The sequence below is a fragment of the Amblyomma maculatum genome, chromosome 2 (genome assembly GCF_055883805.1).
Source record: "Amblyomma maculatum isolate TAMU_Amacu chromosome 2, ASM5588380v1, whole genome shotgun sequence".
Lineage (NCBI taxonomy): Eukaryota > Metazoa > Arthropoda > Arachnida > Ixodida > Ixodidae > Amblyomma > Amblyomma maculatum.
Window position 1 is genome coordinate 135,522,094 of NC_139345.1, and position 71,577 is coordinate 135,593,670.

General features: G+C 46.4%; 3 protein-coding genes and 1 long non-coding RNA gene across 4 annotated transcripts; 1 reads left to right on the forward strand and 3 right to left on the reverse strand.

The window, feature by feature from the left end:
- Positions 1–5,892: 5,892 nt before the first annotated feature.
- On the reverse strand, positions 5,893–55,838 carry LOC146199943 (uncharacterized). Its single transcript, XR_014704782.1, has 4 exons — positions 55,721–55,838; positions 49,435–49,536; positions 23,695–23,767; positions 5,893–6,057 (listed from the first exon to the last, which is right to left on the reverse strand). It is a non-coding gene; the product is annotated as an uncharacterized LOC146199943 (long non-coding RNA).
- Positions 10,819–13,883, forward strand: LOC146199944 (uncharacterized). Its single transcript, XM_084595305.1, has 2 exons — positions 10,819–10,950; positions 12,107–13,883. The coding sequence occupies exons 1-2, from the start codon at positions 10,930–10,932 to the stop codon at positions 13,538–13,540; spliced, it is 1,455 nt and encodes a 484-aa protein (XP_084451431.1). The 5' UTR covers positions 10,819–10,929; the 3' UTR covers positions 13,541–13,883.
- On the reverse strand, positions 18,281–20,852 carry LOC146199945 (uncharacterized). Its single transcript, XM_084595306.1, has one exon. It carries the CDS (start codon positions 20,702–20,704, stop codon positions 19,916–19,918), a length of 789 nt encoding a protein of 262 aa, XP_084451432.1. The 5' UTR covers positions 20,705–20,852; the 3' UTR covers positions 18,281–19,915.
- LOC146199946 (THAP domain-containing protein 11-like) lies at positions 20,767–22,553 on the reverse strand. The gene is made up of 5 exons (XM_084595886.1): positions 22,045–22,553; positions 21,878–21,985; positions 21,722–21,793; positions 20,849–21,030; positions 20,767–20,781 (listed from the first exon to the last, which is right to left on the reverse strand). Exons 1-5 carry the CDS (start codon positions 22,346–22,348, stop codon positions 20,767–20,769), a joined length of 681 nt encoding a protein of 226 aa, XP_084452012.1. The 5' UTR covers positions 22,349–22,553.
- Positions 55,839–71,577: the final 15,739 nt, after the last annotated feature.

A 71,577-nucleotide genomic window follows, 5' to 3' on the forward strand; every position in this document is an offset into this window, starting at 1 on the left:
ACAACAGGAAGCTCGTGAACTACATACCCGGTCTGGTGATATCAGCGATGGCAGTCAAGCATCTGATCAGCACACCAGAAGTAGTCCAAGAGTCCAAGGCGCCCTTCTCGCTGGATGAGGGGCAAGAAGAGGGGGCGAGGCCTAGAATGAACTTTCCGAGAGGGCATCCAAGGCTGCCTCAACGGAGGCGCAGGAGGATGGTTCCAGCTCGATGGGGGATATTTTACTAGAAGCAGCGGAAGGCTTGGCTGGCATTATTGCATCGGTTTGGATGGTAGGCCTTGGCTGCCATCTTGAAGGCTGAGTTTGCAAAAAAGATGTCAACTTATCAGTACAGGCAACCCACTGTTATGAGCCGCCTTTTCTAAGGAGTTGACTTCATCATTTCTTAGAATAGGTGAGTGTCCTGGTATCCAGAGCATCGACAGCTGGAAGCCTGCATCCTTCACTGAGTGAAAGCGAGCTCGAAGGAGCAGTACCGACAGCTGAGAGGAATGAGGGTCAACCTAAAGCTGAAAAGCAGGCCTATAGTCACACAGAACCACAAATGGTCCATGTGCAGCGATGGTCTCCAAAGACGTCATTCACCAGATGGAGACTGGTGAGTGCCTCGGTGGTAAAGCTGCCAGGGAACTTCAGCCTAGAGGAACGAAAACCATTCAACCCCGGGGCAACAAGGACAGCAGTCGCGTGACCAGAGGAGAACAGCACCAAGCCATCCACGATAAGAGGGCAGTCCTCATAATCCCTTCCAGGAAAGAAGCAGGAGCCTGGTTGATGACAGCGACAGGGGAGAGCCGCTTAGAAACTCCGTTGATGTTGGGAAGGACCTGATTTGCGGTACCAGTGCGTAGAGGTAGCAAAACAGAGCACCTGAAAGTGAGGAGGATGGTTTCCGCATTGGCCGTCAACACGTTCCCCGTCCGTGAGTGCGGGATAAAGCTAATGATTGCCAACATGGCAGTACAACTAATCTGCAAGTGCTATATAAAAGATAAGAATGAATATTATTTACGTATTATTTACGTATTTTAAAGCGTTATTCGGCCCGATGGAGTCAAGCACAACTACGGAGTGAAGTACATCTCCACCCTGAATACAGTAGTCAGTTTTAATCCCTTATGCGGGATTTACGCCTAAAGGTTTCGTCAAGTTACCATATGCAGCAACTACATTCCAGCAGGCAGAGTCTTCGAATGCAAAAGTTTTTGGTTGCTTCATTCGTAAAGAAAAATAATTGCAGGAGTGCACTTAAACCTGGTTAAGAGCGGAAACGGCGAATGCCGCTTCTCAGTATTTATTTTCTTTAACTGCATTGTCGAGATCATGGTATCTGTTGCCATCATCACTATCGCTGCTATTTTTATGTTAAACCACATTCGGCATCCTTTTAGTCGCTGTTATCATCATTGTCGTGGCTACTACGAATCTTGCGTAAGAGGAGACTTACAATCTGTTTCTAAAAAGCGAAGCGTGGCCTGATGGTGTGCACGCTCGATAGAGATCGGAGGGATAGTGGTTCGATTCCTGGATCAGACAGATATTTTTCTGAACTGCCATTTCTTACGAACATCTCCGCTGCCCATGAGCCTAGAAAACTTTCTGGTTTCATTTTGCTGCTGGAGCGGTTGATATAATGATTAGAAATATCTGAAATATAAATAACAGTTGGGAACACAATAGTACTAGCCAAGCATCAACGGTAGCAAGTTGCTTTTCCTGAAGGATTACAATCAAGCAGAATTCCTCATGAAATCCTCCTTCAAGATTAAAGTATGGCAAGAGCAAGCAAACAAGACATCTTGGAATCGCTCTTCAAACTTTCCGTGAGTTCATTCGTACTTTCAGTGCACAAAGCCACAGAGCGTATATACTAATTCTGTGACTATGTATCATCCACAATTCAATTTTTTTTTATTGAACCGACGCCGATACTTGATTGTTCTAGACAGCTGCTGCTGCATTGAGTGTGCAGACAGCTTTATACTGGGTGGGCAGAGGAGCAGAACACAGTCAGAGACAATCCTGCCTCTGATATATGTGGCTCTAATCGTTCTGCAAACAACTTTGTACTCGAAAAAGTTATAACAGGTGCGCGATTTTTTATGTTAGTCTATTTTTATCCCCTGGTGTAAACAAGGGTTTGTCGTAAAAATTAAATTGAAGTGTTATATCTTTATCGACAAAATGAACAAGCGAGCGACAATCCAAACTACTGCTTTCAGCAATAAATGAAACATTAATTTTTGATGAAAGAGAACGTCTACTGCTGTATTATCGCCCTCAGGACTGTAATTCCAGTAATTACACCAAGTGCTTTACAAAGTATTTAATACGTTACGTTAAACTACATACCTCGAGGACATTACATTTGGCTCCATCATGACCTTTACAGTTCTCTCCGATGTGTTTAGGAAAAAACAATTATAAAATGTTTTGCACTAAATTAACACTAAAAAGTATGCTAATTTGATAATTATTGCTTACGTTTGCTCAAAACAGCTCTTCGGGGTCTTCAGAATGCCACACTTGTCTTTTATTTACTTTCTATTGCCCCCGCCACCGGCAGATCGTGAGCCAGTTTGAAAAGATCGGTTTATTCGGTCAACCGTTGCGTTCTTTGAAGGGTTCAAGCTGTATCACAGAAGCCTATCGAATATTTTTCGATTGTGCTCGACAAATTTAAAAGGTTCAATAGCACTTGAAGCATGTTTTACGAAAAAGCGACAGGCATGAGCATCAGCATGCCGACCATAATAATCAGTGCCTGAGTTGACTTTTTGGGAATGAACAATGGCGCAAATCTCTCACTGCGCGAAACAGTGGAGCGCAAGAGCGCTCCCCGTTTGTATGAAATCTTTATTTTTGTTTAGAAGGAAGCGGCATAACGCTAAACGCAACACTAGACCAACGCGTTCGAACTTTACAGCGCACGAGTGCAGTGGAGAGCGGTTATTTTCTAACGTATAGAAACAGCGGTCGCCGACACTCCGCCCCATGCCTAAATCAGCAGAGATAACAGCAGAAACAATGAAGAGACCACACCAATGACGTTTCGTGGCATAATTGCAACGACTAAGTTTTATCGGCCTATAGTGTGCTGAAAGACCATGTACATTTCAATATTGGTACAACGCCACCAGGTGCACTCACACCCCTAAACAAGGGCAAATGGTCTAGCAGGTTCGTTTTGCTTATAGGCAAAACGAATTGCCTGTTTCTTCAATACTCATCAATCTTTTTTGCTGAAGAATGAAGAGGCATGACATTTAATTTAAGAAGAACGTAGTTGTTATTGAGCGCGTTATATTTTCTACCTTCTCTCCAGCATCTTGGTGTTGTATTTGTATGGAAAGCAATAAAATTTGCGCAAACCGTAGCCCTACTCAACTTTCTGTAATATATGAGGCGTAATCATTACCCTTTCCAGCCCTGTGCGCAGCCAGATGATTTTGAGCACTTGTGTGTCGTCTCGCAAGCACACTGCGAACATGGAATATGAAAACGTGGACGCATGCCGTTCTTTACGTATATCTACGAGGAAACAGTTGAATCTGTATTATGGTTTTCTCTCAAGCCACGCCATATAGGTAGTGATCTCCTTCATGTGGGGTCGGAGAACATGCTTGATCGGCTCGAAACGTTCAAAATTAATTTGCCCCAGGTCCGAAAGGCGACAGCTAGTGCGAGAAATGGTTGAACCAGCTTGGCGGTAGGTGACGACGAGCGCGATTTTCACGCCGTCAAAAGGAATGATGTATAGTATTTGAGAATGGTTTGCGAAGAAACGGTGAGCTCCTTTGAAGCTAGAGTCAGCAATGTGTTTGCAAATGTTGCTTGGAACCACATTCCTCCCGACACTGAGCTAAGAAATCTCATCGCTTTCAATACCACATCGGTAGGCTACTTACATTGTGAAGTTAGACAGGCACAAATTAGAGAGAGAGAGAGAGATATTTTAATGGGAACAGGAGATGTCTGCCTGGTGATAAGCCCAGCATGCTACTCCTGATGAGGGTTGAGGGATGAGGGTGACAGAGTGTGAGAGGGGAAGGGGAAATAAATGAGAAAAAAAAGAGAATCGATGTCGCACACTTTCACACGCACATAATCACACATAAATGAGTTTTAAAGGGTATTGATCAACCCTGTGTCCTTAAGAAAAGTTAACTTTCACATGCACATAATCACACACAGATAAGTTTTAAAGGGTATTAATCAACCCTGTGTCCTTCAGAAAAGTTAGTAAGGCCTTGGTAGCTCGCGCAGCAGACAATCCGTCGCACCAAGGAAACAGGACATGTTCAAGGCGCAAGGTTGTGTCTTTAGGTAAGCTTAAATTATTGCGCAGTGTCCTGCGATGTGCAGTAAACCATTGACAGGAGGTTACCAAATGTTCAAAAGTTTCACATACATCACATGTAGAGCACAGAGGCCTGCTCGCTATGCCTATTTTATGTAGGAAGTAGTTTGTGTATGACACATTCAAGCGGATTCAGTGTAGACAGTTTCGATGCCACCTGTTCAAATTGTGAGGAATTCGAAAGATGCAAATGGGATCTATTCCGTGTAGTGGTCGATATTGATGGTTCGGGTCAAACCACAGAGAGCGTTGTAATCGCCATGATTCAGTTGCTACAAGTCTTGCTGCATCTCTTCGTGAGAATGGTACTGAAATTGTCCTTGTGGAATATTTTAGTTCTTTTGCAGCGGCGTCGGCGAAGTCGTTGCCCGCGATGCCGCAGTGAGCAGGTAACCACTGTAGCACAATGCTGTGACTCAGGTCATAGGCCTCTGTATGTAGCTTATTTATGTCAATGACGAGCCCTTCCTGAATTCTTGATGATTTAGGCAATTGTAGTGCAGCGCGACAATCGCTGAAGATAACCCATGCTGCAGGGTGTTGTTGTAGAATATATATAATTGTTCTCTCAGAGCTATTAACTCAGTAGCCACAGCTGAAGTGCGATGACTGAGTGTTGCCGAGATTGTGGTGTGCATTGATGGTATCCACACGCCGATGGATGATCCTGGCACAAATTAGAGGATAGCAATTAGGCGACTGATAAAGTTTATATAGGCAAACGAGGATTGAATGAAGAGCCACTAATGGCTCCCACTAACTTTTTTCTGCCATACCCTTAAAACCAAGGCTTAAGTGTCCCTCTCCCACAATTTTTGGTATTTTACTGCTGCATCGACCAGTCTGTTCTAGGTCATATCGTCTGCGATCTCCATCCCATAGGAACAGAACCATAGCATTAGGTGTTTTCAGGTGACATCATGATGCCCTGCAACTCGTACACCAGTCACTGCCCGGATTGGCATCTATCAGCTGTCCGCCGTTTAACTCGACTGCGTCACGTAGACTTGTGACATATCCCACCGCACTCGTTAACGCTTTTCTGTTTTAAGTTATGCTGATTCCAAAATGGATATCTTTATTATGCTGGGTTTTGAATATCAGCTGAAGCTTACAGAACAGAAGGAAAGTTCTTCTGTACGACACCATATTCCTACGCTTGCGAAAAAGCAACTGGTTCCTCCTAAATGTTATCAAGTATTTCTGCCAAAAGCCTCCTTTGATTTGGTGCGGTGAAAACAATAGTACTTTATTGTGTTTAGGCTCCTTGAAAAAAATCGATAAAACTAAGACAACTTTACAATTAAAATTCTTTTTAAGATGTTCTTATCAGTTCTGCTTTCTGGCGATTCTATAAAGCACATAATAGTCTTACATCACTGTTCCAAAAGGCAATATAGTGCTGGTAGTACAATATGTGCGAACTCTATCTTGTTAATGTTCTTCTCGTAAACACCAAAACCAATACAACCTATTGTAAATTGTTGATCGTTAGACTGTAAATAGGTAGACAAAAGCGTACGTGAAGAAGGAGAGTATTTAAAGCGTTTAATTCAGACGCTGTAGGTGTTCGGCCTTTAAAGATGATACTATCCCTTGGGCCCAACGGGGAGCGCGCAGTGGCCATAGCACGAATAAAAGTTCCATCCCCTACAGGTGCATGGTGACGGGCAGAGGCGATCCATAGGGCAAACCTGCAAATAATTAAGTGGATATTAGTGTCTTCACTGGGGCTGCCTGGTATTTGTTTGAATATTAGGTCTTCAAATCGAAATGTTGGCAAGTGGACTAATGCTTCTTAAACTTTCAGTGCTGCAGAACTACTATCCGCATAATCGCAGAACGCGATGTCTGAATCCGATGTTACTTTTAACCTTTTCGACTGCGGTAAGGTGAAAGGAGGAGAAAAACACAGCTTCTTCACGGAGGGCCTACACGTGTTTACGGTCCTGGTAAGCAAAAATTACGGCGTGATGTAGGGAGGAGAGAAAAATCTGTGATGCGTACTAAGAGAGAACAAAAACGGCGGGGAACACTCCATATGCCCCAAAGAGGTTCACAGGGAAGCGAAACGGCTTCTGCTTCATTGCTGCGAGGCTAAAGGCAGAGGGGAGCTCGCCTCGCCATGCATTCAATGCTAGGCGCGTTTGACTATGCTTTCTGTCGTGGCTCTGCTACTTCGGTAATTATGGATGGTTGTCCGGGCAGTGCTGGTTGTCTGACGAGGAGTACGATTATGTGAGGTGACGTTAACAACAGCTGGCAAGACGATAGAGGCAGTAGGAATCAACAGAGGTTGATGTCATTGTTTAGAGACAGAACAATGCGGATGCGCAGAGGCAGAATGTACAGAAAAAAGTGAAGCAAGAAACCCTTAAGAAGGGCAATAGAATAGTTGTAGAGAGCTTGTAATTCAAAATGTTCTTGTGGAAGTTGTTAAGATAGAGTAAAACTGCTTCACTAACAAAATCGTGTTTGCTTACTATGCTGCAAAGTATAACTCGTATGCAGCGCCATTGCCAATAAAAGCATTACATTAAGACGACCGTCTTTGCGAGGGACGCGCAATGTGTGGTCTCGAAGCATGGACCCCTGATTAGCAGAGCAAAATAACATTTATTAATTGAGACAAGAAACACAATATTGTCAAAACGTCCAGCTGCGGCACATTCTTCTGTGATTAACTGAGTTAAATCGTCTGTAATTTTTATTTTTCCCTTGTAAGAATTCCGCCTTTCGACTCCTCTCGAATCAAAAGACTGCTTTCATATAATGAACATATATATTGCAAATTGTGGCGACTGCGTGAGACTGTTGCCAATGCTTGTTCATTGAGAAGTAAACATCGAAGGGGAGTTTGAGGCAAAAACCAGAAGACGAATTACACATATGGCCATGCAAGGAAATCTTGCCACAGAATTAAACATCCTATTAACCATAGGCACCATATCTTAGGAACATTTTTTACTTCAGGAAGTGCAATTTGATTGCAATAATGCACACTTTTTCTGAGTGCGAGTACACCAAAGATATGCAAAAAAGAATGCATTAGCACTGTAGCTCTCTCTCTATGACTCCGCTTCAAAAACAAAGGCCTTAATGAGGCCTCGTTCTGCTGATGTCTCGTGTCAATGAAGAACTCCTTGGCAATCGAATACTCTCTAAAACGCAGAGTGACGTAATTACAGCCCAGTGCCAGCAAAAATTGAGAATTTAGCAATTTTCGTGAATTCACCTTTTTTGCAGCGCTCTAAAACCAGTACTCGTGCCTCGGTGGTTGAGTGGTTACAGTGCAGGGCTCGTGAAGCCGAGGACGGCGGATGAAATCCTGAGAGTGGAGCTAGTTTTTTAAAGGAGGGAAAAAGTAAAGCGCCCAAAGACTGTGTAAAGCTCATGCCCGTTAAAAAAACTTCATGTGGTCTGACTTTCCGGAATCGTCCATAACAGCGTTAGACAGCTGGAGTCGCTTTGGGGTGCTAATGGGGGATGCGGGTCTAAAACCCCAAAATAATGTGCTTTTAAGGTGTGTAATTTTTATCGTCCATCAATAAAAGCATCTTCTCAATAATTGTAATCTGTGCATTAAAAATTAGAATTATTCTTTTTTTTATAGATCGGGTGCTCTTATGAAAGAAAGTGCCTATGAATGCCCGTATTAAAGACGCATCCGCTTAGCAGACAATAAACTGAACGTGCAGTGTATCCCCAAGGTCAAATGCTTGGGTTTCGCAGTCTCTAAGCAAATAACACCTGCTAACTATAACACCGCTCGTAGCTAAAACTAAAAAGCAGAAAGAAAATACAGATTTCGGACTGTAGCAACAGTGAATTCGCTGGTAAAGTGAAGTAAAAGCTTTTATTGACTTAAACGCATCACACAGCCTTCGAACGTTGTTTCAACCTACTCGGAGCCTGTCTAACAAAAGTGCTCAACAAGCTGGAGATAGAACGTGGAGCCTAGAAGAAGAGGCAGGCACCCTCCCCCCTCCTCCCAGCAAGCAACGAAAGAAAACATTTCACGGGCAGAGTCAAGGGCGTTCGAGAAATGCAAAGCTGAAAAATGAAAGGCAATAAACTCGGAGCAATCGATGCAGTCTAGTGTTTCTTGAAAAGAACGACCCACCATATGCACCAGCAAACTTGATTTATTAATATAGGCTATATAACAGACGAAGGCGGGCTAGTTGGTGGTTGACTACGGAATGTATATTGCAACCGCGCGAAGCGACAGGGACAAAAAGAAACCACAAGACAAAAATGCGGAACTTCAACTAATCTTTATTACAAAGAAAACCTGACTTATACACGTTTCCCAATCCCACCTGATAAACAGCAGACGTCATATCATATATACGCGGTAATGAGCGTGGCACGAGTTAGCATCTACATAGTTGAACTCCTTCATGGAGAGCGCAACTGAAGTAGTGCTTATACAGCGGTCATTCTATTTTTTTTTATGCTATAGGCTTCAAACGTTTCCTACTGAGATGGTTCGCAAATTATTTCAGAACAATTCTGTCATGGAAGCCAGGCCTGCAGTTAAGGAAATGGCGGAAATGTTTTGCAGTTTATCATCCCCCGGCAATGCTTCAACGGCTGCTCGGTGCTCTCTTCCTTCCAGTCTTTTCCTTCGCCACATAATGCAAACTGGACATTACTTGAATGTTCAACTTCAGGAGCGCCACGCAGCCCGTGAATCATTGGCGGGGGTGGTAAACTGGCAAAACATTGTTGCCATTGCCATAACTGCACGCCCAGGTTCCGTGACACAATTGTCCTGAAAAAATTACCGAACCAGCTCAACAGGGAAATTTTTGTAGCCAATAGCATACAAAAATGAGAATTACTATTGTATAAGCACTACAGTTTCGTTTTCTATGAAAAAGTTCAACTATCTAGATGGTAACTTGTGCCACGCTTATTACTGCTCATGTATATGATGTCTGCTGTTAATCAGGTGTGATTATGAAACGTGTAAAAATGTGGTTTTCCTTCTAGTAAACCTTAGTTGAAGTTCCGCGTTTTTGTCTTGTGCTTTCTTCTCTTCGTCCCTGTCGGTTCGCGCGGTTGCACTATGCATTCCATAATATAGACCCTAAATTTGAATACCACGTTCTGAAATACTTGGACTCATTTTTCTCAGTTTGCATTTGTTGCAAGAGCAGGACAATTACGAATACTATCTTTCCAAACTCTTTCGCCTAAGGCTACCTTCAAAATTGTTTCTGGGGTAGTTTTGTTTCGAACAAGATAAGGTTCTTTTTGGGTGAAATTATTCTCTAAGAAATATAAAATGTGTGACATATACTGTAACAGAAAAAAAAATAGATTTGTTTTCAAGTGTTTAGAATATTACGAAATGGCATAAAGAATAATCAATCGGCTTTTTCTTGCCCAGTGAACAATTTAGAAGTTATCTAAATTGAAATAGTTAGTGCATCCTAATAATTTTTGAATGATAGTTTTTCTAAGCTGGCACACGTATTTACTTGTACTGACAGCTAGGATTTGTTTTCTATGTGTGCTAAGGTGAATAAAGTTACACTATATTCTAATAAGAATTAGATAAGCCATCTCAGAATTTCATATAAATTCTTGCTATACTTAAAAAGGTGATCTTTATCCGGGCATCCGCCTTAAGCTTTATAAACCAAACAATACCCCCATGAAATCATAGTCGCTTGTCGAATGCAGCTTCCTATGTTTTTTTTTTTCATACGATATTTAGCTACAGCTAACGAGGAAAAAATGAAGAATTCATGCTCTAACTCTTTCTCGGATACTCCGTAATTGTGGTCATCATAGCCTAACCTGAGCTGTCTAAACCATAAACTAGCCTTTCCCTTCACCACATTAAAGGCAGTTTTGTCTCGTACGTGGCACGTTTGAAGAATAGATAGACAGAGAGCGCACTTCGGTTAGTAAACTAAAAGAGAGGGCAAAATAATCATAACGGTTTCGAAGCGTAAACGCTGGGCTTTCGCGCAGGAACTTTAAAATCTGACGACCACCCTACAATGATTTTCATTGTCACCTATTCAGACTGCTGCTAAGCGTCGCACACCAAGGTTTAACCGAGGCCACGCTTTCCAAGGGTTAGAAATGAAACAAAACAGGCATAGATAGTATTGTCACATTTTTATCGACCCTTCTGTGCATTCTCCTTATCATCACCTATCAAATAATAAGGAAATCTTGTTTGATGTGTAAATATCAGCATAAATCTGGTTTATAACAGAGTTGAAAATCCAAATAGTTTCGACGTAAATACTGGGACAAGCTCCAAATAGATACGGGGACCAGCTGGAAATTATAAAACATAATAATCTATAGCCTGCGTAAACATTACCGTCACGGCGATGCGCTTCGTTAGCGCAGTTCAAGATATACTGTCCGTAACTTTTCTATTTTGTTGTCCGCATTTGCAGTCGCTGACTATCCTAAGGACATGTATTCAATGGACCATTTCGGAAAGTTGCGCGCGCCCCCTACGCGACCGCCGCAAAGCAGGCTGGGAATTGTGAGCGTGGCTTGCCGGGCAGGATCCGGCGCAGGAGTGGTTCGACATGGACGTCGCGCAAAAGCAGGTAAACAAAACTTTTTTTTGGGATGCTAGCAATGCTTTTGTAGCATGCTTGCGCCGCGCAAGTGATCTTTGCATTGCCGTACAACTTTTTTTGTGGTTTTGCAGCCGACGCTACGAGCGCGAAGCGAGTATTTTCGCACGTGAGCGCTCGTGAAGCGCGCACATGTGCCAGTGTATAGTTTTAGCTATGCTTCAGAAGGCACGAGCGCGATCCTACGGCTAGCAGGCGTGTTTTGCTGGTAAGCGCGCGCTAACAGTGCATTTATTTACTGGTCGCCCGTCGCGAACCTTCAAAGTTTCTGCGGCTGTCCCGGCGGCAGGCGTAGTACGTAGCGTACGCATTCATGTTTGTTGCAACAGTGCGACATAGTCTTGTGAGAATGTACGCGCTATATTTTAGCAAAATACGTCGTTATCGCGCACTGCCCATTCAATCTTTTGGTTATAGCGTGCTATTTAGTCTACGGACGAGTCTGAAACAAGTATATCGTCGAAAGAAACGGACAGCGCATTCGTTCAATGAGTACATCTTGGAAGAAAGTAGTAGTTGAGTTGGTGCTTAGCTTGTGCGAGCGCATTTTCTTGCCTATAGTGTTGTTCGAATAGCACGCAGCAAGTGCGATGCAGAACCAACAAGCACTGTTACATTGTGTGTAGCTGAGCATATTTTTGCGATACAAATAGTAGTTGCTGTCTGTGCCATATTCAACGAGTTTGACGGCTCGTACTATCTCGGTCGCGGTGTCCATTTGTTACTACCGTGGAGTGCAGATAGGCGCAGCCAAAATATGAACGTGCCTCGGTGGCTACAAGTAACGCGAACGCGGTCGAAAAAAACTGCGGCGGATATTTTGCTAACGTGAAAAACATGGACGCGCCAGTACCTTGTACTTGGGCGGCCTCGGAGTTTTAGTTAGCTGGTGGTTTACCGAGGCCGTCCTTGTGCAACATTCTTCACGACCGCGCGTAGTAAATGAAATGGGTTCAGCGTTGCTTTTCAAGCATGCTTGCCACAAGTAACCAAGACACAATGAATGAATACTTTATTTCAAGATCGCATTGGTGATGCCATGATCAGCTGTGTATGCTTCCATGCTCTGTTTATATGTGGAGTGCCAAAGAAAACATTTTGACACTTGCTTATACCCATGTTGCAGGTACCACTGCAAGCCATTCATAATGCACTTCCTCTCCAAGCAAGGCTACCGAAAGGGCCATGGACAAAACAGTTAAAAGACGTTCCAGATGGGTTCTCAGAGCAAGGAATCTTGGCACATCAGAATTCACGTGGTGCTCAGAAGCATACTGTAAGCGGATACAGGATGTTCAAAGCAGAGAAGGTGCACAATGTTCTTATTTGCAAGGCTGACAGATCCACTTTTCTTAAAGCAACAGTGGAGGCATCATTCTCTTTGGCAAAATTATATAACACTGCTGCTGTGCTCTCGTCAAATGGAACTGTGGACGAAGGAACCTGCAACTGCCGGGCTGGAGCTGCAGGTGTTTGTAAACATGTAGTAGCAATTCTATGGTTTGTATTAGACCTGAAGCGCTCTGGGGCAGCCTACGTGCAAGACACACAGTCGTGTACAGACAAACCCAGAGCATGGGGTACTGGGGCAAAGAAGGCCAACGTGCACACACGCGAGTTCTCAAAACTGCGTTTTGTGAAACATATGCCAATGAAAGCTGGCAGGTATGCAACTCAAGAAACCACAGTTTCTCTGACAGTAACAGAAGACCATATTAAGAGAATGTATCAGACACAGAAAAATATTCCAAACGCCATGCTATGCAAGACGCTGGAGGACAACCACTTTCAGCCCGTACAAGTGAAAAGAACACGTCAGGAGGAGGCTCTCAGCCAGATGCCAATCAGGTTGCCGGTGCAAGCCCTGTGGGTTGAGCATGTGCCAGCTGGGTACACGTTCGGCTCCTGTGAGCTTACTTTAGAAGACTCATGGGCCCTTGAGCAAGCGACTAGGATGCAGAGCGGCTCTACAACATGGAGCTTCGAGAGATCCAAGCGCCTGACTGCTTCACACTTTGGAGATGTGGTGTCACGGAAGAAGCCAGCTGATGAGAAGTTTTTTAAGAGGTTGTTCGGGTCTAGCCAGATGCAGACCAAATACATGGCTGATGGTTTAAGGAATGAAGATGCAGCCGTGCAGCGTTACATAGACAAGAAAAAGGTCCCAGTTAGGATTTACTGTTGTGGGTTGTGCGTCAACCCTGGTGTCCCTGTTCTTGGTGCAACGCCTGACCGTGTTGTAGAGCAGGGAGGAGATTTTGGTCTCCTTGAAGTTAAGACCCTCTCAGCTGCCAAGGAACGGGGTGAGGAATTAGAAAATGCTGTGAATACGGCACCCTACCTGAAGAATGGAGTTCTTAAACCAACGCACAAGTACTTTTACCAGGTCCAGGGGCAAATGGCTTTGACTGGACTCTCCTGGTGTGATTTTGTGGTTGATAATGGCACAGACTGCACTCTTCAGAGGATCACTTTTGACAGCTCGCTTTGGATTTCCAAAATGCTGCCACGTCTCCTGGAATGTCACAAGAACTACCAAGAGCACTGTGCTTGTGTGTGAATTTCAATGACTTATTTTATGTTACATTGGTCTGCAGGACAAAGATGCTCGGACTCGTAACATGCTTTGGCATGTGTTCATACTTATGTATATTTGTTTCTTAAATATCTTGTATTGCATTTTTTTCCATGAAGAAAGTGTTTTTCTGCGTAATATCGTTATGGCGATGTGCACGTTGTGCCACAACCCATTTAAATGTGTGTGCCACTAATCTGTGTGTAAAAAGTAAATGTCAAGCACCACACGTCTTGCTGCCTTGTCCTCCAAGTTCCTGTCTCTACATTTGTCGGCTACCTTCCTTGTGATTTTTCCCTTGTCCTTTGCCTGAATTTTTTTTTTTGAACCAACTTTTTTTCTCGTGTTGCTTGTCGATAAGAAAGTCGTGCTCTCTTGGCAGACAGAGGAAAGGTATTTTTTGGATTCCTTGTCCACTGTCGTTTCCTGCCACTTGATTTTCCCACCTCCATTTGCTAACCTAACCTAACTATGAAGGAGCATTTTCACATTTCAAATGTGTTTTGAATACCAGAGCATCACTCCTCATCGATAATTTTGTAATAAAAAGAAAGCGCTTAGGTTTAGCCAATAGGAGCAGTGCGACCTTTAAAGTTGAAAGTCAGGTTTGATGAAGGAGAAACACTGTGCAGCCTGATGAGGTTAAGGTTTGTGTTCATCTGTTTTGTCTTGGTATCAATGCTCATTAAGTCTGTTGGTCTGTCGGGTAAACTCCTAAGAAAAGAATGTAGCCACTGCGTAGCAACATCACGCACCTTCCTTACAGTCGTTGTAGCTTCTCCATCTGTTTTGCCAAGGTTTCATGCGACATCTGGAATTTAATTCATTTTCACTGCACGCAATTTTCTCTTGTAGCTTGACAGTTTGGTAATTGTTTTATCAACCTCACTTGTAAGGGTAAGGAGAAGCTGAACTCAGCATTGTCTGAAATGCCTTCAAGTAGTAGTGAGTTAAATTCTAAATGCTCTATTTTTTACTTCATCCAGTCATCACATTGTGAAAGCTGATTTGGTTCGACACACATCATTGCTATGTTTTGAGTCGAGCCTACGTTTTTCTGGTTTAACATCCTGTAGGCAACGAGGGACATGGGGATGGAGGGCTCCCAAACAGCTTTGACCATCGTGGATTTTTAATGTGCACATTATATTTTGCCTCCATCAAAATGGGACTTTCATGTCTGTGATTTCATCCCATGACATTGGGTCAAGCAGCCAAATTCCATAGTCGCAGAGCCATCGTGGTGGATGCTTAACTCTTTGCGGACGGAGATGACATTCCTTGGTGGTCTCGTGTCATGCCTAATAAAGACAAAACGGCAACTTCTAATGAACAGATCGGCCACTCTGATTCGGAAGATGTGGGGTCCTTCTGCTGAAGACAGATCAATTGATTTGGTACACAGGCGCTTTGATACATCTTGATCAAGGCAAGGTGCAGAAATGCTTGTATGTAAAAAGTTTTGTGCGTGATAATAGGCTTCACATGGTTTCATCTGGTCTGGAGCCCTTGACAACTGTGTGCCCATAGCGGAAGTATGGAATGTAAAAATCGTTTCTCACTTTGTGTGCTGCTGTGTCTAAAGAAAGGAGGACTGAGATTTGAACTGCTGAACCATGTTTACACTGACCCTGTGCTTCCTTTACCTTTTTTTTTTTGTTACTTTCTATTGGCGGCATCCTTCTCCCCTTGTACTGAAAACCTAAATAGAAAGAAGGGAAAGCTGTCGAGGCTTTGGATTTAACGTCTAGAAATGCGAGTGTCAAAACCACTGCCAAACAATGTGCCCCTCTACTGTGGAGGTAGACGCATCTTGTCTGTCTGCGTTTTGGTGCGAGTCGTCCTATGCTTCATTTGTTTTGGTGTCCCCGACGCTTTTTTTCTTGTCATTTGTACGAGCTAGAATTCATGAGTGTGACTCTGTATAGGTTCTGCTACCTGATCCTATGAAGTTCATGTGCCTGCATGTTAAATCCTTCCTGCTACACTTTCTGGATGTCAGGACACACGCACTGATTGATGTGTTGCTGTCTAGCAGGTTCGCGTGTGGTTAATTTGGGCAAACTACCGACTTGATGATAGTCATTTATATTTGAAATATGATGTTTAATTCTGTTCACACCATGTTTTCTGATGGTTACTTTCATCTTCTATATAAAATCAAAGAAGAATTTGCAAATGCGGCGGTTAGTTGCTAGTTGGCATACACAGGTTCAGTATGTCTACTTGCTGTGTAGCTGTGATTGAGAGTTGTGTGCAAGTTCTTGCTTGTGTACTGCAATCATTGCTGTGCAAGCGAAATCTGTGAACATTTTGATTTTGTGTCTGGCGTAGTATTTGTACTTTTTAGGATGACTTGTTGCCGTAAGAAAGGTAATTCTTGTGCAAGGTTTTACTATGTACTTGCAAGCTGATGTATATGCTTCGATGCAAAATGAGTGTATTGAGATCATTAATTTAACAGTTTGTTTTTGCTTCATCATTATTGCTCATTTGGAACCAGCACTTCAGAAACATATGAAAGTCCTTCTTTCTTCCTTGCAGAAATACGTTCTTTGGGAGGTGCACAGTTTATATGCTCATATTGGTTGCTTGGCTTTCTTCATTTCTGCACTTAAGGCGTCAAGACAGTTTTGCGTACTTCTTTTTTGTTATTGTATTTTGTAAGACTGCCACATTACATACTATATATTCTTGATTCAAAGCAACATTTTGTTTTTTAAACGTAATAGGTAGGAGAAAAACTCCCATGTGCGCATAAAAGTAGCCAAATTACAAGCGAGTGCTCGGTAGGTGCTGCATCTAAAATTTTACATTCAAAATGGAAGCAGTATCCTGGAAGATGCATGCACTCTTGTTCTCCAAACTGTCATTTAGCTGTGCATCCTCTTCTGTGATTAATGGACTCCACTACACTTTTGAACCAATTTCATTGACCCACCATCTAATTGTAGGGAATTCAAAGCACCAAAAAGAATGATCATGGCATAACCCAATAACCTCTCAAACCAAACCAGAGCTCAGCACCGTAGTGAGGCTAGTAGGAAAGCCTAACTACTAATTGTTAAGAACACAAATACCTCTTGCATAATGTCACGCATTGCAATGTTTTGTTCATTTTTTCACACCAACGGAGTTGCTTGAGATTTTGATAATTGAAGTTATTTATTTCGTTACACTTATGTTTGAACAAGACTGTATTAAAAAAATTTTTCTGCAACGTGCTTATACATAGAGATGCATTGCTTAGCATGCTTTTGTGTTATGCTCTTAAAATATATTGGCACAAGATGTTTAAGTGAGCTGTGCAATACAAGAGCCTTTCTTTGTAAGAAAGCCTTTTATTTATTTATTTATTTATTCATATACCCTCAGGGCCCGAAGGCATTAAAGAGGGGAGTGGGAAAGATACATTGGTACAGGGTACAGTGCAGCATAAAGCATCATAGGAGAAACAATAACACGGCGAAAAGTGATCAAAAAAAAAAAAGTATTGGCGGAAAAAAAAAGAGAAAAGCAGGTGAGACAAAAAAAAATCATTTCCGACAGTCAACAATGTCACCGAAAACGAACAAAAACATTTGACTACCATTTATAAATATAGATTACATACGGCAGTCTTAAAAGAATTTGGGTCCGTAATATCAGCAATGTGCCTAGGAAGGTGGTTCCAACTGACAGAAGTGTTTGGAACGAAAGAACAAGAGGTGTGTTTAGTACGACATGACGGAACACCTACTTTGTGAAGATGATCAATGCGACCTGAAACATATGTGGGGGTAGTTAGTAGCCGGCTCTTAAGGGCAGGATTGTGGTAATAGATTTTGTGAAATAGACATAAGCGGGAAATATTTCTGCGTAGTGAAAGCGGTGGCAATGATAATGTTGTTTTCATAACGGTAACACTGGAGTTACGGTTATAGTTGGAAAGTATAAAACGTGACGCGCGGTTTTGAACAGATTCGATTTCAGATTCTAGAGATGCAAGGCCAGGGGACGAACAAGGGTTTTATAAAGAAGCAGTTTTATTGAACTAAAAGAAAGGTTAAAGTTTCGGCGCAGGTACCCCAACATGCGGTTAGCATTGTTAGTAATAGATTCCACATGCAGATTCCAAGAAAGATTAGAAGTTATGTGCACACCAAGGTATCTATACGAAGACACAGTTTCAAGAGGAGTATTATTGAGGTTGTAATTAGCTACTTCATTGTTACGACGAGAACTACGCATATGTTTGCACTTGTTAATGTTAAGCTTCATGTGCCATAATTTACACCACTCTGAAACTTGGTTAATATCAGACTGAAGAACAGAAATGTCAGAGTCACTGTTAATTTCACGGTAAATTACACAATCGTCAGCAAAGAGACACACAGAAGAAGCAATGGTGTTAGGCAAATCATTAATATAAATTAGAAAAAGTAGGGGCCCTGGTACGGAGCCCTGGGGAATGCCTGCGCCCACTGGAGAGGAACGAGAGTTCCATTTATTTGCTGTCACGTATTGAGAACGGTTAGTGAGGAAAGACTCAAGCCACGAAACGATGCTAGGGTCGAGTTTGAGGTTACTTAATTTGAAAAGTAGTAATTGGTGAGAAACTTTATCGAAAGCTTTGGAGAAATCGAGGAATATACAGCCTGCTATGGAACCCCGGTCAAGAATGAAATGAAGGTCTTGTGACAAGCATAGAAGCTGAGTCTCGCATGAGAATGCTTTACGAAACCCGTGGTGGGAATGACTGAAGAACGAATTTGATTCAAGAAAATTGGCGAGATGAGAGCAGATGACATGTTCCATGATCTTACATGGGATGCTAGTAAGTGAAATGGGTCGGTAGTTATTAGGAGAATGTTTGTCCCCAGACTTGTGCAGGGGAACCACCTTGCCCACCTTCCAGTCACTAGGAACACAGCTACAGTCACAAGCACATGGGCAGCTACATACTTCACATTGGTCTCTGTAAGGAAACCGCAATGAAAGTTGCAAGCAAAATCTTTGCAAAGTGACAAGTGTGTTGTCCGTATTGTAGATACTCTTGCACTCGGTACGACTTGTAACATATGTGAAGTGAACCAATGAAGGCTTATGCTTTACAGTAAATCAATGTGCCGTCATAGACAGTGCCCAAGGTGCAGATTCAGCATACTTAATCTCTGCTTTGAGGGGTTAATGCACAAGTTTCGAGTAGCACTGAGCTCGCACTTCTTTGACGACAAGCTCAAATCTGTCGCATCTCGGGTATTGTAGCTGATATAAGTTCTTTCTGAAGGATTCCATGCAAGACATTACATGAGAGTTGGTAATAAAGCTTTCAAATTTCAGTGCCATGAAATACTCGCATACATGTACAAATTTTTTACATATACAGTACACATATATACAATACATATCACTTTTTTTTAAAATGAGTACATCACTAACACATGTAAAAATGACAAAGTGAAATTCACTTTACAGATTTCATTCCAAAAAGTTAGGAAAGACAATCTGTCGTAGAAAAGACAATGGCTGCAAACACCAACTTTCCATCTTGTCTGTGTAGATCAGCAATGAGACTGGTGATTTCGTTTCCAGTCATGACTTGGATATAGTACTGCCACAATCTATGCTCAAATCATTTGCACAACACCGACAGAGAAATAAGGCGTTGCAGCTCTATATAGCCTGTACATTGACTTCAGATTTACTTCAGCAGAGAAAGAAAGGCTCCTCTAGTCTGCTGTACATGAAATAGTGTAATTCAGTGCAAGTTCGATGCCTTGCACTGCAGCAGGGATTCTCAAACTGCATTTTGGGGAACTCTAGGGGTTCTTGGAACAGTTCCTAGAATCCCCAAGCACCTATGTTCATGCATGTCTTCATCCACTTTAGCCAGTTATTTTGGGACTAATGCTGTAGCTGCTTACAGCTATCTCACTATACAGTCAGTCATAACAGAATTTAAGTACTTGTTCATGTGCTGCGCAGCTTGCATACCCCTTTTACATATGTCGGCCAGCACCTTTTCAAGCCTCAGCCACAGCGGTCGAATTTCGATGGAGGCAAAATTTTAGAGGCCAGTGTACAGTGCGATGTCAGTGCACGTTAAAGAACCTCAGGTGATCGAAATTTCCTGAGCCCTTCACTACGGCGTCTCTCATAGCCTGAGTCGCTTTCGGACGTTAATCCCCCATAAAACAAATATTTTCAAGACAGGCTCCGTGACCAAAGCTGGCCAGAACACAAATGAAACATGTTAGAAGCCGACTGCATTTTAGCGAAATGATTTGGTCTTCAAATGAGAAGGCTAAAGAGTTTGAGCACCCCTGCATTACAGTAGATCATGCATAACATACAAAACATTAAGAACACTACCATCGCTCATCGGTTTAGAATGGGCTCATGCATGAAATTATTGAGATAACAACAAATTTTCCATATCTTGTTCAGCTTCTCTGCCATAACATTAGGAAAGACAGCACGGAGTATTCTGAAGTTTTTAACTTCCCTGATGACACGCTCAACATGAATTCGCAAACTCGCTATCTGCCGTGTTGCTATCTCATCTGCCAGTGACAACTGCGAGCGGCCATTCAACATAGGTGGCATGTTTAATTCGACTCCAAGCTGACGGAGGTCATCTTCAATGAGGAATCCTCTATCCGCCATTACGCTGTCCCCTTCCTCGAGCAACTCATAGAGGCCACTGTGTCTCGTGATTTCTCGATCGGAAAGTCTCCCAGGTGCAAGATTTGACACGAAAGAAACGAAGCCGTTTGGAGTGATGCCAATGAGTCCTTTTGCAGTGTTGTGTCCTTTGTACGAGCTGAAAGTGTCGCTTTGCGTACTGTAATCAGACGGGTTCTCGATAAAAATTTCTGTGCAGTCCAGTACAATGCGTGTCGATGGGTACAATTCTTTAAAATTGTCTGGCATGAACATGTCCACTGTGTTACGGGATGGCCACATTGGTATCTGGATTAACATTTCAAACAAAAAATTTACCCAAAATGTGAACATTGCACTCACGGTTGACACAGACACTTTCAGGCGATATGCCAAATCCTGCTCCAGTAACCCAACCCGGAGCCTGCAAAGCACTGCAATGACCTGTTCTTTCATTTTCAGTGCTGGTGGCCTGCCAGCACCTGTTTTCAGTGTCTGGTACATGCCTTCAACATGTTCCAGAAACGCATCAAATTTTTCAAAGGAGTTAAACCCTGTATAAAACACTAGTCGCTTTTGATCTGAAACAAAACCGTGAACTTTTGAGACAAGGTTTTTTGTTTTTAGCTTCTCTTTAAGCGCCTCAACTTTCACATGGTGCAACTGAGCCTCCAGATCCTCAACCGTTTTCGGGAGCACAGATTTCTCTTTTCGAAGCAAGTTATTTTCATGCTCCAGTTTTCCACATACTTCGAGAAGGTGGTTGACTTTCCTTAGTGCGGCAGCAGATGCTGTGTCTGGAGGCCCCATGGAGTATGAATGCTCGGCACCTAGAAAATAAAAACTGTTTATTGATTTGCGAACAGTTAGGCCGTGCTTTAATACAGATTTCAGGGCTTGAAATAGTCACTTCAGCCCACAATGTGTGTTCTGAACCCTTGCTCTCAGCTTACACTGATATACAGACAACAAAGAACTAGGATGACAAAGCCATAGAGCCCAACTCTCTTTCACTCCACTGATCCACCTGTGCAAGCAGCTTACCAACCAGCATGGAACCATAGGTTTCATGCACCCAGCACATCAGCCAAATCTACACTGTATATGCATTTGGATAGCCTGACTTTTGTGTCATTTTTACAAGCTGTGGTGAAGGGAATAATGTCGCGGTGAAAGAAATGAAATGGGTAAGTTTCACAATGCGTGCACTGGTGGAAGAGGTACCGCGTTTATCAGAAAACTCGCTGAAGTAATAACACATGCACGGTACAAATCACTGATGACATGTCACAGAATACATGAGGTTATGCAACTCATAACATGTAGACTTCCCATGGCTAGCTGCAAAAGCTTGCGAAAAACTGGCTTCGCGGGAAAAAAGTTTGGTCCATTTATTAATATACCGGTCGCCACAGCACCCGTGGACCTCACAATGAGTGGGCGCGATAGGGGTCCGTTAAATGCGAAAAATAAGTTTTCATAGTGGAATGGAGAAAGTGAGAATTTTGAACCATCACTAACCTGTTTCCGTGCGAGACGAAGCCGGTGCACCGAAGGTCAGCTGGGTGGGCTCCTGGGAAACTACGTCGCTCTCTGCGTACAAACGCTTTGATGAAAATGCGAACACACAAAATCGAAGCCTCAGAAAAAAGATGGCACAGTTAAAGCGTCTCTTACGTTGATCGCATTGGGGCACGTCAACTACGTAGCCGATCTCCAACTCGTTCAGGACGAGCACAGGGCTGGCAGAGGCAGTTTGGGAGCTCGTCTTCTTGCGTTTCGCGACTGGAAGAGATTTGGCAGTAATGATAATATGCGATAACCGCCTGAATATATATATTTACCGGTATTAAAGGAAGGAGATAGTTGACTGATGACTTTATGAGGGAAAATTGTCGGCAACCGGTCCATATAGCCACGGCGTCCACTTGCGTTGAAGTGAGCTCCGCAGATCCGGTGGTGCTTAGAAGGTTGCCACAAAGAGAAGCGACCAGCACTTCCCTGGCGGTTGATTCTTCTCACCCACTCCTTTTTTTCTTTTTCATTTGCAGGGAACGCGTGAAATGAAACGTTCTTGTCTTTCAGCGTGTTGTTGTCGCAGCCAGGCACACAACAAGTCTGACCACCGCCTCGGCACTTCGACGACATCGCGCGCAGTAGTGGCAGCGGCCACTAAGTAACCCACAGGCACGTAACACTTTATATAACGCACCTGCAACCGCCCACCACCAAAAAATACACGAAATCTTAAAGCAATCGAAGCACGTACACACACACACCGCAGCTATGCGAACGCAGGAGGCAGGAAAGACGGGCGGTCGGTCGGCGTTCGCTCACTTTTCCCATAATGCGTCGCGCGCCCGCTAGCTTTTTTCGCGGCGCTGCGATTTCCGAAATGGTGCATTACAAATGTTATCTCCTGGCATGACATGGTGACCTGCTGCATCTTACCGACGCTCCATAATAACTTTTTTCGTATACAATCTTACGCTTGGTCTAATTCATTGCTTACGTCGTGCTTTGTATATTCAATTTGTAGCCTGCTTTTCCTAGCAAAGCATTGTCAGCGTAAATATGAAATGGCAAAATATATCCGTCAGTACTGCTTGCAGCGCCCGCTTCCCACTGCAGTACCTTGAAAAGCTCTGCCAAACAAGCAAGACTAGCTTTTTGAGATTAACGTACCCATCATGGTATCTAGTAAATGTTGAATGACTTCTATTATCTCCTTTTAACAACTTCCCATGTAAGCTGCACGGGTAGGTAATTCACAAACACAACTTTTTTGAAAGAGCATAATTCTCCCTCCAATAGCCAACGCACATTTTGTAAGCATGATTTGCGTAACTGATCATCAAACTGATGGCATTAAAACATTTATGAACCGATTTGCTGAGAATATTTCCTGTATTTATTCCTTGCTAACATTCATAAGAAGCCAAATACAACGCTCAAGTACTGACACCTCCACACAAATGATATCACATTCCCATGCATGCCTGTAGCAATTTTGTGGTGAATATTTGTTTAGAATTATAATTCAATATTCTGTTTGCCACCCAATACATGTTTTCTGCCGGCCACATTTACAGGTTACCATCCCAATATGATAAAGTTGAAGTGAAACAACTACTGAAACTATGTGCACTAACTGACCGCTCGTTTGTGTTTCAGGCCGACTGTGTAGTTGTGCATCCCTTGACATTCTGTAGGCATCTATGACCTGAAGTGGTAATCACTTTTGTTGGCTCTAAAGTTACTTCTGCGTCAATATCATGCTTCTCGCTTCATGATAAATTTAAATAACTGAATCGTGTACTTAGACCTTTAGCCTGCGAAAATTGGTGAGAAAAAATGTGGCGAAGTTTTTATTAACTGCAAATGTCAAATTGTTGCTTATATTATTTACAAACGAATATATAGGGGTGTAAAAGAGTATGTGAAGATTCATGTACTTTGACCAGCACATCTCTCTCTTGAAATCAATTACATACTTGACCAACGCAACTGTAGTTCTCATGTGTCCCCGGATTTTGGGGGCATTGCTCCTTCGCACTACTTGCAGCCCTGTAAAAGTGAACCGTTGGAAGCATCAATATTTTATCTTTATTATAGGATCAAGAGATCATGGTTCATAAGCCATGTGCTACTGAGACGCTCGCTACAACCATTATGATGTTACTTCTATAACTAATCTTATTACTACTTTTACCAGAGTATTTAGTGCTTTGGAAATATGCCGAATATCACGGTTCATGCTCGGTCCTTTATATTCCTCAAATATAATAATGACCTGTGCATTCCATGAGATCATTTGTTTGCTGATTATTGTGTTGCCTTTCGTGAAACTAACAGTTCCGACAACTTGCAACGCAACATAGATGCTACCTTTAACTGTTGTAATTGGTGGAAAATGGATTTTAGTACCTCTAAATGTAAATTTTTCGTGTATCTAGGATTTCATCATTTTCAAGACTCTACATTCAAAGTAATACAGTTCTCGTGTCCGTCAGTCTCTACCGTTAGCTAGGAGTTGACATCTCTTCCGGTCTCACTTGGCCACTTCCCATTAATACGATAATTCAATATACTAATCGCATGCTTTTCGTCGTAATTTTCTTCTGCCCCTAGTTCTCTTAGACCCATATTGTGCAAACCACTTGTCCGTAGTAAACTGGTATACGCTTTGTCCATCTGGTACCCATATTGAGCCACGCCCGTAAAGTGGTTCAGAATAACTCCGTTCGTTTCATCCTGCACAAATATTAACGTACCGCTAATATATCAGCAATGAAGTGCATTTTAAACCTCCCTTGATAGGCTTCTCGTCATAAATTTTCGCGCATTTATTTTCTTTTTTTTTTCACAAAACATTTCACACTTGGCCAAAATTGTATACCGTACTCAGTCCCCCATCTTCGTACATCTCTCCTCGAATGCATCATGGTCACAGGGTTGGGATCTCTCTGTTCAGAACAAAAACATACTGCGTGTCGTTCAGTCCTCGTCTCCCAAAGACTGGAACTACCTACCCGCACCGATTGCCAGCATTGAAGTCATTGATAATTTCCATACTGTCGTAGCTAACACTGCATATGTAGTTGACTGACATGTATGCGTTATTTTCTTTTTTTTTTCTGTTGTAACGTTTTGCAACCTCTACTCCCCTCTGTAATGCCTCTAGCCTTGAGAGTGAAACCTAAATACAAATACATAATAATAATAACGAAAAAAAACATGAAAGTGTCAGTGAAATCTTGGTCTTTTCAGCGCGAAGCGCAATACACGGATATAATTGAAATGCGAATGAAGGCGGAAGTTTGTGAGAATGCATACATTTTCCTGCTTTACCACTTAAGAACATCTCAAGGAGAGCACTCTGGCCGCTTGCTTTTTTCATAGGTTAAGCACTGCAGCAAGCAGAAGCTATGTCGTATTTGTAGATCATCTGCCTCATGTGCAAGGGAACTATGGTTTAAAATCTGATGCTACGCGATTCTCGATAAGTATTATCTAGATGGCCTGGCTTCCGTAAAGTGGACTTAGCTATTATCCTTGCTCGTCACTGATTTGAAGCCACTGAGGTCTGTCGTGTCACCTGGCCTGAAGAGAGAATTGGCGGTGAAGATGCGCTAAAAATAGTTGAGGCTAAGGCCGCATCCGTGCAGTGTGCCATGAAGCTCACCAAGCATAACAGGGTAGAACTGTGCGACACTCGAGAAGCTACCCCCATTTAGGCCAAAGCACGCTCAATTTTACAGGCAGCACAAGACAATGGTCCGATACTGGAAATATATTGGCAAACGGCTGTCCTAAAGCGGTCCAGCATTGCTGAAATTTCCCAGCATAAGTTTGGCCAGTACACAACACATCCAATGGTGGACCAAGCTCCACGTGTTCTCCCAATGTTGTTACGGCCGTTTTTAAATACTGGCAACATTGAACCAACTTTCCGTTTGCTAATTTGGGTCCCAGCACACATGTTCGTCCCCGGCAATGAGGCGGCCCATGATTTAGCCCGAGATCTCTACGTCCGGGCAAACACGGAGCCGCCCGACTGCCAGGAGATGAACGAACGTGTGCAAAACTGTATAGATATAATCGAAAATTATATATTAGGAAGACGTCTGATGCCGCCATAAAATTCTGGCTTAAATAATAAAGAGGCCATAGCCTTGCGGCGATTACAAGCCGGAAATTTCCCAAATCCTGTCTGGTTGTTTTACACCCAGATAGCGAGAGGAAACCTCGACCATATATTTTGGGAATGCCCTAAGTCTCCGGGCGCTACGGGCCACATTAAATATAGAGAAGCATGGGTGAGCCTGCTGCGAAGCAACGTCCCCGCTGACCAGCAAAGAGCCGTCCGCCTGGCGGGTGAGGCCGCGAATAACCAATGTATATTCGCCAGTCCTTAGTCGTGGAGGTTCCAGCCCCCGTTCCTAAGGCCTGTGTGCAAGGAGCGGTGAATGGGGAGCCTCCTAAATCGGTGGAAAATAAAGTTTTAACCAATCAATCAATCTATTCCTCCGATATTTTAATAGTCGCTTGTAAATACTGGCAACATTGGGCCAGTTTTTCATGTGTCCTTCCGGCATTGGACTAGCGATATTTAGAAATCGGCAACATTTTACCAGATTATCTTCTGTTTTTCGATGTCGGGATATTTTCCTAAGAAAATGACAACATCGCGCTAGTATTTCTTGCGTCGTCTCGATATCGGAAGAAACATATTTAAAATTGGGGACACTGAAAAAACTTGTATCGTGTTCTCCCGATACCATCCGTTCCGTTTCTAACCGGCTATATTGGACCAGTTCATTGTGTCCTCCTGATATTGTCACGTAGTGGTGACGAGGTCAACGACACAAATGAAGGGGTCGATAATTGCACTAAAGGAACTCTTTATTTGGGCTGACTTGCGCCCGCAAAAGAACTAAGCAACTCGGCGGCGGCGATAGAAACAAACGTGCTCGTCGATCGTCGAACAAAGAATACCCGTCACACTCGGCAACGCTCAATTTAAAGGCTGCACAGAACAATCTAGATAACGTCGCAAACAGCTACCAGCACGGGCTGGAACATTGTGGAAAGACACCCGAGTGGCCGGAACCTTCGAGACAGATCTCGGTGCATCTTGTGCTACAACAAAACTGATAAAGGTGTGACTCGCGACATCGAGCATAAACAAACAAAGATTACGGAACTGATACGCGCTCCAGAATCAGAGTGATAAGCCTGTATGCCGGCGGCTGTTAAAAAGCAACAAATACTGTTTTGAAGGTTTCGCGGCATTACTCCCCCCTTAAAAAAAAAACATCGCCTCGATGTTCCAAAACAAAGCAACTTAAACATAAGCACTGCAAGTTTTAAACACCACACATTCTTTAACGCGCGTAATATGGCTTCAGTCGTACAACATGTACAATTTCTGGGCGTGCGCGTCGCCGTTGTGATGCTGACATTCCGTCGGGAATGACTTCATAGTCCAGTGGGCCGACGCGGCGAAGGATTTTGTATGGCCCAAAGTATCGACGCAACAACTTTTCACTTAATCCGCGACGGCGAATTGGTGTCCAAACCCACACTTGGTCTCCTGGATTGTACTCTGTGTGGCGTCGTCGTAAATTGTATCGTCGGCTGTCGGTGCGCTGTTGGTCTTTAATACGCAGCCGTGCGAGTCGTCGGGCTTCCTCTGCACGCTGCAGGTAGGCGGCGACGTCAAGGTTGTCTTCGCTGGTTACGTGCGGCAGCATTGCGTCGAGCGTCGTCGTGGGCTCCCTGCCGTACACAAGCTTAAACGGGGTCGCTCTGGTCGTCTCCTGGACTGCCGTGTTATACGCGAAGATCACGTACGGCAAGATGGCGTCCCAGGTCTTGTGTTCAGCGTCGACGTACATAGCGATCATGTCCGCGATCGTTTTGTTCAGGCGCTCCGTAAGGCCATTGGTCTGGGGATGGTACGCAGTTGTTCGTCGATGGCTTGTGTGACTGTATTCCAGGATGGCTTGCGTCAACTCTGCCGTAAACGCCGTTCCCCTGTCCGTGATGAGCACTTCTGGGGCGCCGTGTCGCAAGAGAATTTGTTCGACAAAAAATTTGGCGACTTCTGCCGCGGTACCATTTGGTAGTGCTCTTGCTTCGGCGTAACGGGTAAGGTAGTCAGTGGCCACGATGATCCACTTGTTACCCATAGACGAAGATGGAAAGGGGCCGAGGAGATCCATCCCAATTTGTTGAAAGGGCACGATTGGGGGCGGAATCGGGTTTAGTAGTCCTGCTGGTCTGTTCGGCGGCGTCTTGCGTCGTTGGCACTCACGACACGTCTTTACGTAGTGGGCAACTTCGGCAGGCAGTCGCGGCCAGTAATACTTCTCCTGGATTCGACGCAATGTGCGCGCAAATCCGAGGTGGCCTGCTGTGGGCTCATCGTGCAATGCCTGCAGAATTTCTTGCCGAAGGGTGTTAGGCACTACGAGAAGCTGCGCGGTCTTGTTAGGTGCGAAGTTCTTCTTCACGAGGAGGCCATTGTTTAACGTGAAGGATGATAAATGTCGCCTGAACACACCAGGAGGGGAAGCGGTCTTTCCTTCCAAGTAATCGGCTAGCGCTTTCAGCTCAGGGTCTGATCGCTGTTGTTCTGCGAAACTGCTGGCGCTTACCGGTCCCAAAAAGGCGTCGTCGTCATCGTCCTTCGGGGGAGCATCGACCGGAGCGCGGGATAAGCAGTCTGCGTCGGAATGCTTCCGGCCCGACTTATAGACTACAGTCATGTCAAATTCTTGAAGTCGTAGGCTTCATCTGGCAAGGCGGCCGGAAGGATCTTTCAAATTAGCCAGCCAGCAAAGCGCGTGATGGTCGCTTACCACCTTGAATGGTCGGCCGTATAGGTATGGACGAAACTTAGAAGTGGCCCAGATGATTGCAAGGCACTCCTTCTCGGTCGTCGAGTAATTGACTTCGGCTTTTGTGAGGGATCTGCTAGCGTAGGCGATTACTTTCTCCTGTCCGGCACTCTTCTGGACAAGAACGGCTCCTAGGCCCACACTGCTCGCGTCGGTGTGAATTTCGGTCTCGGCGTTTTCATCAAAGTGGCCAAGTACAGGAGGGCATTGCAGGCGGCGCTTAAGTTCGTCGAAGGCTTCTTCTTGCGGCGCTTCCCATTTAAAAGGTACGTCAGCCTTTGTAAGCTGCATCAACGGTTCGACGATCCGCGAAAAGTTTCTGACAAATCGTCGATAATAAGCGCACAGCCCAAGGAATTGGCGCACAGCTTTCTTGTCGGCAGGCGGTGGGAATTGTGCGATTGCAGCTGTTTTCTCCGGGTCTGGGCGAATACCGTCCTTGCTAACGATGTGTCCTAGGAACCGGAGTTCTTCGTAGGCGAAGTGACACTTTTCTGCTTTTAGCGTTAGTCCCGATGACTTGATGGCTTCCAGCACTGTCTGTAGTCGTTTTAGGTGGTCTTCAAAGTTTGACGAGAAGACAACAACGTCGTCCAAATATACCAAACAAATTTGCCACTTCAAGCCTGCCAGGACTGTGTCCATTACTCGTTGAAACGTGGCTGGTGCGGAGCAGAGGCCAAATGGCATCACCTTGAACTCATAAAGGCCGTCCGGTGTGATGAATGCGGTCTTTTCGCGATCTCTTTCGTCGACCTGATATGCTCTTCAGAGCGGATATGCTCTTCAGGTCCATCGATGAGAAGTACCTTGCATTGCAGAGCCGGTCGAGAGTGTCGTCGATGCGGGGAAGCGGGTAGACATCCTTTTTCGTTATGCTATTCAAGCGGCGGTAATCAACGTAGAAGCGAAGTGTGCTGTCTTTCTTCTTGATCAAAACGACCGGTGCCGCCCAGGGGCTGTTCGAGGGCTGGATTATGTCATCACGTAGCATTTCTTCAACTTGATCGCGAATGGCCTGGCGTTCTCGCGGCGATACACGATAAGGGCTTTGGCGCAGAGGTCGGGTGTGTTCGTCCGTTATTATGCGGTGCTTGGCCAGTGGTGTTTGTCGTACCTTCGATGACGATGAGAAGCACTCCCCGTAGCTTCGAAGAAGACTAAGAATCTGGTCTTTCCTGCTGTGGGTCAATGCCGGGTTGATGTCAAATTTGGACTGACGGAATTGGTCCGGTGCGTCTTCCAGCGTTTGGTCGTGGAGGGCGAATACATCTTTGAGGTCGGCTAATTCGTTGAGAAAAGCGATCGTCGTGCCCTTGTTGAGATGCCGGTATTCTTCGGTGAAGTTTGTTACCAGCACCTGAGCTTGACCTCTCCGGAATTTAGCGATGCCTCTTGCGATGCCGACACCTCGTTCTAAGAGCAATTGGATATTTCCTTCGACGATGCCTTCAGCGGTTTCGATGTTTGCGCTACCTACGCAGACTGCGATGCTTGATCGCGGCGGGACGGTCAATTCTTCATCGAGGACGTTTAGAGCGATGTGTTGCATCGACGTCGTCGTAGCAGGAATGGCTTTGTCTGCAGAGAGCTTGATGAGCTTGGATCGCAGGTCGATGATAGCCCTATGTTCATTTAGGAAGTCCATGCCTAAAATCACGTCGCGGGAGCACTGCTGCAAGACCACAAAGCTGGTGGGGTAAGTACGTCCATTTACGGTTATTCTTGCAGTGCATCGTCCCGAAGGAGTAATCAGGTTGCCACCTGCGGTGCGAATCAGCGGGCCATCCCAAGCGGTGGTAACTTTTCTGAGCTGAGAGGCTAACGGTCCGCTGATGACTGAATAGTCAGCTCCGGTGTCTACTAGGGCAGTGACTCTGCGACCGTCGATATCAACTTCAAGGTCACTTGTTCGCGTCCTCGCATTGCACGTGGGCCTTAGTGTCCGATCTCGGCTCCGTCGTTTCTTCAGGTCATGGCCGGGGCATACCGTAGTTACTGCGCTGGGCGGCGTGGTCTGCTTGCAGTATGGTTGTGATGTCGATGACGTCGTGTGGAGCGGCGGTGAAATGGCTGCGTCGTCGTTAGTGGTCATCGGCGGCGGAGGATGTTCGTCTTTTCGCCGTTGAGCAACCTCACCTCCAAAGGTTGCTCTGTTTAGTTTCCCCTGCGCGGGCTTGGGGACCTTCCGCGCATACTCTCATCATATGTACGGCCTGGCGACGCAAAGCGGGCCCTGTACCGCGATGGAGATCTGAACCGACGGCTTGGTGGCGCAATCTCACCGCTACGCAGATAGTTGTCAATTTCTTGTGGTCGTTCACCTGAGCGTGGTCGTGGAGCGTCGACTGCAAATCCGCGGAGACCGATTCGTCGGTACGGGCAGTGCCGCAGAATGTGGCCGGCCTCACCGCAGTGGAAGCATAATGGCCGGTTGTTTGCAGTCCTCCAGGCGTCGCACTTCCTGGGGTTTGGGGGTCGTTGGTAGGCTTGGCGGGCGGGGGCCAAGGGGCGGTTTTCAGGAACAGGACGGTTGCGGCGAGGGCTCGGAAAGTCATTACGTCGGGGCGGAGGGCGACGTAATGCACCAGCGTAGTTCATCGCTGTTGCCTCGTGTGCTGGAACAGTCGCAGCCGTCGCTTGAGGAACGCCCAGCGCCTGCTGGACTTCTTCACGGACGACGTCCGCGAGCGTCGCCACCTGCGGTTGTTGCGATGATGGCATCAGTCGGCGGAGCTCCTCTCGCACGATCTCCCGGATGAGGTCCCGAAGGTTCTCTCCGCTTGTAGATGCGCTGGGGTAGTGGATTGAGTAGTCTGCCTGGAGTGGTCGCTCGTAGTGGCGCATCCGGGTGTACAACGTCTTCTCGATGGCAGACGCTTCCGTTTCAAATTCCGCCACTGTTTTGGGCGGATTTCGGGCAAGATTTGCAAAAAGCGATTCTTTGACGCCTCGCATTAAAAATTTGACTCTCTCACCTTCAGTCATGTCAGGGTCAGCGCGGCGAAAGAGGCGCTTCATCTCTTCAACGTACGCCAGCACAGGCTCGTTAGGAAGTTGAAGTCTTGACTGAAGGAGGTCCTGGGCTCTTTCATTTCGGACGACGCTTGAAAAGGCAGTCAAAAACGCTTCCTTGAAAATGTCCCAATCCTTCATAGCTGCCTCATGATTTTCGAACCAAACTCGGGCATGTCCTTAAAGAACGAAGTAGACTTGCCTGAGTTTCGTGGCGTCGTTCCAGCCATTGAATTCTGCCACACGGTCGAAAAGGTCCACCCAGTCTTCTGCATCTTCATCCGGTCGTCCATGGAAGCAGGGGGGTTCTCGGGGTTGAACGAAAACAACCGGGGCTGTAGGCTGGGCCATTGTGAGCGTCGATGTCTTCCGAGATCGAGTGGGGTCAGGCAGCAGACCGTGTTCGGGTTGTAGGCCTTGAAGTCGGCGGCTGGCTCGGTGACCTGTAGGATGGTCTTCCAGGGCGACAGGAACACGGCTTGGGTCTTCGCTTGAAGGATCAAAGGCAGCACCTCCACCAGATGTCACGTAGTGGTGACGAGGTCAACGACACAAATGAAGGGGTCGATAATTGCACTAAAGGAACTCTTTATTTGGGCTGACTTGCGCCCGCAAAAGAACTAAGCAACTCGGCGGCGGCGATAGAAACAAACGTGCTCGTCGATCGTCGAACAAAGAATACCCGTCACACTCGGCAACGCTCAATTTAAAGGCTGCACAGAACAATCTAGATAACGTCGCAAACAGCTACCAGCACGGGCTGGAACATTGTGGAAAGACACCCGAGTGGCCGGAACCTTCGAGACAGATCTCGGTGCATCTTGTGCTACAACAAAACTGATAAAGGTGTGACTCGCGACATCGAGCATAAACAAACAAAGATTACGGAACTGATACGCGCTCCAGAATCAGAGTGATAAGCCTGTATGCCGGCGGCTGTTAAAAAGCAACAAATACTGTTTTGAAGGTTTCGCGGCAATATCGGCTGTGCCGTTTCTGAAAACTGACTACATTGGAAAAGTTTGCATTCGGTTTTTCTGATACTCAATATACCGTTTAAAATGACGCCGAAGATAGACCAAATTGTACCCCAATCTCCCGATGCTGTGTCACGTAAAAAAACTTGGCTATGATTGATTACAATGACCTTTCAAACTAAACAGGGTTCCGAATTTTTGTATTTTAACAAACATTTAGAAGCCATTCCATGGCATTTCTGACACTAGCTTTCAGGCAAATAGTATTCAAATGCATTCACAGCATGCAGCCACCAAGGTTAGGTTCTGCAGTCCGCTAAGTTGTTTTGCAGATGGTATTCATATGATTCCTTAATTTACTACACTTTTGTTCCTAAGCAAAGTGCGCGAACCCTCCCTACATGAAATCGTGAATAAATAGTTTTAAAACATGCTATGATTAAATTGTGTTTTTGCGGAATGGGGGCTGGCGGAAGTCATATTACAATTCTTAGATCAACAAGGCTATTAACCGGAACTGAATTACATGATTAAATACTTGGCGCTCCTAGCGGCTCATGTACCGTAATGGATTATCATTATTAAATGACTATGAACGTTTGTAATATCGCGCACATGACATTACATCAGCAGTCAGTCTGTCGATACTGTTGACTGACTGCTGATGTACGGGACGGAGTTGTATTGCATAAGTCTCCTCCCATAGCCAGGCTCATGTCTGGCGAGGGCCCGTAAATCCAAGCCTCTGGGTGGCTGGAGCGGGACTACAACACGGGTGAGCAGACACCCGAGAGCCCTCCGCGGAAGCGGAGAGGACTCAGCTGTGACCTGATGAAGAGGGACAGGTCAGCCTGGTGGCATTAATTTGTCATCGAGCAAACTAATTCAGTTTTTCCGATGATGGGTGGATTGACTTTTGGTTGGTCACTGGGAGGGGCTGCGTCCTCCTGTAACCGAGAGGGGTGCAACCATTGGCGATGAAGCTCTAAGGAATAAGGCTGGGAGCAATGGCGCGCTCCTGTAATCGAGAGAGGCCACGCCGGTGAATGCTCAGACGGCCGACTGGAACCTCGGAGCCTTGTGCACTCTGAGGAAGTCTATCTCACTAAAGTGGGATAGATTCTCGGGCTTAGGAACTGTGCTACGGTGGGACCCACCGAAAATGACAGCCTTTACCGATGATGTACCCTATTGATAAACGGGACTAGGGATAAGGCTGGGGAGCTCCCAACTCCCTGTAATCCAAGGTGGAAGCCGCTGGAGTTGGAGGTGACCACTCCTCGTAGCGGGAAATAAGAGTCTGTTCACCCGCCGGTGCAGTCCAGGGATGAGCTGTGCCGGCTAAGTCTCTATGTAAGGACGCCGCAGGGGAATCCCCGCTGACTAATCAGGGGTAGGGGCAACCCTGTGTAACCCAGCCCACGAGGAGGCATGGGGGCGCTGTTAGAGACTGTCTTCACTCCCCCTCCGGCGTACGCCAGGGACGTTCCGGGAAACACTCAGGCCTGCAGGCGTCTCAGCAGGCTAAGAGAGTGAAGACGAAACGAAAGCAGAACTGGTGCAAGCACCCTTTGAGTGTCTGTCAGTAGTACCGCTGTGAGACCAGAGGGGTGGAGGATGAAGCCTCCACTCGCGCTTCCGGTACGTAGGCGGTAGGTCCCAAAAGAGTTTTGCAACGGGGCCGGCGTCCAATCCAAGACGCTTAACAAAATTTGGTAGAATCGGGCTCTCGCGTGGAGCTCAGCACGAAGAGAGTTACGAAAGTCGGAGGCGCGAAGGAGGGGTGCACGTCATGGGAGTGCACCACGGGTGTTGCGATCCCGCCTGCTCGAGCACGTGGGTGCGACCCACAACACGACCAACGCGGTGGCAGTAGTTGACAAGTCCGCCACGCGCGCTGGGAGAGCTGCAGGATTAGTTTTCAGCTCGACGATGACCAGACGTAAACTGGGACAAGAGCGGTCCCGGCGTGGGTGTCCGCCATTTTGTGAGACTTAGCTCCTGGGAAGGGGCTCGGCCTGGGCGATCCCATGTAAGCCCAGGGGATACTTGTTGGCCAGCTAAACTCTTCTTGACACCGAAGCGGTGGCCTTGTGGTAGAGCATCCGCCTCGCATTCGGGAGGTGCCGGGTTCAATCTCTGGTGCCGCCGGTTACCCACCGGTTTTTCAATGAATACAAGCTTTCCTCCGGCCTGGTGCTCGGCTCTTCCGGGGTTAAATGCTTGGGAAAAGGAGTCACGGCTCAAATAGTTGCGTCGTTGTGGCAGTGATCCGTTCCGCCATCGGACAACAATAAGTCCGCCTCGCGCGGCAAACGCCCATTTTGTGGCTCTTTTTTTTACGACTGCTGCAGCTGAGGCTCAAAGGGAGCACTTCAGGTGACGCTCAAAGGAAGTACCTTTGCAAGACAAACTGAACCGCCTTTGCAGGCTGCGATGTTTGAAACTGGATTTGGGGCCAATGCGAAAGAGGTGAGCGCAGCGGGGTTTGCGGAGCTTCTAACAAACGCACACCCCTAGAAAAGCCGAGCGCCAGGCCGGGGGACGCTTGTACCCATTTTTTCCGGTGGGTGTCCGGCGGTGGGTTTCGAACATCAGCAGTCAGTCCGTCGATACCGACTGAATTTAGCAGTCTATTCTGCTCATGCTACAGAGGGAGGTCTGTCCCCTGCTGCCATTCATGCCATGCAGGTATAGATACGGAGAATGGTGCAACAGATCAAGCACTTGATAAAATTCCAGATAACGCTTTATGTCGCAAGATGTAACAAAGAATGTTGTTGCGTTCTTTGATATGAAAGGGGGTTTTACTGTGCTTTAACAGCGATAATAGCCCTCTCAAAGTTGCACGGAGAACCACACAAGAACACAGCCAGTCTAGGCCTCCACAAGCGAGCTCGAGAAGTGCAGCGGCACTTCGTCGTTATTATCCTCGTCTTTGTGATATCCTCGCCTAGTTCATCCTCGTCTTCGTAATATCCTCGCACCGTTCACTACAATATCTCCCGGAGCGAAGAGGAGCCATCCTGGCGACCTATGGTGAGGGCAAAAGGAGCGGGTCGTAGTATGTTTTGAGGCGGCTCACGTGCACAGTTTTGCGGCCGCGATGACGCATGTCCGAAGAGGGAGTGAGTGGCTCCACGATGTAATTCACAGGAGAGGTGGCGGATAATGCGGTAGGGGCCGTGGTACTCGGTTCGAAATTTTGATTACAATCCCGGTGGGGTGCCAGGAACCCAGGGCCAAACAAGGGATCCTGCAGGAAAAACGTGTCGAGTCTGATCTTTGTCGTGGTGATGTTTTTGGCGGCCTTGAGATTCCGCTGTAAAACTCCGGGCCAATTGGTGACATTCCTCCGTATGTTTGGCAGCGTCTGAAAGGGGAGTGCACTCGGAGGAGTCGGCACGATATGGTAAAATAGTGTCCATCGTGGACGACGCCTCACGCCCATAAAGGAGGAAGAAAGGGCCAAAATCCAGTGGTTGACTGCGTGGCGGTGTTGCAAGCGTACGTCACGAAAGGGAGAACAGCGTCCTAGTTAGTCTGATCGGCGGCAACGTACATCGTCAGCATATTTCCGAGAGTACGACTGAAGCGCTTAGTCAGCCCGTTTGTTTGAGGGTAATAGGCTGTGGTGGTCCGATGTATGATGCGACATTCGGCCAGTAGAGCTCAAACGACGTTGGAAAGGAAGACGCGTACTCGGTTACTCAGCAGCTCTCGCGGCGCGCCGTGGCGAAGAACAAAATGATGTAGCAAGAACAGGGCAACTTCACGGGCTGTAGCGGCGGGTAAAGCGGCGGTATCGGCATACCGGGTGAGGTGGTCGATGCCGACGATAATCCACCGATTCCCAGAAACCGTGCCGAGAAGTGGCCCGCAAAGGTCAACTCCAACGCGGTCAAAAGGGCGGGCCGGGCATGGAACTGGTTGTAAGGGGCCAGAAGCACGAGGTGTGGATGACTTCCGGCGCTGACAGGAGATGCAGGAGCGGACGTATTTGCGAATATAACCGTACATGCCGCGCCAATAGTAGCGTTGAGAAATTCTTTGAAACGTCTTGACAACACCCGACCATCAGGCATATAATTGCGGCGGTAGAGAAGACCGTCTCTTAGGACAAAGTGCGGTGCTTGACGGCGTAAAGTCCGAGAAAGCGCAGGAGCGTTAGGAGTAGTGGACACGATGTCGATAAGAGATGCGAGCCACGGGTCTTTGCGCTGCTCCGCTGGCATGTCAGCGATGGTTAGAGAGGAGAGGGCGGGATCAGCCGCCGGGCAGCAAGCAGGTTCGTTGGAGAGGGGAGAACGAGACAGAGCGTCGGTGTTCATGTGCTTACGGACAGAGCGATATATAACGCGGATGTCAAATTCCTGAAGGCCGAGAGCCCATCGTGCGACTCGGCCTGACGTGTCTTTAAGAGAGGACAGCCAGCATAACGTGTGCTGGTCCATGACGACGTCGAACTGGCGACCGTAAAGTAGTTGCATTCAGTTTTAGTGAGAACACGACTCGCGTACGCGACGACGTATTCGTGAAAGCCGTTTTTCCGTTGTGCCAAGACAGCTCCGAGGCCAACGCCACTCGCATTAGTATAAACCTCGGTGGGTGCTGTCGGGTCGTAGTGGCGAAGGATTGGTGGTGAAGTCAAAAGACGGCACAATGCGTTGAACGCTTCGTCGCACTCAACCGACCACGCAATTAAGTCACTGTTTCCTCCGAGTTGTTTCGTCAGGGGTGCAATTATAGAAGCAAAATTCTGCACGAAACGCCGGAAATAGGAGCATAGACCTATGAAGCTTCGAAGTTGCTTGAGCGAGACCGGCTTAGGAAACTCCGCCATTGCGCGCAGCTTGGCCGGATCAGGACGAACACCTTTCTTAGAGACGATGTGCCCCAAAATGGCCAACTCCCTGGCACCGAAGTGACACTTCTTGAGATTCAGTTGCAGGCCGGCGTCAGTAACGCAAACCTAAACTTGCCGCGAGCGCTCTAGGTGCGTAGCGAAGTCGGTGGAAAAGACAACAATGTCGTCCAAGTAGCAGAGGCAGATGTCCCCCTTGAACTTCCGCAAGATGTTATCCATCATCCTATCGAATGTGGCGGGCGCATTGTACAGACCGAAGGGCATCATATTAAATTCATAGAGGCCATCCGGTGTCACAAATGCAGTCTTCTCTCTGTCACAGGCGGCCATTGGCACTTGCCAGTAACCGGAACGTAAATCAAGAGACGAAAAGTACTCGGCACCTTGGAGGCAATCAAGAGCGTCGTCTATACGCGGCAGGGGGTAATTGTCCTTGTGGGTAATTTTGAGGCGCCGGTTCTCGACACAAAAGCGAAACAAACCATCTTTGCTTTTTACTAGCACCACTGGTGAAGACCAGGGGCTTTGAGACGGACGGATTACACCACGTTGTAGCATGTCCTCAACTTACTCATTGATCACGCGACGCTCTGCCGCTGACACACGATAGGGGCGCTGTCGAAAAGGCGCGTTAGAGCCGGTCTGAATGTGATGCGCGACTGTGGCAGTGCGGCCGAGATGTGTGTGGGCGGCGTCGAAGGCGAAGCGAAACGTCTGTAAAAGGGCCACAAGCTGCGTCCGGTAGGTGGAAGAAAAAGCGTCATCGATGGCGGTTCGGCAGAAGTCGTCTGGCAACGAATCAGGTGTTGGATCGGACTGCAGAGCATTGATGTAGTTACTACGGTAGGTCTCGGAGGCGTCCAGGACAGAGAGAAGGTGGGCTGGTTCAATAGAACCAGGAGATTTTCTACGTAGCAGAGTATTCGGGCGCGGAGACGGATTGTAGATGAGTAGCTTCGTGAAACCACCATGAACATCGTGAACCGCAGACGGCAGCGGCAGGTGCTTGCGGTGGCTGAAGGATGCAGACGGCGTAAATAAAACACTAACGGCTGACCCGGCAGGAGACGAAGGAGGCACAAGGGCACAAGCTTCTGGTGCTACGTCGACATCTTCAGCGATGGTGAGCTTTTGAGGACTCACTGAATGGTTGTCGTCGAGCAGTGCGTCGCACAATGCAGAAAATTTTACTTCAGCTCGGGCGCAATCGATTACGGCGTTATTTTTAGACAAGAAGTCCCATCCGAGGATCACGTCGTGGGAACAAGACGACCAAACTACGAACTCGACACTGTACGAAAGACCTTCAATGACGACACGCGCTGTACATGCTGCTAAAGTTGCAATCCTCTCTTCACTGGCAGTGCGGAGCGGACGTCGTAACTTTTCGTAATCATCGGCAGAGTCGCTCATGAATCACTGATACTGCAGCACCCGTATCGCCCAGCTCATATACGGACAGACCATCGATAGAGATCATTATAACGTTCGTGGGAAAAATATGAGGCCTTGAGTTTTTCGCAGAGCACTTGCCTCAGGAACCGCGGAGCTTAGTTTCCCTCGTCAGCAGGTGGTGGTCGCCGGCGTATTGGTGACAGTGACCGGCGACATGGAGAAGGAGAACGATGGGTTGTATACGAACGCTGTTCTGTGGCATACGCAGGCGGAGAGTGGGCAGAACGAAGCAGCTGTGGGGAGTAATCAGAAGACGCAGGCTCGGGAGGCGCGGCCATTCGACGACGACATCGAAGGGCCACATGTCCAGCGAAACCACAGTAGTAGCAAATTGGGCGATTGTCCGAAGTAGGCCAAGGGTTGTAATAGCGCGGAGTGGGAGGATGAAGCGGAGCCGTATGAGGAAGCGGTGCAGGGCGTAGGACAGGCTGCATGGGTGGTGATGGCTCAGGCGGTGGCCGCGCAGCCACAGCTGCGTAGGTCAAAGGGGCTGGAACAGCAGGTTGACTATACCGGACTGGTGCTCCGACGTATGTCAAAGGAGCAACAGAAGAACCTTCAGAAAGCGTGGGTAGTGCTTCCGCAATTTGTTCGCGGATGACTTGCTGAAACTTTGGCACTAAAGGAGTGGGAGCGTCAGGACGTTGGTGAACTAGTCATAGTTGACGGGCAACTTCTCGAACGAACTGCTTTATTTGTAGCAGCAAGGTCGACTGGTCTGCGTCAGGTGTTAAAGCTGCAAGCGGCGCCGGGTGGGAGAGCGAAGAGCGAGTGATGTTACGGCGCTTGCGTTATTCGTCAAAGTTGTGGCATGCGTTGATAACGTCGACGACGGTGACTGGATTTCTAGCCAGAAGCATCTGGAAAGCGTCGTCATCAATGCCTTGCGTAATGTGATCAATCTTGGTGCTCTCTGACATTGAAGCGTCCACGCGCTTGCACAGGTCTACGATATCTTCAATATAGCTGGTAAAGTTCTCGCCAGGAAGCTGTGCACGGCCGCGCAGGCGTTGCTCAGCGCGCAGCTTGCGGACTGCAGGCCGGCTGAAGATATCGGCAAAACTAGTCTTGAAAGTAGACCACTGTGCGATATCGGCCTCGTGGTTGCGGAACAATAGGTTTGCAACATCCGTTAGGTAGAAAATGACGTAATTGAATTTTTGGTTGTTGTCACAGTGGTTGTGAATACTGACTCGCTCATATGTGGCCAGCCAGTCTTCCACGCCATGGTCGCCAGTTTCGCTGAAGATAGTAGGATCGCGCTGGCGCAAAGCTTCAGCGCAGAACAGGGGATGAGGGGCCGGTTGGACTAGGGGTGGTAGCGTCGGTCATGGTTGGTGTCGGGAGTGTGCGGCTGCGAGCTCCAGGGCGGCAGGAAATGCTCACCTCCACCAAGTGAAAGGGGGGTTTTACTGTGCTTTAACAGGGATAATAGCCCTCTCGAAGTTGCATGGCGAACCACACAAGAACACAGCCAGTCTAGGCCTCCACAAGCGAGCTCGAGCAGCGCAGCTGCACTTCGTCGTTCCTATCCTCGTCTTCGTGATATTCTCGCCTAGTTCACCCTCGTCTTCGTAATATCCTCGCATAGTTCACTGCAGATGAAATATTTCCTCCCATCCATCTTGCTTTCTACTTAAATCATTTCACTTTTTGGAAAATTTTATTGTTCTGCTCAGGCAAGTGTTTTTGCTTTTCTGTGATGTTTTTGCTTGTTATCATGCTATTTATGGAATAAATATAACGAAGTTATCAATTTTCACTGTGATCATTTTTGTTCCCTTCGACTTATTCTTGAGTGATGTTGCAGCACCTTTGGAATCAGTGCCTTGAAGAACACTTCGTCTTATTTCTAGCCAGCCATTCGCTAGTGGACGGGACGAATAGTCATAGATTGAGCCGACATGCCAAACATGCATAAAATCGCTACAAATTCGTCAATCTACAACAAAAGAATTAGAGTGGCGATGTGTTCCTTTTAGTGTGCGATTGCCACGGAACTCCGGAGAACGCTCAGGCCAAAAGCATGAACTAGACGCCCGCTGCACCCATACGATTGCACATTTGATACACACACACAGACGCTAACACGCTAACAAAATATCAAAAACTAACACAACCTACAAAGAGCAATTATAAACGCGATGCTCCGCACAAAGAGACAGCGTTTAAATTTTTGAGCTTACAGTTCGAAGCGCTTGACGCATTTCGTGGGTCCAGGCAATAGCGTCGACGTCGAGGTTACGTTCGACTTGCAATTAGCTAGTCTTGTTGGCCGAAACAGACGACCTCCCGTTGAAGCGTAGGCTGAAGTAACGTTGGCGTTCGTGGCGGCGTTGAAGTGAACCTCCTGGGCGATGCAGGTGGACGGTGGTACGAGCTTTAGAGGTGCCCCCTGGATGCAGCAGGTGGCTGAGTAGTCGCTCAATTCCCGGAACCGGTTCGAGAACAGGAGGGAGTCTGCAGTGCAGTGCCGTAGAACATGAGACCAACGGTACAGCAGCCTGCGTTGCTCCCTTGCAGCCAAGGCGTCCCTCACCTCCCGGAGCCTCCGCTTCTCTGGCTCTCCCCCCCCCCACACCCTTGCTTCTCCATATCATGCCTTTTTAAAACCTCCGCGTTGATGCACGTTAGCCTTATCGTCGTCTTCGTCGTCTTTTGTTCACCAATCAGCGCTTATCATGTCACCGACTACTTCATCATCTTCTTAATCCTTCGTTGGTCCACATCATACTTTTTGCCATCGTCATCTTCTTTGCTTTCTCAAAACGCCTCTGCATTTGGCCTCTTACATGTGACAAGGACCCCCCTCTCTCAAGAGTTTTCCCTTGAAACCGCTTAGAGTTTCGCTGCCATTACAACTTCCAGCAAACCGAATATCTCCGGCCAGTCTGGATCCACCTCAGTTGTCTTGAACGCGCCCGAAGCACACCACTGACACCACACACCAAGATTGTCTTCATTGAACAATGTCACAACACTACCAACCCACTGATACAACAAACCAGAATTGTCTTCATTAAACATTATCACAACAGTGTCATTGTCCGTACAGTGTTTTTATTTTACACACTAACAACCACAAGACATTTCATTGTATAAACACACATCAACAAGCCGAGAACCAAGCCCACAAAAAACGTAATCTAACTAAGCCTGTTTTGCTCTACTCATGAAATCAGCGCCAATGTTGTCTCTGCCTTTAATGTACTCCACATGAAATCCGTACTCTTGCAAGGCTAGGCTCCACCTTATGGCTTCGCTATTTTTCATTTCGGCTTTGGTTAGATATTTGAACGGCTGAGGATCAGTTTGAATTCAATAGTGTCTGCCGTAAAGATAAATATGAAATTTCTTCCCTGCCCATACCACAGCCAAACATTCCTTTTCAATGGTGGAGTACTTGCGTTCACAAGCCGTTAATCCGTTACCACCAAATAATACTGTATGTACTTTGTGATTCACTTATTTCAAGAGTACTGCTCCCAATGCTCTGTCGGACGCGTCAGTGTGAAGAACAAACTCTTTGTCCATGTTCAGAGCAAGCAGAACAGGCGGCTTTGCGGTATGTTGTTTTAAAGTTACGAAGGTGTTTTCGTGTTCATCTGTCCATTTCAGCTTATTACTGACACCCTTCCCTGTGAGTTCTACAAGTGGATAGGCTTAATGAGCATAATCGGCAATAAACTCCCTGTAGTGCCCAGTTAAACCAAGAAACGACTGTACTTCTTTCGCAGTACTTGGTGTCTGGACTGCCTGTATTTTCCCCAGTATATTTTCTTTCGTCGTGATGCGGCCCATCCCTATCTTGTGCCCGAGAAAAAAGATAACCTTAAAGCCTATGTCACATTTTGTTAGTTTTACCGTCAGCCTGGCATGCTGTAATCGCTCGAAGCTCCACTTGCCACTCGGAAATGGGACCGCGATACCCGACGTAGACTGGCGCGCGCACATACGAACATCGAGAACTATGCAATAGAGCTCACTCGACAGAGCTGATACAGCCGCTGTGACCAGATGAACAAGACTCCAAACGCTCGTAACACGTGGAACCTCCTTCGACACTTAATCGACCCAGCTGGAGGCAAACTCCAAACACGCCAACAGCTCGAGCGAATCTTCCACCAGTTCCTTGGCACGTCTAACGAGCTCAAACAAAAGCTTATAAATGCTTACATCCGCCCCGAACCAGCAACCAACAACCCTACTATCAAGGGCGCCAACATTCTCTGTCTAGACGCTAAAATCACTTTTGCGGAGGTCCGAGCACAACTCAGTCGCCTCAAGACAACTTCGGCGACCGGCCCTGACCACGTTTCAAGTAAAATGCTTAGGAATCTAGACGACGCATCTATTCATGCCCTTACCGACTATTTTTGAGAATGTTGGGCAACCGGTACCTTCCCTCAGGAGTGGAAATGCGCCAATCTAGTCCTCATCCCCAAGCCGGGCGAACCACCAACATTGGCCAACCTCCGTTCCATTTCTCTCACATCCTGCGTTGAGAAGCTGATGGAACACGTTACCAGACCAGACTCTCACGATACCTAGAGGACAACCATCTTCTACCAAACACATTGTTCGGCTTCCGCCCTCATCTAGCAGCCCCGGGCATTATGCTTCTTCTCCGTCATCAGGTAGTCATGAGTCGTACACTAGACACGAAAGTCATCATCGGCCTCGATGTTGCCAAGGCATTCGACAACGTCCTCCATGAAGCGATTCTTCAGCAAGTTCAGGCTCTCGGTGTTGGACATCGCACGTATGCATACACTCGAAACTTCCTCACCAACCGCACAGTGCAACTTAAAGCCGGCACGGGAGATCTTTCCATCATCTCTCCGGGAAACCGTGGCACGCCGCAAGGCGCCGTACTTTCGCCAATGCGTTTTAACGTCGCACTGATAGGCCGCCTGCCGAAGCTACTGGCCGAAATCCCCCACCTGCATCACAGAATTTATGCTGACGACCTCAAACTTAGGATCACGTGCGGCAGTGACGGCCAGATTAAAGAGACTTTACAGACCGCCATCGAACGGATAGGGAATTATCTAAGTACAGTTGGCCTCACCTGCTCGGCGACAAAGTCCGAGTATAACATCATCGCTTCCCGGGACGACGCCCTCCAAAGATACTTCCTGACATCAACCTCCAGGTGCAAGGAAACCCGATTCCTCGAATAAATAACATCAGGATCTTAGGCTTGCCCCTTTAGGCTAACGGCCGCAACAACGTCACGCTCCAACGCACCGACTAGTTGGTGGTACAGATCAGACGCCTCCTTAAGCGAATCTCCAACAAGCATCATGGCATGCGAGAGTCCAACCTCCTGCGCCTCGTTCAAGCTTTCATCTGCTGCCGCATCACCTACTCTGGACCTTACGTCTCACTCGTACCGAAAGCGAACGGCTAGAAGCGTCACTTCGAAAAGCATATAAGACGGCCCTAGGTCTTCCCATGTCCACACCTACCCATAAGCTCATGGCTCTCGGAATACTCAATACCTGGAGCGAAATGACCCAAACAACCCTCATCGCCCAGTATGAGCGGCTCTCACTCTCACACGCTGGCCAAGTCGTACTGCAGCAAGTTGAGATCTCCCCACCGAGATCGGCCCCAAGTTACGCTGAACTTACAACGGAATATCGCTTAAATCTTCGAATTCCTCCCATTTCCAAACGGATGCAGCCGGAACACTACGCCGAGAGGGGCCGACCGGGGTCGTCAATTCGAGAAACGATTCAGAGGACATCCCGACGTCATGTATACGGACGCCTCTTACCATTCATCGAGGCCAGCAATGGTGGCGGTAGCTCTCGTCCCTCATCGCAGCTGGTGCACAGCCCGCAGCATACGCAATGCAGAAACAGTCACCGCAGCTGAAGAGGCTGCCACTGCGCTAGCGCTAGCCTACCCTAACACCAAAGTCGTCATCAGTGATTCTCAACAGGCTATTCGCAACTACGATGCTGGCCGTATCTCTTGCCAGGCGTTACACATTCTACGTTCTACAGCACCCTCTTCCACATCTCGCTTACTTCTTTGGGCTCCAGACCACGAGTCGTTCAGCGGAAACGCCCAGGCACACACTCTCCCTCGAGATCTCAGCTGCCGTGCAGAGAGTATGATCAGCCACCCTGCTTCCGCTGACACTAATATCTCACGCGCTTGTCTACTCACCACTTACACGGACATACTCCAGCACTACCGACTCCAAAGATGCACATATCCTCCCGCACATCGCGATCTAACGAAACGCGAGGCCGTCCAATGGCGCAAACTACAAACTGGCAGCTTCCCACACCCCATCTTATACAGCAGGATCCTTCCGGAATAGATAGCCCCCATGTGTAAATACTGTTCAACTCCGACCATTCTCATACACATGGCGTGGACTTGTACACACTACAACACAGACCTCTCAAACACCCCAGAGACATGGGAGTCTCTCTTGCGTACTTCGGAGCAGCAGACCAACGCTGGCTTATTCAGCGCGCGGTGGAGGTCGCGGCATCCCAAGGGATCCCCGCGGATCTCCTCTATGCCAGCGCAATCGGTCGTTTGACTTGTCCCCTGTTTTTGGGAGCAATAAAAGAGTTCCCCACCGCCACCTCTCTAGCGTAACTACGTGTTCTGTCCATGTATCGGTCGCCACTAGGATATCATCGGTATAATGTTCCTCATTTCCGAACCCACCCAAAACTTTCCTCATCAATTTCGTGAAAATAGCCGATTCAGTCTTCAATCCAAAGGGCATGAACCTAAACTGAAATAATCCCGCTGCAAAGAAAAGGGCTGTTTTCTCTTCGATGATTCCTCCATTGGTATTTGCCAATACCCTTTAGCTAAATAAAGTTGGAAAAAACTTTTTGTTGTCTACCTTAGTGAACACCAACTCCGCTCTTGAAATAGCTTTCGCATCGGGTACCAAGATGTTAATAAGCCAACGAAAGTCAATGCACAAACTGTTGGTGCCATCAGGTTTTTTGACGACCGCGAGAGGGTCATTGTATGCAGACCATGACCTCTGGATTATACCCAACTCCAACATTTCCCGCACATCCTTTTCAGTTGTTTCCTGTGCCACTAATGGCAGTGGCTGTTGCTTCATATTGATTGGTCGCTCTGTAGAGAGCTCTAATTTGCAGCATATGTCAGTCTTCCTCGGTACATCCGAAACGATATCTCCCTTACTTTTAGTGAGCTCTTATCGGTGATCTTTTGTGTTCATTCAAATTGGGGTTTATTAATGCCTTTTTCTATCCTACACTTTTCTTCAAATTGTAAGAGGGCATCTCGGCAACATCATCTGGTTCTCCTACCATTACGGAGCAAGCGATCTTGTCTCCTAACTCTTTCTGTGCTGGAACTCTTCCTTTGCATTTCTTTAACATGTTTGCATAAAATACCTTCTTGGTGTCATTTAATAATAATTCATAATCCACATCATTTTTCTTCTGTGTCACTAGTAGGGTCATTTCCATTACATAATAAATTGTTGTCCGTGGGCAGTAGGATCAAAACCCTGTCGCCTGGATTGAGATTTCTGTTTGTGGCTCTCTTGTCGTAGCAGCCTTTATAGCGTTCTCTCGGCTTCTTGAGACCTTGATGTGCCATGCTGCATGTCTCCTCTAGGTTGTCTCGCAACTCAAGCACTTATGTGTATGTCGTCTTAAGCTCTGCTGAAATCTCTTTATTTGCCCACAGCTACTTGAGTATTGTAGAAGGACCCCTAACGGTTCTCCCATACAACATCGCGAAGAGAAAAAAACCAAGGCTTGCGCCATCATGTAGGTGACACGCACGGCGAGAGGGGAGGGGTAGTAGTTTCTTTGGGAGCCACATCATGGCGCTAAAAACCCTAGCGAACCATGGAGGACAGGTCTAAAACGTACCTTTCTAAGAAATCCGAGTATTCATCTGATGAGCCTTTATTCATGTTCAAGCATCATGTCGTCGTGGTGTGAGCAATATACAAACGATGCACAGGGTTTTCAAGTTAATATATGGGCTTCATTTAACGCAACGTGTCGAACGAGCCTTTCTCACCGCGAAGATGACAATGGATTGTCTTTGTTGCACTTTGTTTTGCATCATTTTGTTCAGGGTTTCTTATTCTTACAAGATGTAAAATATTGTTTTCTGCGTACCATTTGTCAGCAACGCTTCCCACGACCTTTACCAATGTTATTTGTTTCAACTGCTTCGCATGCAGATAGTGCAAAGCGTGTTTGGTTAGTTTAGTGCAATTGATCAAGCGACACGGTTTTTATATACCCTATGTTCAGTCTAAGATTTCACCGATGTGACCAGCAAAAGGCCTTACAAAGATCTTAGCCTTGCTTTTTCGTGTGTACCTGTCAATATATTCTACTTGGCCGAGACAAAACGTATTGAAGCGTGTAAAAGAAAATGCCTGTACAGGCTGCTCTGAAACCTTTCGCTTTTATATTGCATTTTGTGGCTCTGCCTATGTAGACATGAATAAAGAAAAAATAAACCTTTGTGTCACGGGATGTGAACTGTATTTTCTGCAGAAAGCCGGGGACTGTTGACATGTGCTGATAGGTTCATTTCACATGACGTCATCGCACCACTTGACGTCATCGCATGAGCGCTGTCCGCCATTTGTTTCATCAAGTGCGCAACGCTGCCCAGTCGTCGCATACCAAAGATGACGTCTAGTGGAGTCACACGACGGACAATATCGTGAAGCACTATCGCGATCGTGCATTTCGTGACTATAATGAGCTAGGATATTCTTGCATACTGTAGATGGTGACCCTTAAGTCAGCGATTTCCGCCGCTTTGCTTCCGTCCGTAAGCAGCGTTTTCGCAGTTCGGATTCATAAACGAACGACACTTTCCTTTTGCTTTTATTTTTTTGCAGCGGAAAGCATTCCAGCCACACCCTGGAGCCCAAATGTATTCTACTAAAACGCCGGGGGAAAGAGGGCTTTGAGGGACTGACAAGTACGGCCCCAAAGCAGGCACGAGCAGGCGCCACTCTGTTCTGTATCGCGATCGTCTTAACCCGAAGCTTGCAGTGCGTGCAGTGGTATGTCTGGTCAGCGCCTGCTCTGGTACCCATAGTCACACGAAAAAGCTAGTAAAAGCTTATAAGTGACGAGCAACTGCTTGGAGTTATTCTTAGCTTTCCCCTAGCGCTTTAGCGCGCTTGCCGTTAAGCTCCATATACGTACCAGGAGCACAAGGGCAGCAGTCCGGAAGGTTCTCCTCCAAGGGTTGAAAGTAGCATGTTTATGAAGTTGTCATTGAGTAAGCGCGTTAACTTGCACATACATGACCGCGTTTTGTATCACATCGAGCGGGACAATCAGCACGGCAGTTCTTTAGCAAAACGACGCAGAAGAAGCAATTGTACAAGACCCGCCACAGCAGGCGTCTACCCCAAAAAGATGACAGCTGTGCTGTTCTCAGAGTTTTTACTCCTGAAGGACCCATTGCCGAATCCGTAGACAGCGCAATTGGCAATTATTGTAGCAAATTATAGAGTTCACAGCACCTTGGATCTTCCGAACTACCCAAACGAAACTTGAATATACGACGACGATAACCTAGGCTATGAGCGGACCGGAAGCAGAATGGCTTCATTTCTCCCGTCGTCCCTCGCGTGGCAGCCAACAGTGAATACAACCTATAGACTGTTCGATTGGGATTTTTCTTTAGGGATGTCCTACAGTCAACTTTGCACCAATATTAACTTCTAAACCCCATCGAATTCGGTTCTTAGGCGTAGAAACCTATGAGGGTATTGTATTTATGATAATGGTATTAGACTTGTATAGTAACTGGAAACTTCGAATGGCTTTTCGCCACTCTGATCCTCATAGGAGACCCACCCGATTTTTTTTTGTATACTGCTTACCAATGATTGATGTGCTGAAATCTCAGCAATGTGTATCAGACTATACAATGTTGTAGAAAAGTTATCAATTGGAATGTTTTATATTTAGAGGTAGTGCATGCACCTGGTTCGCATTTGAGAAATAGACCACCCTACAGTGTTTGTGAACTAAAGGTAATAAAAACAAAAGCGTAATTGTTGCGTGATGCAAGCTTCCCCGTTTCGAACACCTGAGGCCGGGTTTGATTTCACCTTCAGTGGTCTTATTAATCTACAATGGAGCGGACACTTTCTGCGCACACTTCCTGCGGAGCCCTCTCATGATTCCTTAAATAATTTTGCATTAATAAAAGCCATGGTTCTATATCAAGCGCGTGTAAAAACTTCTTTAAACTGCAACTTCTCTTTAAGATACGTACGCGGTATTTTCTGCGGGCATAACCCACTCATGTACCTTTTTTTCAAAACCTGGATTTATAATGGGCTGTAATTTATGAGACTTTTCTGGGTAAGAAATTTTGGAAAACGTTTATGAGATTGCGCTGGGATGTGTTAAAGTTCAAAATGTATACTGAAAATTTGAGCAGGCAAAAAGTGCTAACTACCTGAGCGCTCATTTCATGATGTAAATTCTAAATGATACTCACTGCTCTGGTAAACAGAGGAGACCAAGTAGCAGAAGTATGCAAGGCAATTTAAAAGTCAACATTTTAAGCCTTCGTATGCTTATTTTATGTCCTTCGGCAGTCCTGTAAAAGTTATTTTCGGAAAGGTTAATAGAGAGGATACTTGCTTGACTTCCTATATCTTGTGTACAAGAAAAGCATTTCCTTGTATAAACCCTAACGATTATTACAAATGCTTTTTGATTTTAAGGCGAACATACTTAAGAGGTCGAATGACAAAACGGCTGTTTTAAATAAAAAAATGCAATAATGTCGTATATTCATATATTATCCCGCGAAATTCACATAAACTAAAAGCTTGAATATTTTAGTATCTTCTGATGACGTTCCATGAAATTCACATCTTCTAACAATTTTTTATGTATTTACTGAGTGTTCACTTGTGCTGAGAACAGCAAACGTGCACTGCACTTCCATCAATTTATACTGTAAACTACGGTCAATGTAAGGGGAAATCTTTGAGGACGCTATCAAAAATGAACTAGTAGGGCGAAGATCATCGAATCGGTAAATCAGTAACAAAACAGATACGTGCAGAGAGGTGTTGAAAATCTACTTCCTCGTTGATAGATTGAAAATGATACTAAAAAAATATAACGATCAACAGCCATGTCTAGAAACATAACTTGAATGCAATGCTACTGTAGATTGCAGCAAGCCTCATAAAAACAATGTTTATTCTATGAACAAGGCATCTGGACGGGTCAAAAGTTTAAATGTTAGCAAAATTTAGATGCACATTGCAAAGTTTTTTTCAGAAGCGCTATAGCAATGTCACAAGCACATGAAGCAGCGTTGTGACAGAGAGTACCCAAGAGCCAAAAACTGGGCTATGAATAGAAGGTCCATGGTTGAACCTTGCGGGCTGCCTATTTGGGGCTCATGCTGGTTTTGAAATTTGTGCCCAGCGTGCTCCTTGCCACTTTCCTCATACGACCCTATAGGCAACCTACCATGACGTTTGCTGTGTCGATCACTGCGCCGTAACACATATCCTAGCGAGAAGAGCAAATACTTCTGAGGCGGCGTTTTAGGGCGTTTTCAGGCCACCTCCATGAGCTTACAGAAATCAGATTGCGCGCTCTGTCGAAGCTTTGTGTGGCGTGTGTCAGATAACTGGGCAAGGTTGAGAGCACCTGAACAAGGACGTTATCTGACACACGCGTATCAGTAATGGTGCCGAATGTTCTCTGTCGTTCATCACGAACCAAGCGGCCAACAGCAGCATTTTTGAGTCACACTGCGGGACAATTGCAGCGCTACCTATGCAGTGCAGGTTCCTTTTTTGCGCCCATGTGGCCAGCCCCAAATACGGGGCCCTGCTGGTTTTGCAAATCGTGCCCAATAGGGACGCTGCTGCGCTTCCCACGTATGTATCACCGTCCGAATTTGTGCTAATGTGGACAGCCGAAATAGGGCTGAGCAAATCAGCCCCAGATAGTCAAAAGTCGACACCACACGAAACTTAAGAACGACAAAGGCCATATTTTTGCGCCATTTTGCTTCTTGTTAATGATGCGAAATATATTCCTGTATGTGCATAGCAACGTTGTTTTGTTTACTACCACTAAACAGTTTCTAATTCAATTTTCCCTGCCAGTTTTGGTTTCGGCTTCAGCTCAGAGATGGCTAAGATGTAATAATAAAGTTTAGGTCACGCGCGGCATAAAAGAACTGCGATAGAGTGAGTGAGTGAACTTTAATGACTCCTCGGGGATCTTTTTCTTCGCCTCTTCAGCCGAGGCTGACGAGCGGTTGGCGTCCCCCAGTCCAGGGCACTGCGATACAGCGGCTAACTCTTCGCTTTATGTGATCCCTGTCATTTACGCAGCCTGACTATAGCATTACTGTGCAATAAAACGACAGAGGAACAATAATATTGCGGCTTTTAGCACCCTCAAGAGATCTTGAAGACTTTCACGTCCCAGCAATCGCTCGGCTGTTGAACCCGAAAAAGGTGGGAAAAAATTTCCATTATAAATTATCCAGCAGTAATAAGAGAACGTCATTGGTGATGCATGTTAGCTAAAATTTGCCCCAGCAGAAGTATAACATGGGCTGGTTCATGTTTGTCTAATTTTTTTTAATTTTATTTAGATGCTCTATTGAATATCTTTAAGACAAGAAGAGCTTGAGCTAGCCCGATGCGTACACGAAAGGCGGTATAGCTATTGCAAAATATTTTCAGGCTGTCCTGCGGAATTGACATACTTGTAAGAGCGAAACATGATCAATTTTTTTGCTATAAAGTATACGCTTAGAACTGTTATCCGAGAAGTCTGGGACAGGCGTTTATAAGAGTGTATAATATGAGTTACATAAACAAAAAGGCGCTATACAAGATAGGATACAGACATACAGGATTGGTAAACTCAGCTAAGGCCCAATTAGGGCACCAGTTAGTGGCTTTCTATTAGCAGGCCAGATTTGGCTCATCATTTTATGCAGTATAAGATCGGAAAAATTTCCGAGTGACACTTAAATCTCTCCTAAGTGTGGTAAGACGAAATACTTTCCGGAGATTTTCTTATTCATTTGGCGCTATTGTTTCCTCTTTTACTCTTGAATGACGTTTCGATGTCGTAAAGCAATGAAGAGGCCCTCTATTAAATCTTTGCAACGTTTTACACGCTTTTACACAATTTTGTCATCCATGGCTGCGTTCCGGCTGCACAATAAATCGACGTTTTTGGCTACTTTGAAGTCGATTTTACTTTTTGTGTATAAATAATTGTTTAGCATTCAAAGTCAACATACTTTACATATTTTATCAGCCACTACCTACACAAACATTCTGTTCCACTATCAATTAATTCGTTTCTCGACAATGACGGTGTCACCGTCGGCAGACGCACAAATTGTTTTCGCGCTTATGACCTTTTCAAGGCTTTCGCCTTAATATATGTTGCCTTTGCAACCATAACCTCTAAGTAACTCCCATATGGGTGGCAGGCAGGCACTGCTGCTTTCCAGTTCTGCCACAGACAAAGCGGCGTAAAGCGTCTTTGTTCGGGGAGCGGCATTTAGGTTAACCCTTCTTCATTCTGTTTAAGGACCACATTTGTTTTATATCTGCCCCAAAGTGACACGCAAAGCACCGCCACTGGCATCATATGGCCGTTCCCTTTCTACAGCCTTACCCACCCAAGATGTTTGTTCCTAGGATCGCCTTTGCGGGGCATATACCCTAAAGTATTTCGCAATGGGCCAATTCGGGCAGGAAGCAGCCAGCACAGTATGCCAGCCCCACCACAGCCCAAGCGGAACCAACTGAGGTTTGGCGCAGGCAGCCCGAGTGGGATAGCCTAGGTTTGGTCGCACAAAATCCATATTTCCATCGCAAGCCTTGCTCGAGCCTATTGAGTTTTGTGCAAGCAGCCTGACGTGGTCTGGCCGTGGCTTCTTTCTTCATAAAATCCACATTTGTTTGCATCCGTACAAAACCTCCCCTAAAGACACCCTCAAGGGTTTGATGCCGGAATGTGCGCTTAGTTCGCCCTTGTAACCAGAATATGAAAGCCGAGTGGCAGAGGGGCAAAATCAAATTAAGCTTGTCCCAGGGGCGGCACATTTTAAGATAATTAGCTGTAGTCTTAGTTAAAAGTCCTGAAACCAAAGGATTACCATGTCTACCGCAAAATGCAGCCATCGCGGCTCCATTAAATAAAAAGGGCCGTGAAATGCTATGCGACACTTCTAAAAAATCATTTCCTTACTATTTAAATTATCTTTGATTTTAATGACGGCGTGATGGCTCCATTTTCTGGCCCAGACGAAAATATATTGCCTTCACGACTTTCGAACAAGGTTGCACCTAAAAATTGCCCGTACACCCGGATTAAAGGGCGTCAATATAAGTTATGGACATTGCGTAAAGAAAGTAGCTGTCCTTGCGCACCGACGTAAATCTGCCGTTGCTACGCGCTTCTATTAAAACAAATATATCAGTAATAAAGTTCGTGATGAAATGCTGTGTTGAAAAATCGAAATTACAAAGCACCAAATCTTTAGGCAAAGGAGCGTATGAAGAGCAGCTGAATTAAGGACCTTAAGAGTTACTGGATGTTAGGCGCAAGCATGTTGGTGCCCTTTTCGAAGAGCTAACATAAGTATATGCATTCCGAACTTAGCGAAGAAAAATAAATAAACAGTGTATTAAGTCAGAGGATAGTATTTCTGAACAATCCTCGCGAAAGTTTCATGATAATAACCTATTTGACATCAATAAAGACGGTTACTGTCCACATTAATGTCTTCTTTCATTTCTTGAACGTTTAGCTGAAAGATTTAAGCAAATGTATTATATGCACAGAATATATTTTCTGCTAAAAGAGGTAGGCAAAGCTTTTACCCCTCTAAACTTAGTAACCAAAGCAAAAACGTTTGCATGTTTTGCTCGATCCGCCTCGTTTCGTTTCCGTGCGGCAGCCGCTCGGCGAGCTATTTCAGTTGAATGATCTGTTTTGGCCTGTGTGAACGCAGAAAATTCACGAGAAGTTTCACCTGGATACTCCAAGATGACTGCTGCCGTCCAATTATTGAGCGCTGTTGCGATCCATTGGCACAGGCTAAACAACGAAGGAGGCTTTATAGCTACACATATCAAGAGAGCGGTTATATCGGTTTCGGTGGTGGCGCGCAGCGGATGAGTGACGTTACAGCTGCCACGTGAATTCCTTCGTTTCAAAGTCAAAGACGCGCACACGACACGCACGGCAAAAAAGTTGCAGTGAAGGCAGTATTACAGCTATCGCTTTTAATATTTCACCTACTGTTCATTCATTCCACTGCACACAAACAATATATCCTCTCGCAAAAATATGAATTAGGGCACAATTATTTAGCTGCCGATAAAAATTTTAATGTCCTGACACAGATTTCATCTTATCTGGGTGGCTAGCGGCAACAACCAGAAGTTCAGTAGAGGGGAGGGGGGGGGGGGGGCTGGGAGATATATCTGGGATGATGAGGGGGCTGGGGTGATGAGCTGGGATATATATCTAATGATATAGTGAATTTTCGTTGTTCTTCTCGAAATTAGGTTCTTTTCGGTGACTTGAAGACGTTTCAAATTGCACCACAGGCGCGCCCCGTCCAAGACGATGATCAGAGACGATTAAATATGGATAACGACACTTGAGATTTACAAAGAGAATAACTTAAGTTTATATACAAAACTTAGCAATATTTACAGCAAGGTTAGGCAAAAGATACATGGATCTGGCTAGCTCTGCCTAGCCGAAGATGTACACATCAAGCCATAGCTAACAACATCCGACTGGTCTCTCGGGCTTGGTTTTAAGCTCTCCGTGTCCAGCCCACATTTCAGTTGCGTCCAATCGCCACGAACTTCAACATGATTGGTTCGTGACCACGTGCAACTTCAGCAGTGTGAGTGAAACCCTTTCCCCACAACGAAAGAAAGAAAAACACAAAACACAAAATGTCACATGCTGCCCACATTCCACTGTACACCTTGCCGCGTTCTCGCGTCAAGATCATCAAAGCAAATGAGCAGGGTCGTTAGCGGACCGCCGCCGTCTCGCGCCCCCGCTCTTCCTAGAACTTGCAAAGTCCGTGACCTCCGGCTTAGCGGCGGCGCGACGAAAAGACGCCCGGTCAATCGGTCCTCCTGCGGACGTACGTCTTCCCCTTTGTTCAACGTTCCCCATCACTCTTCCCCCGGCGCCGAATGTCACCTTTCTGTCTGGACGCGGCGTGTCTATGAACGGAAGTTTCAACCGCGACGGCGGTGTCGTGTCGGCTCGTATGAAAAGCATACTGCAGGTATGCACAAAGCAGCTTAACTTCCCCCTCTTGGGGACTCGATCGCCTGCCAGCCGCCCGGTGACACTCGTCACTCTAATGGCTTTCCCTGCTTTATCCGGTGATTCGCGGCGCCTTCTCGTTTGCATGCAGCTAGCACCAATTCATGCTACAAGCAAACCTACCACGAGGTACTGAGTACATAGCCGCTAATCCGGGGGTGCCTAGCGATACCTTACAGATATAAAAACAGAAACCAGGTAAAGTCGACAGCACTGCTGCTTAAAATACTACTATTTTGATTACTGGTGCGAGATTATGCACATAGAGACATATGCGCAGTATGCAACGGAAAAAAAGACTACGTGGCCGTATTGCGATAATTACGTGAACCGCACTGCAAATATGCATTTCATTTTCAGCAACGTCGTACAAAAACGTTTCAGATCCCTATAGTGAGAAATAGTTTGAAAAAACTTACGAAATGTTTCTACAAAAATGTGCGGCTTAAGACGCGCAGGACCTTTTACCATGTAGGACGATCTAATCGCGAAACGTTTGAGTCTGGACAGAAGCATCCACGTATAAATGCAGAAATAACGAACCTTCATTTATATTTTATATGCCACTTTAAACGTGTCTCAAAGCTTCTTGTGAGCAGCACCGAACATGCGCTGTTGATCCATATAGTTGTCATTATAATGCTTCCATTAAAAAGAAAAATAACGCACTGCATGACTTTAAAGTCAACCTTAGTTGACATCGTTCTTAATAAACATAAAAGAAAACTCGTCAGGTTTGCAATGTGAGTGCATAAATTCAACTTTAACATTTGAGTGAAATCAGACAATGCACATATGAGATCAAACTAGATGTCAGGTGACGCTTGTTTTCAAAAGCCAGTTGAGTTTTTCCGACACTGTGAAGCCGTGCAGCTTTCTACGCAGTACAAATTTGCAACATAAGTTTTATAGTTTTCTGTAAGCATTTTGCGTGGCCTGAAATATTTATTCTGTGTTTTCCACTACAGAAGCATACAATATAAACCTCTACGACACCATCACAATTATATTGATTGTTACTTAAAAGTTCTGAAAAAATGAGGACAATATGTTAAAAGCTATTAGCCATAAAATATGCAAAAAGTTTTGTTGATTGTTTTCATAGAATTTGGAGTGATAGCAGCTAACTCAACGGCATGACGTGGCATTTCATTTTAGTTGCGGTGAATTTCTCCCCTGCTAGATTAATGCATGATCTACGTAGAAGACATCACAGTAAACACCTACCTGTATTTGTGCAACCACCGCTTCGACGCCAATAACTCTGGCACTGGCGTGCTTTTAAGTAGTGGTGTTAGGGCATAGCCTCTTGTCTTTCCACGTCCCGTCATGCGCTACGAAGCGGCCGTTCATGAGGGTTATCTATTACTCTTGGCTGCGAGAGCCGTTCTGTGAGACGCGCCAGACTATAGGCGTTCGATACGGTGGAGCAGTTTTCTGCAGTGAGGAACTCGCATCGCAATACTACCTTTTCATGATCCGCGCTTTGACATGTTTGGCGATCTGCGCATGCCATTCTTTTCATGCGATGCGCGCGCCTTATTACGGAGAAGCACTGTCCTCATTCATTAATGGCGCCAAACCTCTAGTTTTGTCGCTCCACACGAAGTGGCGTTTGAAACTAGATCACCCAACCAGCCACTCGGGCTACCTAACGCTTGGTGTAAAAGATGGCCCGAAATCGCCACGAGGCGCATTCAGTTTGAATTTTAAGCATGGCGCAGCCGCAAGGAGCAGGACGAGCACTAGAAAACTATTTTCTTTGGTGGCGCTTGCCACAAGCGTTGGTATAATTGTGACACATATTATCATCGAGTGTTCTGAAGGACGTTTGTTTAAGCTTAAGGCACGTTTGTTTATGGGCCCACGAGTGTAATTCCGGGTTTATGAACGCTGCAGAACGATACCTTCGCATTGCAGGGCATTTTGCGGCGACTGCAGCTGCGTATAAAGTACTTCTTTGCTATCAGCAAATTTGTACATTCATTCATTTATTGCATCCTTAACGGCCCTTTTTGGGCATTAGATAAGCAGGATGAGGGGGAGAACAGTTTAAATACAAAGTGAAGAGAATGATGCAATGTTACCACAAACAAATACATTCCACAAAAATAACAAAAAATAGAATACATGTGAAATGTTACATTCAGTTGTAATCAATACATAGTAATATCACGGTAATATCATAGTGATATCATGAAATACATAGTTATAATCAATACATAGGCCATAGGAGGCAGGAGCAAGAAGAAAAATAAAATGGTACGAGTCAAAGCACTGGAATAATCTTTCATTTTTTGTAATGTTCGATTAGTGCATCGCTGAATTTTGCAGCGTCACACTCGTTTACAATGTAGTATGGTAGTTGGTTCCAATATTGTATTGCTGTAGGTATAAATATTTTATTGAAGACTGTTGTAGAACCACGTAAACGCTGAACACTCAAGGAATTAAAGAGACGACTCGATGTTCTGGTCGAAGGTGGAAGTAATGAGACACGTAGGTCAGGGAAGTTGTGACATAATTTATGTAAGAGGCAGAGATGTGAGACTTTTCAACAGTTCTCAAGTGGTAGCAGGTTGAGTGTTGATTCAAAAACGGTGATACTGTAGTTTCTATCATAATTTGAGTGGATATAACGTGCTGCATGGTTCTGAATAGCTTCTAGGGTGTTAATTAAGTACGCTTGATGAGGGCTCCATATCGAAGATGCATATTTAAGTTTGGTACGTATGAACGTTTCATATGCTAATTTAAGGACAGAAGGAGCGGCCAAGTATAATGACCTTTTGATGAAGTCGAGTGATTTGGATACATAGGCTGCTAATTTTAAGTTGAGTTCGGACCAGATTAAATTTCTGGAAATTGTGACTTCGAGGTATTGGTTGCATTGGACTTGCGTTAGGGTGTTTGGAAGCAACGAATAAGTTCAAGTGAGGTTTGAATTTTTGCGGCATACTTGCATGTATTGGAATTTTGAAATGTTTAGCTGCATAAGCCGATCAAATAATCATCGTTCAATTATGTCCAAGTCGTTCTGGAGTGATCATTGATCATGGTTAGAAGCTATGCGGCGATAAAGAATGCAATCACCTACAAAGAGGTGAATATTGCACGAAATACCAGAGGGAAGATCATTAATGAAGATAAGAAAAAGGAAAGGGACAAGGACTTATCCTTGCGGTACACAAGAGAGTACTTTAGTAGGACTTGAAGGATGACTGTCGATTACTGTATTCTGAGAACGATCTATTAGAAAACCGTGTATCCTTGCTAAAATTATAGGGTCAATGGACAGACCAGAAAGTTTAACCATACGACGATGGTGGGGTACGTGATCGAAAGCCTTAGAAAAGTCTAAGAAATGATGTCAGTTTGTAAGGAAGAGTCCAGATTTAAGTGAAGATCAGTTGTTAATTCAAAAAGCTGCGTTTCGCAGGAGAGACCGGGGTGGAAACCATGCTGCTTCATGCAATAGAAAGAGTTATGATCTAGATGCTATGCGACTTGGGAAAAATTTACGTGTTCCAGAAGTTTGCAGGAATTGCATCTCAGGGAAATGGGGCGATAATTGCATGGGTCTGCTCGGGTAACAGCCTTGAACACGGGCACACTTTTTCCAATCCTTAGGTAGTTCACACTTTGATACAGACTGTTCAAATATTACTTTCAGGAATTGACTGGAAATGTCTTTAGTACATTAGGGCAATTTCGCAGGTATTCCATCAGGCCCAGGTGCATTCAATGTTTTAAGATTGTCAGTTATTTTTATAATACCATCTGCTGTAAAGCAAATTGGAGTCATCTGTGAAAATTTTGAATCCGGAAATTATGCATGTCCAAGGGGGGGGGGGGCGAGGGGGGTCGTGGGGGAAAACTGATGAAGAATACGAATTCATGATGCCTGAATGGTGTTCAGTGGGAACAGATGATCCGTCTTGGTGCAAGTTCAAAGAGAATGCAAGTTCAAAAATACACTGTGAAGCTCGTCAACAAAAGAACGATCGCAACCAGGCGCGCAGTAGTCATTATTACTGCTAGCTAGAAGTAATAATGACTGTAATTGACGGCAGGAATATTCGGACACACATTATTTCGTGGCTGCAATTAATTTTGAGAGGAAATGAGGGTACACTAGATTTTACAAAAGCAACCACAACACTTCCCCTGCGCCCCTCCTTGTCAACCTATGAATGGCGAAAACATTGTCATCATAAAGTAGCTCGCGGTTTTCGATGTCAGAACTTAGCCATGATTGCGTAAAAATGGCGATGTAAGTGTTGTTATCACTTTGGGTAAACAACTGCGGATGTTTGCAAGCATAACTGCCATGGTGTTATCAGAAGTCTTTTTATTCCAAACTGTTGAGTAGAGAGGACGAGGAGAAAGCGCAGGCCTAGCTGCCGGCGATTGCCGCTATAGCTTGTTCTCTAAAACGGAATCTGATTCGGCATCATAAAAATACCGGTTTTCGTCCATGAGAAGTTTATCGAAGCGGATCTTGTACTTGCCACCATGTTCTGGGCAAAAGCGTACAGCTTCTAACGGGCTAACCGGACACGTGCTGATTAGTCTTATCGAATTGAGTTGTCTGAATTTTTTAGCTTTTGGGTAGAGGAAAATAGTTTTGCTTATTTTTAAAGTTAGCAGATTAGGCAATAATACGGCGGTTTTTCGGGGTTTCAAAAGGCCCTCTCTGTGAGCGCGTTCATGCGCGCTCTCAATGATAGTTATGTCTATTTCCTTTGAGCAGACAGATTACATACAATTCAGGTTGTGTCCAAGTAGAACGAGAGGAAGAAGATGGTTTGCACGGTATGAAGAAGAAACATTTCACTCCAAAGAGCCGAGCACAAGGCCGGGGAAATCTTGTACCCCTTGAAATGCCGGTGGGTACCCGGCGGCACCAGGGATCGAACCTGGTACCTCCCGAACACGAGGCGGATTCTCTACCACAAGGCAACGCTTCGGTAGCTATGACCCTTTTCCCAAGCATTTAACCCCAAAGAGCCGAGCACCAGGCCGGGGGAAAGCTTGTAATCATTGAAAAGCCGGTGGGTACCTGGCGGCACCGGAGATCGAACCTGGTAGCTCCCGACCACGAGGCGGATGAAAACAAGGGCTGCATAATGGGCTTTTGCCGCGCGAGGCGGACTTTTTGTTGTCCGATGGCGGAACGGATCACTGCCACATCGGAGCAACGAAGATAAGTCCACTTGTCGAAACGTTGGCTCATCTGCGAACTGAGGCGTACCCCATTTACCATTCTTCAGTTCTTCATAGGTTGTGTCCAAGGTATACGTACTATGGTAGCGAAGGTACAAACATGGCGGCTCATGGGACTCCAGCGTCCAATGAAAACTGGGGGACCACGACATTGAATGACGTCAAGCATACGTTTACTTTGGCGCCAATTATAAACATGTCTTTTTATGAAACCGCCGCATGGCATTTACGAGCCTGCATGTTTTGAAGGTTGTTGCCTTTCAATGCGCGCCAACGTTTGCCATATGAAAGGACTTGTTTCTGTTGTTTACATCCATGTTGATAAGCAGTTTTTTCAGCACAATAAAAGTGGTTTGCAAAAGTGGAGGCATAGAAAGGCAGCAACACTTCCAAACATAAACCAAGGACGCAAATTTATAATGCAAATGTTGTTGCAAATCATCCAGATATTTTGGTCATGTACTTTTTCCCCCAGTAGAGCAAGGTGTGGTCCAGAAACAGTGGTGCAACCGGACAGCCGTGCCCAGTTCCTTGCCCATTTCGTAGCATAGTGTACCAAGTGTACAATTATGGACTTCACAACCAAGCAAATACAGCAATAATGTTAAAAACTAAAAAAATGACTGTCGCAGACAGCACGAAAAGTAGTGCTGTTTAAGCAGGGTAATCCGTTAAATGATCACAGCCGAAGCATGACAAATGCTTGTTTCCAGAGTGCTCGCCAAGGTACACGCTACAACATAAAAGCGGCACTTCTCACAAGAAGATCACGCTTGCCAGTCAGTGTCTCAGCGACACAAATGTGCGCCCTTTTGCGTTTTTACGCAATAATTTGTTGATCCCCCAACCCTAACGCCTTCCGCTCTCTCACTGCCCAGCTGCACCCCTGTGACCGCTTCACCCTGTGCGGTCCGCACCCCCCTTCGCGACGCCACTGCTTTGCATTCACTGCTAGGCGAGCTTGACTAATTTCAGTCATGGCTCTGCTTCTAGGTTTAGAAGGGGGGGGGGGGGGGGGGGTAACCGGGGTTGGCCTGGTTGTCTGACGAAGAGTACCGTAGCGGCAGTAGGAATCAACGGAGGTCGATGTGTTGGCTGAGAGAAAGATATGACGCATAGAGGCAACATATAGAGAACAAGTGTCGTAAAACATCACCAGATATCAAACATGTACAGAAAACAAGGCTATGACGGCTGCAATTGAAAGAAAAAGTACATGAATATAGGCACATCAAAATACACGTGGAACATATAGCACTGGGACGACTCTTCATATTTAAATTATTCAGCTGAAAGAATATAGAAGATTTCAAGGCAATGGTCCAGACAGCTTTAGCATCAACAAACGTGCTTAATATAGAAGCAATAAAGCATACAATGAATCTGTGTACAACCTCCAGACATGCTTCTTATCAGCAGCCAGAATTTGAAACAATTACGATCAACCTGAAGAACACATAAAATACAGCTTATAGTAAGGTTGGCGGACGTAGCAGGCTATACCTAAACGGGCAATGTCTCTATAAAAGCTTCCAGCTTTGCAAGGAAGTTTCAGCTTTGCAAGATGCAAGATTAAAACCTTTATGGACACAGGAAAGGAAATCCCGCCGTTGAAGTAATAAATACTCAGTACATGTAGGAAGGGGGGGGGGGAGGGGGAACAACTTTTGAGACCTTTTAGCACTTGCTTTTACAGGCCTTCCTGTTAACTTATGCACAACATAGGAATACATGGTGAGTACTGCCGGCTACTAAATATTCTCGAAAACATGAAGCCTAGTTCGCACGAAATTCTTCAGCTATGTTAACAGGCGAGAGCCATCCGAAAAATTTGTTGTGGTTTGACTCTGGTTAAGCCTAGTTGAATTGCGATAGCACCGGCGGAAGCTTCTTTTTCCTGCTACATTATTTCTCTATCACGCCCTATCAGCGTAAGGCCTACATAATTGGGGACACTTAAGTTATTTATATGAGGGTATGACATGAGAGCGTGAGCTACCAGCCCAAATATAAATGAAAAAGGTTCAATGCTGCTGAACCGAATGAGGAGTGAAAGTTTAGCGGCCGGAGACCGAGCGTTCGTCTTCTTCTTCGCGGCTATTCAAAGTCAAACATGGGCCTTCCCGGAACGACGCTACGGGTCGAAATCTGCGCCGTATTCCTATCGCAATAAAAAGCTATGAAGCTAGAAGCAGATGACACTGATAAGAACTCCCTCACGGGTGAAAGTAAGGTGGGAAGTGATGTAGTAAGACACCGACGGTTGAGTCCCCGCTGCCGCAATGTGCCACAGAGCCTCGCTTCCTCACATAGGCGATAGCGTGGCGATATTTTTTAAGAACTTTTAAGAATGCTTTAATAAAATACCTTACCTTATTCACAAGCAAAGTTATTAAAATAGCTATTTTTTGATGGTGGTTTGTATATTTTAATTCGTAGTAATATAATTTCTTAATTTCAATGTTTGGAACCCCGACATGTGGCTAGGTTGTGGTACCGCTAAACCGCTTTCGGGCCCAACCTTGGCCACCCCTCTTCTTTCGCCATCTTGTGCCCATGCTTCGTCACTGGCATCAGGAATTTTAAATAACCCCAGGTTAGATCGGTGAAGACGGCTTTCCGCGTCATTTTCTACTTTTTCTAATGCGTCTACACGCAAAAAAGGCTACCGACATGGTTCTCAATGTTTGTCTGAGCTGAACGGTAAATGTAAGTTCTGAGAGTACAAAATTTCGGGCGCCTTCAATTTGGGCTGTCGCATTAGCAATTGATTCAAGTGACACACCTGCGCTGTTTTCGTCAGGTCCGGGATTGAGTTCGTTGTCACTAGATACGAGAAGCCGTACAGAACACGCGTTGAGCGAGGTCCAGAATACTTAGCATGTTAAAAGACGGCAGAAATCCCTCGGGTCTGGGGGGCACGACACCGGGAAGAAGAACGGATCACTAGTGGAAGCGCAAGCAGCGTGTGGAAGGTAACTGACCTGAATTGAAAAGGGCATGTTCGTGACCGTATCCTCAGCGGCGTCGTGCCCCAACTGGTTCCAAGGTGTCGGTGGCTTTTCTTGTCTTCAAGTAACGCTTCCTTCGCAGAACGCGGAGTTAGCTTGCCAGACAAATGATTGGTAGAGTGCTGATAATAGTGCGCGGGAAGTGGCTTCAGCTTCAGGATAATTATTTGCCCGTAGGCTCCGCGCAGATCTGCTGCGGTGGCCAACCGGGAAATTGTTGACGCTGCCGTTGAACTTCAACGTGATGCTCCATAGGGTAGCCTGCATTGAAAAGGGCATGTTCGTGACCATATCCTTTGCGGCGTCGTGCATCCACAAATTATGCTCTTCCTGCCATAGCCTAATCTGCTGTTGCAGTTCAGAATGCAAGAGCAGATCGTGCACTTTGCTACATCCCTATCGGCTGAGAACCTGGTGGGGCAACCAGAGGTTGTTCTTGCCGACACTTTGTTGTCAAATAAGCGGATGAATCTAACTGGCCGCTGAAGTTGAACTGAATGCGTGAACCCTTTTCAGGTAAATTTTCAATTATGCAAGCAGGGATTGTTTTTGGGGTGGTGCTTTATCACTGTGTATGGCGCATGCTTGTAACAGTGGCTTATGTGCCATAAAGCCTCATATAACTGTTTCTTTGTCATTCTAGTCAACCTACCAATCTTTTGCTACGCTCATGGTGCTCGAGAGGCGACGCGTGTATATCTGTTAAAAAACAAATTTAGTTATATAGAAGTAAGAAGCGGCAAGAGGCATTTTACTAGGCTTAAAATTATGCTTCGAACTAAACAAAGAATTCTCAATTAAGTGTTGCCGTGTTTTATAGCTGGCACAGAACGCAAATTATCTGCGCGAGTGCCATTTCTTCTTACGAACGTCAGCAGAATCGGCGTAAATAATTGTTCTCTAAATAGCGTGCTGCCACCAGGAGTGAAAACTCATATTTAGTAACTCTTTGCCAACTAGTCCAGTTAGCCTTTCTAACACACTAGTGACCGCTATCTCGACACAGCATGACCACCGGCACAGCACTTTTTTTCTTCCGTCATGGCCTTAGCGACGGTCGGCATCCTTTGAATTTGGTTGCTATGACCAGGCATCGATAATACATGATGCGATGACTATGGTGAAGTTGGTGTAGAAGGGTGGAAGTAGGAAAGAAAAATTTGAGCTGATTTATGAACGATTAGGATTGTGATAGCCACATAAACTGCAATTACATGCGCAACAAACAGAGAAGGAAGTGGACGTAAAAGTATTGAAAAACTAAGAATGAAGGAGTAGTAGAAAAGGACGGCGGAAGGAAGGGATGGTAACCAGAAAGAATGAATTTCGGTTGGCTACCCTACACTGGGGAATGGGAATAGGGGATTAAAGGGAAAGAGAAAAGGAGAGGAGGTGAGAAAGTCATAGTCTGTCAATCAGGCTAATCTCTCTTAAAAAGCGAAAAAGTGCCTTGTAGGCCTTGAGCGCAGTTGAAGTGTGACCATGGTCCCAAGATCTTCCCTTCCGTTAGAGGGTGAGCGTCCAGACGATCCAATGCAGTGCGCAGCGTATGTCGTTCAGTTGCAAAAACAGGACAATCACAAACGAGGTGCTCAATCGTTTCGTCAACGCCACATCGTTCACACGCAAGCCATCCAATCAGGAAGGTGTATTTGTTTGCGACAGCAACACCAAGCGATAGGCGGCACAGTAATGTTGTTTCACGAAGTGTTGTGCGGTGGCGAATACGCAGGCGCAGTCCGGGGTCCAATGCCTTGAGGCGACGGTTGGAGAACTATCCGGTGTTTCACGCTGAATGTGTCAGCTCTACAGCCAAACAGTGAAGCCCGCTCGCTGCGTCGGCTCTCGTTAATGGAATTTGGACTGGAAGTCCGTCATTGTGGGCAGAACGGGCAGGTCGTCCACCTGGTTATTTCCTGCAATGCCACAGTGTCCTGGAACTCACTGGTAGATGGTTTCGTGGCCTTTTAATATTGTGCCGTGGTGCAGCGTACGGAAATCTGCAATTAGTTGTTCATATTGTCACGGGTTCTAACGCTACCCGGACGGCAGTCCAGAAGGACAGGGTCAAAGGACGGGGTTGAGGCACAGGAGGCAGAGAGCAGGCGCCTGACCAGGCAAAAGCAGCGGCGTCCCAGAACCACGCGCACTCCGCAGAACTTCTTCTCCCTCCAGAACTGATACGGCTAGCGCGGGTTAGTGTTGCGATACCTCGAGCAACACCAAGACCCCGTTCAAGATGCAGCTGAGCACTTCCTTCCAACAGAACTTCGCCAGAAGCAACGTGGTCGGACGTGACAGGGAGAAATACGCTAGATTGGGGCGGTACGGTTACGTGCTCCGCCAAGACGCGTGCTGTGCAAACTTGGGGCTTTGCGCCGAGGTATATCAAGGTTGACAAAGCGTGAGGCGGCGGTCGGTAAAGTCGATTACAGCGCTGCAATCACTCAAAAAATCCATGCCGAGAATAATGTCTCTGGAACATTTCGATAGTACAACAAAGGTAACCGGGCACCTGAGACCGTTAATCTCAATAAGAGCAGTGCATCTGCCGATTGGTCTCACGAGGTGGCCTCCAGCGGTTCTGATATCGGGGCCATCCCACTGCGTCGTTACTTTGCGAAGTGGGCGGCATAGCTCCCCACTCATAACAGAATACTCTGCACCGGTGTCAACGAGTGCCGTCACGTCGTATCCGTCGATCACAACATCGAGGTTATTGTACACTGTGGCGCGACGGTCGTCGGAAGCTCCGTCGGGGAGTTCGTCGTGAAATTCGTCAGAAAGCTCGTCGGAAAGCTCGGTGGGAAGTTCGGCGAGAAGTTCGGCGCGAAGTTCGTCGGGAAGGTCGTCGGGTTGATCGTCGGTTCGCGTGGGGGAGCGGGGCGAAAAACGTGAAGGCTCTTTAACAGGAACGGGTTCGGCAACGTCCAGACATCGCCGGGCTTAGGTTTCCCGATGAGGCGACAGGCTTTGCCGTCGATTGCTGAGAAGGGGAGAATCGTACCGGCGGGACGGTGTCGAGCGAAGTTTGCGACGTGAAGACCGGTCGGGTGGTGGTGAAAGGCGCAGATGATCCGCGATGTCGCGGGGTTGCTCGCCGAACTCCGGGCGGGGAGCATTCCGCTGGAAACCGCGAAGACCAAGCTCGCGGTAAGAGCAGCGACGGTAGACGTGGCCTGCTTCTCGGCAGTGTAACCATCGTGGGCGTTGGTCGGTAGTCCTCCACGCGTCAGCCTTGCTCATTCATTGCTGCTGCGGACGAAGATCGTACACAGGGATACTGGGTTGTGCAGGCAAGTACTGAAGGCGAGCAGGCGGCGGTGGTGGCTGCTGCGGCGGCGGGCGACTAGAAAGGAACGCGTACGTCTCAATGGGCTGAGTAGGTGAAGAAGCAATCGAGCACTGTTGATAAATGGCACGTTGTACTTCTTCGCGGACAGCATCCGTGAGGGCGCAGGATGCCCTACCATCAGCAGGTGGAAGCAGCTGCCGTATTTCCTCGCGTACAACTTCGCGGATGATCTCGCATAGGTTTGCGGTGTTGAGGGAACCAACAGGAAAGCGAGCAGCTGAAAGGCTCGAAACGCTGGGACCTCCAGCAAGGCGAAGATAATGGTCCGCTCGCGTAACCAAGGCTCGCTCGATGTTCGTCACCTCATTTACAAATTGTGCCACTGTAGTCGGCGGATCAAGAATAAGCCCGCCGAAAATGTCACTCTTGACGTCCCGCATGAGTGCACGCACCTTTTTTACCTCGGTGGCACGGGGGTCGGCACGGGAGCTAAGTCGTAGGACGTCTTGAACAAAATTCGTTACAGTTTCGTCGGGCCATTGTACTCTTGTTTGCAGAAGGTCTTCTGCTCGCTGTCGCCGATACTGTTTGGCGAAGTACGTCGCAGCTCTTCCTTACAGGTGTCCCAGGATGTGAGGGAGGCCTCGTGGTTTTCGAACCAGTGCCGAGCCGTACTGTCCAGGCAGAAATACAAATTCTGAAGACAGTTTTCGGCATTCCAGCCATTGTGGCGGGCCGCACGTTCGTACTGCTCAAGCGAATCCTCCACATCTTCGGAGGCATCGCCATGGAACGTGGCAGCCGCTCGAGGAGCCATCGGTAGGTACACTACGGACGGTGCGGGAAACGAGTCCGTCTGTTGACATTGGGTCGTGGTACTCCGGGCCATTGCAAGTAGTGAAGAGCCTGAGTTTGGTAACAGACCAAATTCAGGAGCAAGCCCTTGATGTCGCCGGCTGGCACGTATCTCGGCCTCCTCGTCGAAGGGGCGGCGGCTGAGACTTGGGGCCGAACTCAGAGTAGCGGGTTTTGAGGAGCTGTGCTGCATCTACCACGTACCTCCACCACAATGTCACGGGTTCTATCGCTACCCGGACGGCAGCCCAGAAGGACCGGGTCAAAGGACGGAGTTGAGGCACAGGAGCCAGAGAGCAGGCGCTTGACCAGGCAAAAGCAGCGGCGTCCCAGAACCACGCGCACTCCGCAGAACTTCGTCTTATTCTCCCTCCAGAACTGACACGGTTAGCGCGGGTTACAATATCAACCATGGCGTAGTGTCGCTTGCATGCCTTGAAGCGCTGATTTGGAGTCAGTAATAACTGACCATTCTTGGGGTAGTTCCTGGCTGCTGTATTCGACTGCAGCGCGAAGGGCAGCTAGTTCCGCGCCAGTCGAAGAAGTGAGATGTGCAGTCTTTAGTTTTATCAAGACGGGCCTTGCCGGTACTATCACTGACCCCGCGGAGCTAGCTGAGGTAACTGAGCCATAGGCGTACACATTTATTCGGCGATTATGCCTAGAGTGAAGGTTATCCAGCATGATTTTTGCAAGGCAAGCATTGTACCCCGGCTTTCTTCTTTATGTCAGGAATTGATAGGTGAATCTGAGGTTCATGTAGGCTTCATATGGGTGCGCCTGTCTTCAAGCAGGGATCAGCTGCAAGGGAAGATAAGTGCAGTAAGCTTCAATGCTTTTGTTCCAGGGTCTATACAGCAACACAGGCAGTGACAGGATGTTCCCTGGCTAGATGTACAGTTACTGCCTTTGAGGTGCATTTAGGCAAACGGAGACAGGTGAGGAGAGCTTGCGCTTGCAACTTTGGAGTCTCCGAATGTTCGTCTTCGTGATTCTGCTGAATATCGAAAGGCTGTATCAAATGTACCCCATAAATAATGATCGATAATGTAGCATCCAGCGCACTGATGCGCCGCATGACTTCCCCGAGGAAGGAGAGAACATGGACAATGGCAAGTAGTCTCCTTTTCATGTCTTTCAGATGTGGGTTCCCCGAAAGATTCCTGTCGATGGCAACTCCCAGGAAGCGATGGCTTTTTTAATAGAGAATGGCGTTCCCGTTTATAAATATGGTATATTATGACATTGGTTTTCGTGTGAAGGCCACAAGAGTGCATTTCTCAATTGAAATGCTAAGGCCATGCAAATGTAGGTAAGACGTCACGATTGATGTTGCCATTTGAAATCTCGCACGGACTTGAGGACGCGTCACACTTGAGGCCCAAATGCAGATATCATCAGCATAGATAGACATCTGAGCAGATTGTGGCAGCAAATCGACCAGGCCGATGAGAGCAAGGTTGAATAGGGTTGAGCTCAACACCCAACCCTGTGGGCCTTCGGGTGTGCACCGGTGTAAAGAGGTTGGTCCGTCCTGAGTCTGGATAAAAAGTGACCTCTCTAATAAATAGCTACGTATTCAGCTTAACACACACGGCCTCCAATCTCACCGGTTTGCAATACTTCCATAATATCCTGATGTGTAATGTCGTAGGCGCCCTTATTGTCCAAAAACAATGCCGCAGTTAAACTTTTCAAATTTGTTTGCACCTGAATGGATATACCCAGGTCAACCACGTTGTCGATAAACGAACAGACACGTCGAGAACCGGACATAATGCTTGGATACATTTGGTATCTCTCCAAGTACCACTCAATGCGCGTGAGCAGCATTTGTTCAGTAACTTTGCCGACACAGCCGGCAAGTGCTAGCGGACGATATGATGAAAGCTCGAAGTGTGATTTCCCGGATTTCAGCAGTTGAATAAGCCGGTTGGTCTTAAAGTCTCTGGGAACTGCCGTCGCACCATGACTTGTTTTAAATATCCAAAAGAGCCCAAAACGCCTCCTTGCCAAGGTTAGTAAGCGCGTCGTAGGTAACACGTCGATTACCTCTGACGGTCACATACTTCATACTGAAGTAACCAAGCAAGTTAAATGAAGTGCTCTTAGAAAGCAGCTGACAAGGCGCTTGATTTCAGCTAGTTTGCTGATGTCAAGGCACACATGGATGTGTACAGCGTCCCAAATCAATAGAAAGCTTGCCTTTTGCTACCCGGACTAAATAAAAAGGCTAGGGTAGTGCTCGTTTGGCTCCTCATGAAGGAGCGAGCAATATACAGCTATTATAGAAGGTATTCTTAAACGACTAAACTGGTCAAAAGCCTCGTATAGGCGTATGTTTAACCACTAAAAATAATGGCACAATAAATCATGGGAACTGTTTCAAAAATGTCTCCGGAATCATTTTACCTGTTAATAAAACAGCAACAAATTTTCTTAGGTATAAGTTACACTACCTATAACGTCGGTTGAACATCCGGAAAAGCTGGTAGTAGTAATAAAGTAAATGTGTTAAGCCCAGAGGCCGGTGACTTTGTTATCCAAAATGAGTACACTGGAAAAGTATTGCACCCCTAGTGGCCCCCTCGACGCACAATGTGACGAAAGACAGACCGGTAAAATCCTAAGAGAACTATGGGATGGTCGTGAAATGGCAGTGCGACAAGAAATATGAAAGAAGAGCCACTGTCTCGTCTTTGGTGTGGTATGACGATGCAGGAAAGTCGGTTCCATATGCCAGGGCAAATAGGCAATGGCAAATCTATGACCTTATCATCTTTTCAACGAGTTCTCAAAACGGAGACCAGAGCAGGTGAACCGCGGGCTACGACAATAGATAATAAAGGATTGGTAGTGCGGTTTAGGAGGGCAAACTTTGAGAAAACATCTGCGTTGGAGGAAAATAATTCATGTCCTCATCAGGATCGCACTGGGTTGTGTCAAGGCCAAATTCTTTGGGCTCTTGGCTTCAGGAGCAGCGGCCAGTGCCATCAGACGGTCTGCTCTGGGAGACATTCAGCTATTGGCGTTTTAAAAATAAATTTAACAAGTGTGTTTGCAGATTAAGTGTTCCGGAATTGGTAATGTGCCCTTGAAGCACTTAGGCACACCTAAAAAGGTCGGTGAGCCGTAGCTGGAACCGATGTCGTCTGCGTTGTTACAGGCTAGACACGAGGATGACCTTGTCAGCTCAGACATGCAGGTATAGTTGCCGGGAGAGAGAACCACAGTGACAGCTGCTCTGGTCGTGACCTCCCCCGCCTCGGTGGTGGTGGAAAACGGCTGTTTTTGCGGCGCACGTGTTTTCCTCCCTCTCTTTTTTCTTTCATGTCTATTTTCTCTTATGTCCGCACAAGGCAGCGGAGGTGGCTCAGCTACAGAGCCAGTAGCACGCCCGTGCATTTTCTCTTCTTTCTTCCTACAGCCACAACAACGACAACAGCCACTCATATTACATTGACCAACATTAGCGATGATTAATCATGCGGAGACACCGTGGGCGCCGCGGCGTCTCAATCTCACCTCGGTACCGCCACGACAGCTCCGCGTCTCAATCGTGAATGCCACCGCTTCACTACAGGAGCCCACCCGCACCCAGCTACGGATTAATCCCACCAATAACACGTGCACAATGAGCACGCCACACCAGATCGAAGCTCTTATGCAGGTGCAAATCACCAACATTCATTACTAAGGCACCAACTAGGCCGTAGCAGCCTATATCAATCCCCTGGGCGGCGCAGTGAGAAGGGTGATCACGAATGCCTACTGGAATGAAACCCCCAGGGAGGTACTGGATGATCTCGTGAACAGCCATACCCGTGCTCCAATAGCTAATGCTCGACGCATGGATGCCACTCGACAAATATTAATAATCTTTAGAGAA

What these genes read in the sequence shown, in the direction of transcription:
- LOC146199944 (XM_084595305.1), top strand. Translation starts at nt 10,930, where the DNA reads ATGGACGTCGCGCAAAAGCAG. An exon ending in TGGACGTCGCGCAAAAGCAG is followed by an intron (nt 10,951 to 12,106) that starts GTAAACAAAACT and finishes CCCATGTTGCAG; the next exon opens with GTACCACTGCAAGCCATTCA.
- LOC146199945 (XM_084595306.1), bottom strand. Translation starts at nt 20,704, where the DNA reads ATGTACCAGACACTGAAAACAGGTGCTGGCAGGCCACCAGCACTGAAA.
- LOC146199946 (XM_084595886.1), bottom strand. Translation starts at nt 22,348, where the DNA reads ATGTCGTCGAAGTGCCGAGGCGGTGGTCAGACTTGTTGTGTGCCTGGC. An exon ending in ATCTCCTTCCTTTAATACCG is followed by an intron (nt 21,986 to 22,044) that starts GTAAATATATAT and finishes AATCTCTTCCAG; the next exon opens with TCGCGAAACGCAAGAAGACG. An exon ending in TTCGTCTCGCACGGAAACAG is followed by an intron (nt 21,031 to 21,721) that starts GTTAGTGATGGT and finishes TTTATTTTCTAG; the next exon opens with GTGCCGAGCATTCATACTCC.